We start from the raw sequence: 72,089 nt of genomic DNA, 5'->3' as shown, positions 1-72,089 counted from the left end.
TGATGGCTGGTGTGGGTCTTCCGGGCTGTGTGGCCATGTTCTGGAAGTTTTGTTTCCTAACATTTTGCCAGCACCTGTGACCGGCATCTTCAGAGGGCAGGAGCACAGACAGGAGCAGTTCTCTCTGTGCCCAGAGTGATGTGACTCTTTTGTGGGTATTTATAGAGATCTGAGGGGGGGGGAAGGGGGGGATTGTGTGTGTGTGTGGGGGGGTTGGGTTACTGAGTGGCTGCTTGTTTTGGTGTCAGCATCTGTGTGTATCTTCCTGGGGATTAGGCAGGGTTTTTTCTTCTATTGAATTGTTAACGAGGGGCTGCTGGGGGTGATTAGCAAGTTCATTGTGTGAACTGTTCACATGTCCTGGTGGTTGAGCTGAGTTCGCTGACCTTTTGCAGGCTGTATTTTTCAGGATTGGTAGCCAGGTTTTGTTGATTTTTAGACTCTCCTCTTTTTTATTGAAACTCTGCTGGTGTTTGTGAATCTCAATGGCTTCCCGGTATAGCCTGGTATAGTGGTTGTTGGTGTTGTCCAGTATCTCTGTGTTTTCAAATAGGATTTTGTGTCCAGTGTGCTTGAGAGCATGTTCAACTACTGCAGATTTTTCTGGTTGCTGTAGTCTGCAGTGTCTTTCGTGTTCTTTTATCCTGGTATGGATGCTGCGTTTTGTGGTCCCGATGTATACTTGCCCGCAACTGCATGGTATGCGGTATACTCCTGCGGCGATGAGGGGATCCCTTCTGTCTTTTACTGATTTTAGCACTTCTTGTACTTTTCTGGTGGGTCTGAAGATTGTTTGGAAATTGTGTTTTTCCATCAGTTTTCCCATGTGGTCTGTGACCCCTTTGATGTAGGGCAGAAATACTTTGTTGGTGGGTGGCTGTTTTTCTTCTTCAGTCGCATGTTGTTTTCTTGGTTTGATGGCTCTTTTTATTTCATTCTTGGAGTAGCCATTCGCTTGTAGGACCCAATTAAGGTGGTTGAGTTCAGAGTTTAGGAATTGGGTTTCGCAGATCCGATTGGCACAATCCATGAGGGTTTTGATAATGCCTCTTTTCTGAAGTGGGTGGTGATTGGAGTTTTTGTGTAGGTACCGGTCTGTGTGGGTGGGTTTTCTGTAAAACTTCCAGAACACGGCCACACAGCCCGGAAGACCCACACCAGCCATCGTATGCTGGCCGTGAAAGCATTCGACAATACAGTAGGAAAAAATGTTTTGGTTGGATCCCAGAAAAAAGAAAATCATATTCCTGGCATTTGTGACTTAGTCACACAAACTTTCTTTGAATGTTTTGGGTTTAATTATCCAGGTGTCATGTATGTGAAAAAGTCAGTTGTTTTGGAGATCGTTTCATTTAAATACAGTTCTAAGTGCAAGGTCTGTGTTTTAGAAATAAATCCAGTGGAATTTGGTGAGATTACTTCCAAATAAGTATTCACAGAATTATAGCTAAAAGCTGGAAACGGCATATTTTGTTACGTGTAAATCCCATAGCCATCCTCAGCATGTTTTCTCAAAGACCACTAATTTCAAAAGAACTTCCTTCTGTGAAGATGTGCATACAATTGCCGCCTTGAGGGGAAAAAAAAAAGAATTCTATTAATTAAAACCAATGCAAATCAATTGATGAATGTGCTGTTAATTTAGTACGACTACCCAACCTGGGCTACAAAAATCCAGACGGCCACTAGAAGGCGGCAAAGGAAATTCAACTCAGATTTGTTATTTTAGGGAGAGAGTATTAGGGCAAATATTCCAAATTTAATATAACAGGATCAGGCCTTCATCCTTTTCTGAGCAGCATATACTTGATAAGGACAAAGCCTTTTCCTTCCATTCTGCTTAGCTGTGTCTCATTATTGCCAAACATTGCTTCACTTTATTCTGTCTAGACTCTTATTTGAAACCAAAATGAAATTAAGATCAGACATTAAAATTAACCCCTCAGATGTGTCCTTTTGTAATAGACTTTTAGAGACGTTTTTATTTGGCCTTAAGGAAAAGCTGACTCAAAAGATTGCAGTCTGATTTTCAAAAGAAAGAGCACTTGAAATGTTGGATTGTTCCAGCATTTATGAACAATCTGCTTGTGTGCAATTTTGAAGCCTGGGATTTTTTGTTACAAACTCCATTTAGAATTGTTTCCAGGGGTGAAGAAGTTTCAGCAAATTATAAAATAATTTTTTAAAAAAGCTGTGTGAAATGCTTGTCTTTAATAAAAATGTATATTATCTTCATGAAGCAGCAACCTTCTACAAGCTTTAGAAATTGTACAAATTAACAGAATTTACATATATTTGTTTTTATTATATTTTTCCTGGTGTAAATGTTTTAATGCAAAATTTACTAGGGATTATATTCTTTTCTATGATCTTTCTTCCATTTAGAAAGCCTTGTCCAGAACACCAGATATTTGATACAGATTTTTATACTGATTTATATTTGATACAGATATTTATTCTGATACAGACATTTATACTATACTGACATTTCTATTATTATCATTCCCATAATCTATGTTAAAAAATGGATATGTTTGCGATATTTCCAATGTGATTGGATGACTGTATGTTTTGCTAATTTGAATGTCAGCTTAAGAGTGAGTTTTCAGGCCACTAAACTGAACCTCTGTTTGGGGTAGATAGCTCTTGGAATGACCTGATAGATAATTGCCAATCTGGGTCTTTTCTGTTCTGGAAGCTATTGGCTCACATATTGCAAGAAATAGTAGAACAGGGTCTTCCATCATAAAAGTGATGGAAGACCCTGTTGGACCAAGAGCAGTGTCCTCTGTTATTTCTGACACAACAACAGTTGTGCTGATTGAGGCTAATGAGGAAAAGGCAGGGTAACTACATAACTGTAGGTGGAGCCAAGTATACAATAAGCAGAACTTAGGATAAGTGGAGTCAGGGGTCACAACAGATAAAACAACTTGAGACAGATGCCTTCAGTATCATGAGTAGGGCAAGGAGAATCGACTCCTTCAGACTCAATTTTTCTGCTTAGGAAGTGGTGGAGGCTGCATTATTTGGCAAGTGCTAACAGAGAAATAAGGCTGTGTAACAACTGAACTTGGCAAGAACCCTGCCAAGATACATAACAAGCCCATAATGAATGGGGAAGGGTCCTCTTAGAACCAAATGCATAGCTTAATACAGTGTTTCTCAACCTTGGCAACTTTAAGATGTGTGGACTTCAACTCCCAGGATTCTGGGAGTTGAAGTCCACACATCTTAAAGTTGCCAAGGTTGAGCAACACTGTCTTAATCAATTAATGAGGTTCATGTGAGCCATACAGGGCAGATTAATTTATATTCATGTTTGTAACAAATGAACACAACTGTGACATTTGGAAAGGCTCTTTCAGACCATGAGTCCCTAAGCTGCAGCTTATTTAAGTGTGTGCCTAAATCCAGCTGTGAATAGGGGAACTCTACCCAGAACAGAAAGACCCTCAGAGTATGAAACCATGGAGATCAATAAAGCAAGCTTTCATCGGGGGAGCGGTAATGGGCTGGTATGACATTGGAAATAGCCTGGAGCCTCCCTGAACCCTCCAAAAAAGGCAGGGAAATGGATTATTGAAACTTTCATAAATCTCTCAGAGGACAGAGTTTGCTTGAGTGTGTATGTATCAGAAGGTCTGCTTAGACTTTCCAGTCGATGTTAGGTGAGGACGAGATGGACAGGCAGCAGGCCTTCTCTGTTACAGCCTGTACTTTGGAACTCCCGGTCACTGGAGGTTCAAGCAGCCTCTTCTCTCCTGGTACTTCATAAAGCTATCGAAACCACATCATTCCACTGTGCTTTTAACCAGGACTGAATGCTTCAGGTGGGCATTCACTGGGGATTTCTATTAATTGTTTTAGTTTGAGCTAAGTTTTAAACTGACTACAGCAGTGTTTCTCAACCTTGGCAGCTTGAAGATGTGTGGACTTCAACTCCCAGAACTCCCCAGCCAGCCTTGCTGTTGAGAAACACTGGACTAGAGCCTGAAAACTGGGACAGGTTACAAAACCTGTGAAACAGGTAAATAAATAACACACACACAAACAATATCATGAACAGCATGAGCTAATCATGCAATAAGAGAGTCCATCATTGGTTTCCATAGATGTAGAAAAGAATAATGGATCCATGTAGCAATGCATGGAGAAATAGATCTACATCTTAATAACCCATCAGGAACGGAGCATTGACTGCTATGGAAGAGTACAGAGTTTATCTGTCCTGCAGGACTTCAACATGAGCAAATCTGCCCACATTTTTACACAGCGAGCTGTAAGAGTTAACTCAAAGAGTACTTCAAATGATACCTGCATTACAGTGCCATTTCATAGTTTAATGAGTTCATTTTGAGAGAAAGGTTTATAACTTAGTTTTATACTACGGTATGAGTCTTATGAGTCTTATCAGTCTGGAAAGATACAGCCAGCTATTACAAGATAGCTAATCAATGGCGCCAGATAAATGGGGGGAGGAAGGGAGGGGGGAGATAATGTAAATACCATTGTGAAGTTTACTCAGTAGATATTTTATCATGCACTATTTCTCACTGTTACCATTTGGGATTGCTTATCCTGTATTTGATACTGAAGAAATGTGCACGATGTCTTTGAAAAATCCCCATCCCAAATTGTATTTCTTAAAAAACTTGCTTTGGCAGAATTTGCTAAATCTTTAAGGATGGTCATGAAGTGAGTAAACAATTTTTCAGAAAGACATATTCCACAACAAATTACAGAATGCAACTTTGTGCTTTGTCCTTACTCTCCATGGATTGACATGCCATGTTGGGCAGGAATTAAGACAGCAAATTTCTATTTTTCTATTTCTGTCTTCCTTTCCACTCTGACTCCCATATTACTCTATTTTATAGCTAGGCTTTTTCCCCTGGACTGAAGTCTCTTATTTAAAAACAAACCAAAGTATATCAGCCATCTGATTTTTATAAATCATTAACTCCATATGTTTAAGGGCAATTTCTGCCTCTGTTAACTTTCACTATGCATTTAAATATCCACTGAAATTGCCTCTGTGTTTTGATTTTCACAATTTTTTAATTTAACTCTATTAAAGTGCCTTTTGTAATTCCTCCTAGGAAAAATGGGCACCATCAGTTAAACTCAAGCTGTTGTAAACAAAAGAACAAAATGGCTAGACTTTAAAAATACCCCAATGTTTAATGGAAGCATTTTTTCCTATTTTCTATAAAAGTATAGAGACACAATGAGATTCTAATATTTTGAAACCACCCCCTGAAGTATGTTGTATTCAGCTTTTCCATCTGAGAATGCTCATGACAACTAAGGAGAAATATTTAAGTTAGAAGCTTCCTCTTAAATTAAAATAAATAATAAAAATAGGAAAAGGCAGAATGGCATGTGTGTGTGTGTGTGTGTGTGTGAATACTATATCTATATATGTAAATGTTAATAAATTTATTTGGATATATCTATATCTATATCTATATCTATATCTATATCTATATCTATACTTATGTACAAAATATATACAGTACTTATTTTGGTAAATGTTAATAAATATATTTGGAGACAGATAGATAGATAGATAGATAGATAGATAGATAGATAGATAGATAGATAGATAGATAGATAATCTCCAAATATATTTATTAACATTTACCAAAATAAGTACAGTATCTTATCAGGGAGCACTAAAATTTTAATAATTGGGTTCTCCCTTGGATTTTTATTTTTTATTTTTTCCCTGGTAGAGCATTCCAAATCAGGCACTAGCATAGAGAAGCCATTACAATAATCTTACATTTTACAAGCATCTCCAATAGAATTGGGAGAAGATAGTAATCTTCTTCCATAGTCTGACTTCATTATATTTCACACTGTAGCAGATGTAGAATTCTGTCACTGACAGTACACACAGCATATGCTCCAAACTGGTATCTTGACTGTTTTCCCTTCAGAAATCTACTTTTCCTTCTCTGTTTTATGACAATCTTTTCAAGCAGTCAGGGCTTCCAGGCCTTGCCAAGTACATTGTGTTTCATACAAGTGGTTTTATCGTTTTCCTTTTTGGATGCTACTAAGGGAAGGTGCCTATGTTTATATATATAAGGAGAGAAAGCGAAGCTGGAAAGTTGTTTTTTAGAAGCAAACAATAAAATGGACTGGTGAGGACTGATGTTTTCTAGAACGAATTAAGATTGGATTTGCTGATAAAATATACTTGTAAAATTGAAAACTTATCAAGGGGCGAATGGTTGAAAAGGGTGCCCCAATCTCTTCTTCTCACCAAGGAACTGGTGGTCAAGAAATTAATTTCTTCTCCCACCCCCACTCCACCCCGGAGCTTCATATCTGAGCACACAGACTAAACATACTTGGCATCTTAAGAACCTGCATCCATAATACCATTAGTTGCCAAAAACAAATGACCTCACTAGCACATTCTATTTCTCCTGAAGTTAGATGTGTCTCATACTCATTTTATAAACACAGCAGATATTATGCTAAATAACACCATTCCCTAGATCTTTCCTTTGAAAATCCCTGTGAGCTGCCCCATTATTAGCTACATTATTGTCAGGTTCAGCCCAAAGAACTCCAAGAGACAATGCAAGTACAGTTCTGTTGCGTTTATTAGCTACAACCTCCAGACAGAAAATCTCTCCAGACTGAACCCTAGTTCCCAAGCCAGCCAGCCACAACACCGTGAATTCCTTAGGGAGGTGCCAGCCTCATCTTCTTGAACTTCCCACGCTCCTGTTGGGGGCTAAGAACACACTATCTCCCTGAGCGTGGCCTTCATAAGTCCATTCCATCACAATTATCCATCTGCTAAATTTTACAATTGGTTGATGGATAAAATTATAGGGGTGTCATGAATCATGGCAACGTTTTGGTCACTGATCAATGGATCATCAAATGTTAGCTATATTAGAATTATCTCCATTTTATTTCAGTTGTATTCTGTATCTGTAATCAAGTAATCCAGATCTATTTTTTGCTTGATTTTTATTGTGATCTGTCGACTGCACTAAATGAAATGTACAATGGATATGCTGAATTTTTGTAATCTGTCTAGGGAGCAGCAATTGCAGTTTGGAAAACTACCGCTATATCAAGGCCTGGTGCACGGAACGGGTACCAGAGTACATGATGCCTTGTTTTTAGTTTCCTATAGTGTGTATGATGCTGCAATTTATAATCCAATATTCTAGGATTTGATGATGTAAGGGTAGCATTTAAAATGCAATTATGATCTATGGAGTCTTTATATATTTTAAATAAGCCAATTTAAATAAATGAAACTATTTTAAATAAGCCAGATTCAGCCTGCCTGTGCATTCATTCTGAAAGGAGCTGCTGAAGATCCCCACCCCTAGTGAGCTGAAAAAAGTAGAGTCCAGAGGTGTGCCTTCTTGATGGCATCCTCACATTATAGTATAGCTTGCCCCGTGAGGATCAGGATAACCCTAACTTGCTTGCCTTTTACAAGCCAGTAAAAATGTTCCTGTTCACAACGCTTTTGGTGCAGGTGATGGACCTTGGCTGTCTGTATAAACTGTTTGGAAGTTATGATTTTTGTTATTTATCCTTATTGTTTTGATTTGTACTATGTGATAAACCATGCCAAATCTTTGAAAGTAGGAACAGCTATAAATATTTGTATGAATACCTATATATCTATATAGGTCACCTGTTCCTAAATATTTGACACAAATCTTGATTCCTGTAAGTTTGGTTTATTCCATGGTGCTTTCTCAGTTCTTGCATTTTGGTATATCCCCTTCTATTTCTGATAATTGCGGTTCTCATGGAATCAAATGTATGCATGTATGTTGGGGAACAAATCAAGAAAGGAACATTGGAATAAACAAGGGGCTTTTTTCATACTTGGTGGCAATGTCATAAAGCTCAACAATTCTGGAAGCTGACTCACCAGAGAATGAAACAAATCTTAAATTTTTTTTTCCTGTCACCTGTTTTTTCTCTAAGCATCTTATATTTCTACAAAGTATATAGAATTGGCTCTGTGTACGATAACATCTGTTTATTGTATGCTTCTTACTGGAAATTATAAATAACTCCTACTTTAGAAGAATGGCAAAATAAGCTGTGGGAGTATGCATCAATGATAAAAATAACTTTGTATTTAAAAAACAAGTCTGATATGGAATTTAATTTAATCTGGAAACCATTTATGGACTATAATTCTGCACATAGACTTGTACCACTTCCAAAGTTTGGGTTTCTTTCAACATAAGTCCTTAAAACATTATGTTTCATAATAATAAGGTCTGACTTTCTTAAATTAGATAGAAACTTATACTAATTATTTATTCTGATTGATTATTCTTATATTGGTATATTTGATAACTATTTATTTGATTTCAATAATCGTTAAAATTGATATAAGATATAGTATTAATCAAATGTTACTTTGAAAAATTTTGCTCAGCTTTACCCAGCATGTAAATCTATTCATTTTTTTTCATTTTTTTTTTCCTTGATTGTGCTTTTAAGTATCTGATAAGTTAAAATAAACTGGGAAAAGAGGGAATAAATGAAGGACTTTCCATTGTGTAAGGAAAATCTCTTTCCCACTCAAGTCATTGGCTGCCGCTGAATAGTACAAATATTAATCAATTTCCAAACCCAGAAATTATGTTAGCTATTGTTCAACTAGCATTTTTATTGTGGGTATATATTAAGCCTTAAAGTCTGTCCCAAATGGCAAGAAAGGACATGTTTGTCTCAGTTCTCTGTGGGAATGGATAGTTCTCATAACATAATACAGTACATATATAAAACAGTGGCCTCTTCTTAATAGTAATTTTGAAATGAAAATAATTTCCAATCTGTAAATTAAAATACAGATTGAAAGTAATCCACCTAGAGGGTCTCTTTTTTTACTACCAGCATACCTAAACAAATGACTTACAAAACAGAAATTCATGTAAAATTATATTCAAGACAGGATGTGTATGGGAGATTCTGTTGGGTCTGCTGCTAAAACTTTAACTTAGCTCCCCTTTCAGCCATTAAAGGGGCTGGCATTATTTGTTTTATCTTTTATTTGTTGTATTTATATCCTACATATAGGAGTTTCCCCTAATTTTATCCCTACAACAAGGATCCTGTGATATAAGATGCATTAAGATAAACCATAAGTGGCCTAAATTTGCTCAACATTTGAGTGAAGACATGAAATGGATTTCCCTGGACCAAATCCCAATAATTTCACCCACTATACAACACTGGATTCTCACCACACCATGGTAAATATCTCACAGTGCCCCTGACATAGCACGAAGATGTTCAGATAAGGTGAGAAACCGAGGTGATAACAATTACTAAAGCAATTACTAATTCCTTGCTCCCGTGGATATTAGTCTGTTAATGTTTACCATATACATTTTCTCCTCTAGATCAATCAGAAAAAATGCTCAATTTCCTTAAAAATTGTAGCATCTAGTTGGCAAGAATAAATAAATAAAAAGAAAGGAAATGCTGGAGGAAATGCTCTTCCATCTTATAGTCCTGGGATCCCTTTTATGTTGGAGAGAGACAGATTTTGTACTTAGTTCAACATGCGACCTTAATTATTTCCTAATTAGGGATTTCAGTTCCATTTCTTTGTAGGTGGAAAAACATCTTGGCAGGGAAATGTTAAGAAAAGATTTCATGACATTGTTGGTGTTTAAAAAAAAAAATCTAGAGAAAAAAACATGTAGAGAAGATGTAACGAGTAACCTACGTACTTTGACCATTAATATCAACAAGGGCAAATGTAGTCTATTGTTCTGACTGGTAAAAGGTTTAAAAGGATGAAGATGCAGAGACTGGGACTTTCCTCCTTGGAGGAAAAGCAAAATATGAATCAACTAACACAGAGTAAAGTACTTTTTTGTTTCTGTTCTGTAAAAATGTGTGTCTAAGTGTCTTTGATATATTGTGTTGGTCCGCCATCTAATGGTATAGAACAGATAACAGTTTATATGTGTTTGTAAGGGGAGGGGGGGGGGAGACAAATCCATTTAAAAAGTGCTGTGCATTTAAACAACATTTGCTTTGAAGGGTTGTTTGTGCCCCTGGCTGAATATATTTTCTGCCTGCAAAACCTTTCATATTTAGTATTTAAAGGCCTCACAATTTCTAGATTTCTGAAACTTTGGAAAGCTGCTGTGTAAGCAATACTGATGAAACATAAAATCAGAAAGTGCTATTATATAATATTATCCATTATCTAACTTGATACAATACAGTTTTTGATGTTCTCTAATCCAATGCTTTTTAGATTTTAATCCAGTGTTTTAATATCTGGAAATCAGCATACTTCTGATAAATAATACCTTGTAGTGTGTAGCTCTTCCTTAAACGGGACCATGGTGAAACTGACTATTGTAAATAAGCATTTCCAGTTTAGGCAACTTATTTGTGAATAAGAACGTTAGAAGCAGATTTATTGTATTAATATGCAGGATTAAGCTTTGAGTGGTATTTTAGATTTCAATGGGGAAGAGATACTGAGCGTAAACACTACAAAGGAATATGTAGTGAGAAGAACAGGTTAATTTATCTGCTCCAATTTTCCTGTCCAATTCATTAGATACCTCTATTTATTGCTAATCTAACTGACAAATTCTCCTATTTCCAATGGAAGGCATTAAAAGAAAGATGTTTAAAAATGTAATCTGTGCAAGTTATTTAAAAAATGTATGAATATCCTGCATAGAAAAGACATTAAAATTATAAATGATTACTTCATCAATGAATAATTTAACAAATATTCTTATTACAGTTGTACCCAGTTTAGGACTAGGAAGGGAAGTTGCAAAAACTTTGGGGATAATTCAGTGTCTTGAATTATTATCTCTGCTGCTTTTTTGCTGTGCATATAATTTTATATAAGGGAGAGGATTCAAACATATAATCCACTTCCTTTCTGATGTGTCTTGTCACTTTTAGAAGGCCCTTTTTGTACATATTTATAGAAAACTAATGAACTTAGAAGCCCTTCTTGGGTTAGTACAGCCTTAGAAAGATAAAAAATGAAAGTCTGTAGCAAACTTGAGCTTTGAATGCTGGGCATCACATTCTAAAAAATAGGCAGGACAGGACACGAAGTAGGTAGGCCAAGGACACAAACTAAATTCTGTTTGACTTAAATTAACATTAAAGTAATTAAATTCAGTTCATAATGATTATTATCCCATTTTTGAAAAAGGCAAATAATAGTAATTGAAAAACTGGGCAATACCATTCAAACAATTTGAAAACATGGCTTTTATATACTGAGTTGTCCACAAGACCCCTCATTTTCATTGAAATGATGAAAGCAAGGTTATACCATCATACCTCAAGCCCCAGCCTTTTTGTACTTGTGTACAGCATCATGACGCATGTACGAAACCATTTCACTATTAATAACATCCTATGAATATACAGTAGGAAGCTCTCATGACAATGCAAACTTTATGGCAAACCTTCTCTGCTTTTTTCTGTGCATATAATTTTATATAAGGGAGAGGATTCAAACATACAATCCACTTCCTTTCTGATGTGTTATAATCCAGCAAAGCTTTAATTCTTGAATTCTTATTGGTTGTATAAACCAGACTTGAAGTGTATTAATTTTAGACAACTAACGGTGGGTACAAGAGAAGTAGCCCTCAAGCAGCACGATTTTTCTGAGTTATCAATTGCTGGTACATCCAGAAATTTGTAGGAACAATAACAACAAAGTCTTGAGGTATCTTGTGGCAGAGGTCTTGGGTCATTTATTATACCATATGATTTTGTGATCAATGAACCATTCACTGGCTGCATGAAGCATTATGCTATGGTGCAGGTACACACAGACACACATGTTTAGGGGAGACTGTAGACAATGAGACTAGAAAGAAAAGAAATGGTAAAAGCACAGACTGTGACAATTATGTTAAAATATTATGACAGTTACATTAAAGTATTCAGTATATACAAACTCATTTCAGTAAACAGTGTTGATGATGAAATAAATACCTTTAACGAACAAAACTAATACTACTTGTCAAATTATAGGCTAGAGCAGTGGTTCTTAAAGACACCTTTCAGGGGGGTCCATGAATTCAAATATATAAATATGTTAACATTTCTTGGTTTTAATTTCGAATAGAGTACATATCGATAGATATACTGTAACTCACATAAACCAAAGCTCTTTGGGGTCCTCAATCATTTTTAAGAATGTAAAGTGGTCCTGATGCCAAAATGTTTGAGAACCACTGGGCTAGAGGAACAATACTGGAAATGAGCCATTTTTTAAAATATATATTTTTATTAAAGTTTATATATATAAAAACTAATACAAAACTAAAAGGCCTACGAAAGAAAGAAAGAAAGAAAGAAAGAAAGAAAGAAAGAAAGAAAGAAAGATGACTTCCCCCTCCTTCCAAATAAGTATATGCATTAACAGCAATTTAACACTTTCTCTAATATTACTAAAAAAAAAAAAGCCCTCTTCATCCCCTTTTTATCCCTAAATAACTGAATTATGAAAAATATTCAATAGTCAATCTAATCAGCAAAAGCATTAAGAGTGCCAGTAATAATAAATTATATATTTTAAACTTAAACAAATAAGTCTATTTTGCATTTTAACTTCTAAATTTTTTCTGAAAAATAAAAACTAAAAGATCTCTCCCTTTAAGCATGCAAAAGACCAATTATAATCACATATGTATTTTAAACTAAATCAAATAAATCACTTTTATAGGTATAAATCATTGTCTTACAGTCAGAAAAAGAAAATTCAATAATAACAGTCCAAGGTCAAAACACAGACAATTTAACCTGGATCTGATAAATCCACTTTGAATTCCTTTCTCTTCTTTTTGAAAGACTGTTTTCAGTGTCTTTTCCAAATAAAACCCCAAATAGCAATCTCTTATCATTCTCTCCTATCTTTTGAGAAAAGGTTTCAGAGATTTGCTGTTTCCCTTCTGTGGGTCCAAAATAGGATAATTTTCAAAGTCACTCTTCTGGTCCATTACAGCTTCTTCCTTCATATCATTCTCATAATCAAGCAACTTTGAGTCCATCTTCAGATCCACAGCATCATTTTCCATATCTTCCATGTCTCTCTTACAATCTGGCATTTCTTTAAAGTCCATTTTAGAATCCTTATTCAAATCGTCCTCCACTGCTATTTTATTCAGTAAAGTCTTTTCTTCTACAACCTCTCTTAGTCCCAATTTTAAAAATAGTTCCTGGGCACCTGGATTCCAAACAGCTAAAACTTCCTCTTTGAAAGACGGATACTCCTCCATTCTGTTAAAAGAGATATATTTCCTTTAATTGGTCTTCATTCCCTTGGACCTTGAAAGCTCAGTCTTATCTGGTGTTTATTTTCAGAAGCAAAACTTTCCCAGGACAGATTTTCTTGCAATTAAATCCAAATTCACTTACCATATTTTCTTAAACATTTAAAACAATCCTTTAAAAAGCTGTTTCACAATCATCTAGCCTCTTAACTGTCCCCAATCAACATTCTTAATTCCCTTTCGCTGTTTCCAAATGTTAAAATATTTCTTTTTGATTTTTAAACTTACTTTAATCTTCTTTCTCCCAGGGTAGTAGGAGATTCTCCCAGTGTACAGCAACTTGTCTTTCAGGAGGTTTTTAATTGCCAAATAAATCACAAATAGCAGTTTACGATGATAATTAAAAGCGGAAGTAAAGCAAATCTAGTGTCCTTTTGAAGGGTCCGCACCACGGCCTGGGCTCAGTGTTCTTCTCTTGACTCCTCCATTGTGTTAAAAGAGATATATTTCCTTTATATAGAGCATTCCACCCACTTTAGATTACTAGATTGCAATCTCTTCACAAGGATTCTCTGTAAGGAGTACCTGTGGGTGATCCTGTCAATCTCCTTTATCTGGAGATGATTCTGAAGAGCTGAACCTATGCCAGCTCCTCTAATTGCTGTGGGTGTTGGCTCCACAAAAAAAAACAGAGCCATGTTCAATTGGCCATTTCTTCCCCAGAAGCCCCGAAATGAGCCATTGTTTTTATATCCACTTTGTGGATCGCAGAACTCTACAGAGTAGGCTCACAATACAACATGGACATTAGGAGCTAACCAAATTCTCCAGACCAGTTAACTACTGAAGCTAATTTTGGATCCATCAAATATAGCCTGGACTAGTTTAGTGGGAATCAGAATGGTTTCCAGTGTCTCTGACTTATTGATCAGCTAGACATGTAGGCTTTCTAAACCATATAATTGGTCAGTGTATGAAATTGGAATATATAGATTTTGAACTTCACCTGACTTGGTTCTTTTGTTATTTTTCATTTTTCACATTAGACAGCATGACCACCATATGCCTTACCTTCTCAAAGTAGCACTTATAGATCTGGCTCTCATTCTTACTGCATGAAAAACATTGTGGAAGCATCTGTAATGTTTGCTCTATCATATCTCATTCCCCCCCCCAAAAAAATGATACATGAAAAGATTATTTCTCTTCATGATGAAAGTCAACAGTGGCTTACAGAATGTATATTCCTGTAGCCCATAGGCAGTATGGCCACATCTAGACAGTACCAGGTTGAGAAAGGCTATTCTAAACAGAAGTTCAAATAAGACAACAGATAGATGTGTTAGTGCTTTCTCTCCTCTCATAATTTTCATGAATGTAGCAGTTGCCTTCCTGGTGTAGGGGAGGGATCCATCTAGTCCACAATTGCTTCTCCAATGCATCTGGTACTAAGAAGCACCCTGACTTTGAACATATTCATTCCACAGAGCACTGAGTTTGATGTAGGTTTACCTAGTTGTTGTTGTTTTAAAGAAAACTATGTTGCTGGTCAGTTGGACATATTTTAATGGAGAATATATAATGAGGAGCCCTGTGCATTGCTCCTATACAGAAACGTGTACGGTATACTCACTATGCTTTTTTGTGTTTTGAAGATCATCCTAAGGACCACATTAGACAGCATGACCACCATATGCCTTACCTTCTCAAAGTAGCACTTATAGATCTGGCTCTCATTCTTACTGCATGACATCTAACAGAATTTAGTCATGATTTTATATCAAAATGCTTCTCTGCCAATGCTGTGAGGCTAGGGTGTCAGTAAATAAGAAGAAAATAAATTTTAGTCTTTTTTGTCTTCAATCATTCAGAGTAACATTGAAATAGCATAAGGTAACAAAGAGATTTCACACTTGGCTAACTTTCATACAAAACCTCCCATAAGATTTGGGTACTTTCATTTGTCACTTGCCTGATTCTAGTACTGCAAAGAACTGGGCTGGATTTACACAATTGTTATATCCCCTCAATGTGTGAAATAACTAACTGCTGGAACATGAGGCCTATTCCAATGCATCTTCCTTGTGTCCTTGTCCTTCTGTGTGTGTGTGTGTGTGTGTGTGCACACCTTCGAGTCAGTCTTGACTCCTGGTGACTGCCTGGACAAGTCGCTGCAGTTTTCTTGGCAAGTTTTCAGAAACGTTTTGCCCTTGCCTCCTTCCTAGGGCTGAGAGGGAGGGACTGGCCCAAGGTGACCCAGATGGCTTCATGCCTAAGGTGGGACTAGAACTCTCGGTCTCCTGGTTTCTAGCTTGATGCCTTAGCTACTGCATCAAAATAGCTATTATTCCTCTAGCATTCTTTTTTTTCCTGACTGATTTTACATTATGGTTTTGTTTTGTTTAAAAGCAATCATATTTTTCATGCACCATCAAGTACAACATGTTTCAAAGTTCAAGAGAGGTTCATTTGTGTCATATTGAAAGAAAACGTTGCACGATACTTACATAAGCAGGAAGCTTAGGAATTTGGTTGTAGGGCAGAAATTAGGAAGAAGTTCTGTAAAGTAATGCTCAGGGCCAAACTGGAAAACTAAGTCATAAGTCATATTTAACCCTACTAATTGAGGAAAATTCCTCAGTTAGAATACAAACTTTTAATAATAACCCTACTGAGAATTCTTCTAATATCCTCATTTAATTAAGTTAGCAAAACTTAGGTCTCACTTAAATCAGAAAGACATATCGATAGGTTGACTTAAGTTTCTTTGTTTTTAAAAATGGATGTAAGGGGGGTCTTCCTCTGGTCAAAACTCTGAAGGTGGAGATTCCAGTAAAACAAGCATGGTGTACTTTTCAAATGTTCCACCTGTTTTTGGTAACTGCTCATTGATAGGGCATAAATTTTCTATTGCAGACACCAAGCCTTTTAGTGCCATGCATAAAAGAGGTACGTATAGCCTGCTATTTGGGGCTAAAACCGCTAGATGGGAGTAAAAGAACTACCCATTTGTTGGACATCCTCTAGTTTCAGATTTATTCTGTAGTTCAGTTTCTGATTCCCCTATCTCACTAAACAGCATATTCATAGCATGTTATGTTTAAATGGCAATTGTTAAAATCAATAGGTCATATTAGCACTGTTTAAGTACCTGTCAAAAAATTGTGACAGTTCAATTTCGTTAAGCATCTCTTTTTCCCATGAGTTTGTGATAACTTGAGTTTTACAAATTAGGTGATCATAGGGTTTCTATTGAGTTAAAAAGATAATGATGTAGAAATAAAAATACCTTTGCTGCTTTTTTGCATAGTAAAAGAATAAATATTCTGGTCTGTTTCTGACATTTCAAATGATAGAGCTAGAATAGAAGGAAGGCAGTTTCCCAACTTGTTCTAAGATAAGAAAAATGGATCTGGCTGGACCATTTCTGGTGCACTTTGGAGCATTGCAATGCAAGTCCATTTCTTTCTGCCACTTTCTCAGATGAATCCTCCATGCTCCAAGATTAAATCAGACACTAGTTCCTGCCTGGGGTTAGTAATACAAACTGAACCTCAGTTTCTCTTAAACTATGGTGTGTATCCATTTGTGAGGCAGGATCTTTTGTGCCATATCTTGATTACATTTCTGAAATACAGTGAGAATGCAGAATATGGATATTCTGAGACTAAAACCATAGATATTACATTGAAGTGGGAGTTCTAGATCTAATTACCAGCTATAAAAATACCATTTTTGTTTCACTCCAGGTTAGGCTGAAGTAATATTGGAGGAAAGCCTTGCTATGAAATAGCAGTGAAACAGGCATCTAAAGCTGTTATTATATTTGTGATCTGGATTATTTATAATTTGAAAGTAATTCTAAAGAGTCTACTATGGCATCTTGTGACTGCACTGTATAAGCTTGACATTTTAGCCAAGCCCATCATTACTTCTTGGGGTTTATGTTGGTATACCCCTCTCTGCTAATAAATAACAGTCTTCAGATATGTTATTTGGTGAACGTTGGCATAGAAGAAATCTTGGTAGCGTGGAGTTGTCATTTTATTTTCCCACCTACTGTATATCCAACCTCGGAAAAACTTTTAATGGAAAATTGGAGGATTCGGAGCAAGAAGAGCTGTGTTTGAACTTACCAGCTCACAATTAGTTTGAACTCATGAGTGGAAAGTGAGAATTTGATAGCCACGAGGGGGAGACCTTGAGGCAAGGCTCTGTTCCCTCCCACACGAGTCCTGTGCTTGGGTTACTTTCCATCACAGTATCATTGTGTGCAAGGGGTATAATGAGGGGAGGGGGAGTTTGAGCTGCTGCATGAGATCTAAGGGGAAGCTGGGCTCATTCAGCAACAGGCATTTGCTTCTCTGCACATAAAGGAGCATGGGAACTGCCAGAACACTCTCCCCTGAGCTGCAGATCTTCCTTAGTTTCCTGGTAGGCAATCTTCCTTCATGTTATTGGCCTCTGTAATAATAGCTTATTCTTATTAGCAATAATTCTGACAATAAAAATCTGGCAGGAATGTTTTAGAGCAATACATCATTTAATTACATTATTCAATCAACTGAGATAACACATATGTGCAAATAGAAGATTATGAATTTTATCTAAATTGCAAACTACTTTACAAAATTGTATTTCTTTAAAAAAAAATTATAGGTGCTGAACAATAGTACTATAATGCTAGTGATAGTAATAAACAAGATCTGGATTTAGTCAAGCGCTCCCACAAATTGGAAGGCAAGCTAAATTCCCCCCGTCAATAAACACGATCTAAAAATGCTTGAGTCTTTTGAAACTTTTCCAGAATGATTATATGACAGTGATGGAGGCAGTAAAAAGCAGTTTTATCCAACAAATAATAAATTCAGAAGTGAAACAATAGCCACAAAATATACTTAATGTTTAGCAAAGATAATGGAGTACTTCATGTTCTATAGGCATGGTGATAGTAGAATCAACAGCAACTGTCCATTTAAGTAATCATAATTCATATATCTGTTGAGTCTTTGATATTAGTTGCTATAATGTAAATACAACCATCCCTTTTTTCATGCATTTTAACAACTTTTTTTTTCATCCCATTAAACCAAAGAACTAATACGAAACTCCTTTATTATATACCATGTTTCCACATCAAGAACAGACCAGATAATAGAATTTTACCAGCTCTTAATCTGCTATTAGATGTCCTTTATATCACACTGATGTAAAATGGTGACGGAAATTTCATGTTTAATGATGAACAATATTATTTTCAGACATTTGTAATGACTTTACAGACATATTGTTGTTGAATGACAAGGATGAACGAAAGATTAGTTTAACAGCAGCAATCCAAGCCAAAAGGGTTTGTTTTCATGGAAATAACTTGCCTTGGCTGAAATTTGAGATTAATGAAAAGCTGGTAACCTTTTAAGGGAAGGAAGGAAGGAAAGAGTGAGCTGCAGTTAGTTCATGCATCACCTTCATCAAACTGAATTCAGTAAATTATTCTACAAATCTTTAGCACTTCATTAAATGCCATCAACATCTGTGCCTGCTCTACCATTAAAAACAGTGAAATGTCTGCCTCAGAAGGCAGATACTAAGGGCTGACAGTGGGCCATTGATGGGCAAATCTGCCAATCCCACATCACCTAAGCTAGCCTGATCTTCTCAGGTAAAACAGGATATGCTGTGTTAAATTAAGATCTGGCAGCCAAACTGGTCAATGGATGTATGGAACAAAAAAAGAGGTGGCAACGTATCCATTTCTAACTGTCCATCTTCCAAGGAAAGCTAATGATTCTTTGCATGTGTGTTTAAGACACTCTGGGGACTGATTTGGCTGTTCTACCACTTGCCTCTTATTCTTAGCCCCCATCCATGTCAGGAAGAGAAGGGAAAGAGACAGATCGGGAGATTTCACTCTGCATCAACACAGTTAGATGGACACAGTTATAGGAACTAGGAACAAGAGAAAGGGAAAGGCAGTTCTTAGCAGCAACAATTCTCAATATATATTTGACAGGAATATCACTTATGCCTAGTTTGGTGCTTTGATGTGAATCAGAAATTTGGAAAACAATACCAAAAGAACATCAAGAGAAGCTATACAGTGTATCTAAAAAGTGGTATGTTGACTCAGCATTCATTGTCTGAGTTTTATACATTTGTTAATTTGCTTTATTGTTAATTTTTTGGTGTTTATATTTTGTGAACCGCCCAGTCTCTAGACGTTGGGTGGTATATGAATGTAATAAATACACAAATAAAATTCTACATGTCCTTCCCATATGCGAAGTGTCTTCTTTTACTCATTTCACAGTTCCTTCATTAACTGAATACTAGAATATGAATACTAGTATATAAATAGTAGGGAATAAGTACAGTTTGTGCCCAACGTGAAGCTGAGCTGAATCAGTAGATTAAAAATATTCCTCTTAACCAATTTTTGCCTTCTTCCTACTCTGGAATCTCTACCATTTTCTAGACCTTTGGAAACTATTAAAAACCTGGTTGTTTCCCCAGGCCTTTCAATAGGGTGGTTGTGGAGCTCCTTTCTGTTCACTTTTGTTTGGTTTACTTTGGGTGCTTGTTCCTCTGACTGGCCAGGATCTCTTTTTATATGTGTTTTTTTTTCTTTTCTCTGTAAGCCATCCAGAGTTGTCAAGCAGCCTCAAAATTGGATAAAATAAATAAATGAAATAGAAATTCTGCCTCCTTTGAAAGAAGACATTTTACTGAAACATGAACTTCTACTGTATCTAAGAATCTTTTTATGTTTCATATGGCAGGCTCTTTTAGTAGAAGGGTGGCACGATTTGGATAACACGGATTACGACTGCTGGCCCCTGGAGAAACCGGATGAGTATAACATGCTGGACTGTGGAGGTATGGACATCTCTGGTTTGCACAGGGTAAAATAAATCGACTGCAAATAACATTTAAGGAAACACTTCAACTCTATCTTTTAGCTGGCTGCAGATGCATGCATCAGCAAGAACATCTGTTTCTAAGTAAATTATACTAAAGGCAGTAAATAACACCACACAGGAGAATTACGTACTTGCTTGGCATTCAGATATATTATGGAGAATTTGGCTAAGGTGAAGAAACAAAAGATCTGTCTGAAATTTATTCTGTGTAACATTAAAAAGAACAGGAGCCACCCCTACTGGTAGCACTCACAGTCATTCCAAGAAATACTGCATTAGTGAAGTACCTATTACCTTGGAGTCATTGGTCAAAATCAGAGCAACTATACACTGCATTCACCTTTTCTAGATGTCCCTGCCTTGCACCAGTGTTTGTCTGTAACTAACACATTATGTATGAACAACACACATTCTTTTTTCAATAAGTACATATGGATGCATCTGGGAGCCAAGTTAACTTGGAGAGATTTCCTGTGAAGGTTCTTTGGTGTTTCAAAGGACATGTCTGACATTCAAATGTTATAGGTTTTCTAAAGGAAAAAATAAATTTGCAACTGCTCTCAGGTACATAAGATCACTGGAAAATGTGAAGCATTTGTTTAAAACAATACTAACCTGGAGGATGCTTCTGTTAGAAGGAAATAAAGCAGCTGTGCATTCATGTATACCAGTGTTGTCCAAACTTGGCCACTTTAAGATGAGTGGACTTCAACTCCCAGAATTACCCAGCCAGCTGGGGAATTCTGGGAGTTGAAGTCCACTCATCTTAAAGTGGCCAAGTTTGGACAACACTGATGTATACGCACAGATAGTCAGGGAAAGCCTGCAAGGCAGCTGTCCCAAGCTTTTGCAGGATGTGGCGACTTTCAAACCTGGAGGAGGAAGGTGCTTACCTTCTGCTAACATCTTTTGCCAAACTCTCCTTTCAAATGCTTTGCTTTGCTCTGCCTATCTGTCCCTCCCTCCCTCCCTCCCTCCCTCCCAATTTCACAATATCAAAACTGCAAACCATGAGCAATTGTTCCTCCTCCTGAGTAAATTCAAGGCAATTCAGGAATATGTAACCATGGCAATTGGATGAGAATTAATTAGGACGTCACTCTGGATAGAAGAAGATACTAATTTAAGGAAAAGTGCATGAAGATCATAGTGAAGTCTTGCCCACAGAAGACAGACATTCTTGTTCAGTCATTCCCAACTCTTTCTGAACCAATGGACATCATTTCACAGAATTTTTGACAGTGATGGCCTCTTTGAGTTTTTGCAAGCATATACTTATGTCATCACTCATGGCATCTAGAGAACCTGTCTTCTGTCAGCCAGTTTTCTCAAACATCAGGGTCTTCTCCAATGACTCTTCTTTTGCATGATACGTCCAAAATATCTTAGCTTTAAGTTCATTAATACTACTTCCAGTGAGCAGTCTCTATTTACTACAACTAGTACCAGAATTTAATGTGGAAAATAGTAGTATATTAAGTGCTACTATTTTAATTCTGCTTCTAAGTGGCTGTTCCTTCCTGTTCTGCCTGGGATCACTAAAGGGTCCTAGGCAGAAAGAAATACTGGAGAATGTGGGATTTCCAAATTGAGAATCTATATTATTACAAGCATACCTCAGAGATATTGCCGGTTCAGTTCCTGACCACTGCAATAAAGCGAGTCACACAATTTGGGCGACCTTGGGCCAGTCGCTCTCTCTCAGCCCTACAAAGCAGGCAATGGCAAACCACTTCTAAAATCTTGCCAAGAAAACTGCAGAAACTAGTCCAGGCAGTCACCAGGAATCAAGACTGACTCGAAGGAACAAAAACAACAACAACAATAAAATCCTCTTATATTACCTGTGGTCTTCTGCAAAATAGGAACAGCAACTTTGTGAGGTGGTAAATTCATTTATAGTGACAGGGCTGTGGCAAAACCCACATTCACCACTCTTGAGAAGCAATGTTGTATTCAGTTCAAAATAATAATACTTTTCTTTCTGAGACACGTCAATCAGATTTTTTTGGCTAGAACATTGTTGACCTTCTTGAAGAATCTATTTTTTAAAAATTGCAGATTATATAAAGTCCTACCTATAAATCATCCTATCAATCATCCATTTGTAGTCAATCAATTTTATTTTTGCAGCTATTATTATAATCCATTATAATCTTAAGAAAACAGTGCTAACAAAAGCACGCCATAAAAATCACACTGGAAAAGTTTTGAGATGTAAAGACAACTGCAGTTGACAAAGCAATATCAAAGTTTATCCTTCCAAAAGTAGAACCCATTAGTCTGATTTTTTCCAGTCAGTTACCTTACCTCAAGTGCTAGAAACCAAAAGCAGAAATGAAAACCATTTTCTCAGCAACACAAATATGTTAACCTGATCTTCACGTGCTACTCAAAAGAATCTGGTTAAGACATTATTACTCATGGGCCATATAGTTGTTTGGGTTTAGTTATTTATTTTAGTCTTTAGGGTTAAAGACACTGAAACGTTAATCCAGTTTTGAACTATGCCTAGATGAAACCTTTATTTCTAGGTCTAGAGATGGCTTGGGTCCATAGGCCTCCAGAAAAGATAATAAGCGGAGAGTCCTTTGATGTCATCTATGCCGTCTTTGCTTCTGATTACTTCTACCATTATGCTGTGGAAAATGGAATTTTCTCCCACAGGTCAGCATTTGCAGATAAAGTTGAAGTAATTTATACTCCTGCTTCAGGAGATATATAAGGTAGTGGAAGGTGTGTATGTTACTGCTCTAATAAACAGTTGAGGCAATATAAAAATGCTATGTGTGCATTAGGATAAGACAGCATTTTTCAAATATTTATTTAAAATTGAAACAATCCTCATAGTGGAGTCTTTGGGGTTCTCTGAGCTTGGTTGTTTTCTTGCAAATGTCTCATTACCCAGCTAGGTAACATCTCCAGTGCTAGGATGTTACCTAGCTGGGTAACGAAACGTTTGCAAGAAAACAACCAAGCTCAGAGAACCTTAAGGACTCCGCAGTTCAACCCTGAGCTACACATATTTTTATTTATTTTATTTATTTTCAGACTTGTACACTGCCCATCTCCCCCGTGAGTGACTCTGGGCGGCTCACAATAATAAAAAAGAAGAAAAAACACAGGTCTCTCCAGACATGGATACAATCTATAAATAATTAAAAAACATGTATTAAAAATGCCCTAAACTTCCTATGATTTTAGCCCTAAAAAACCTGTAAGATGCTGGGGAGGGGGGGGACAACCCCTCACCCCACCAGCCATCTTCACAGGTGTGGGCCCCCCTTTGGCCCCCAGGCCTTCTGGCAGAGCCAGGATTTGATCCCTTTCCTGAAGGCCGTGAGGAAGGGGGCACACTGGACCTCAGGAGGCAGGATGTTCCATAGGGCGGGCACTGCAGCAGAAAGGCTCTCTGCCTATTCTCTTCTATTGGTACAATCCTTACCATTATGAACAAAACAGTACAAATTATTTTCTCAGTTATGGACAGATTTCCTCCATACAACTGAAACACAACTGTGAATTCAGTCTTCTGACATGGAAACTTCTCTTTTCTGATGAAAAAGAGTAATATCTGGCTTTGGTCAGCATTTGGGCTCTTCAGATCTCCTGCAAGCAAAAGCTGTATCTACTATTCATTAAAGCAGTCTAACGTTTTTCAGATGCCACGGATAGTGTTATCTTTTTTTTTTTTAGCCTCACGAAGAAGCCTGAGCAAAATTGGACTGCATTAATGAATAGTAGGCAAATGTTTGCTTTTGTGAGATGTAAAGGACTTCCAAATATTTTCAGAGCATGTGTAGCACTACTGTGCATATGCTGAATAAAACAAAGAAGTGAGAATACAAGGGTTGCTTGAGGAAATCAGTATTTGGTCATAGAGATACAAAAGTTCCCTGTACAAACCTTCCTGACAAATTTAAGGATCACAAAGCATTTATTTATCAACAGTCTTTCACATACAGGTAGTCCTCACTTACTGACAGTAATTGGGACCAAGAACTACATTGCTAAGTGATGCGGTCATAAGGCAGGATGTCACATGACCACAATGACTTATGACTGCAGTTCTGGCAGTCCCAATTGCCATTGTTAGGTGAATCCCACACAGTTGCAGCCTCCCACGGTTACATGATCGCCATTTGCAAACTTCTTCCAGCTTCTCTGTTGACTGTGCTTGTCGGAAGCCAGCAGTGAAGGTCACAAATGGTGATCACATGACCACAGGACACTGAGATGTCGTAATTGAAAGCAGGTTGCCAAGCACCTGAATCACAATCATGTAACCATGGGGACTCTGCGACGGCTGCAACTACAAGGACCAGTCCTAAGTACCCCTCATTCAGTTCTGTCATTAAACGAGGACTATCTGTACTTCCCAAACATTGAAATGTATGTCCCAGAACAAAAGAAGCAGAAGTCTGGAAATGCATAATTTGAGAAATAAATATACTTATATCTGCACATTTTCTGTGAAAATTTTAGGGAAAATTTTTATATAAAATACATTTTGAAATACACATTATTGTGAATGCTCATGATTTTTTAAAAAAATATTGCAGATTTCTGCATGAATGCATATAAAATCTGTAAAAAAGTATCTAACTGCCTGTCCTCAGGAGATCACACAAATATTTTGGAAGAATTTGTTTCTATATTAAGTCTTCATTGCACTAATACAAAGTTGTCTGTGTGCTGCTTAAAACAAGTTAATGTAATGGCATGATAGATTTCAAGATAATCTTTGCCAATGTTATTTTTGAAGTGATGCAAGGGCTGCTAAGAAGTTTTGTGAAGAACAGGAATGTCCTCCCAACTGGAAGGATGCTAATGGAGAAAACTGCTGCGTCCATCACGCAAACATTCACTCCTGTCCATTGGCTTTCATGGTTAGTATTAATGATAATTTTGTTTAATATAGTTGTGTTGCATAGTTGGACAAACTTTTCTCCTGACCTCAGATGCAGTAGCTGTTTGGAGAAAGATGATGAAAGCAAGAAACAAGGCTCAACCAAGAAGGTATTTTTCTACCTGAGGCACAGAACAACATGGGCCTTCCTCATTCCATATTCAGTGGGCCCACTGACACTGACACTTGAATTTTAAACAATACTGTTGAACAAGAAAGGGTTACTCTTTGGATAGGTGAACCTAAGACCTTAACATGTGCAGAGCAGGCTATGTGGTCCTCAGTGTCTGCCACCTGAGAGAGTCATCTCACTATGTCTAATGGTAGGACCAAGTGCCTTGGACAAATATGATGGGTGAGTGCTACTGAATTATCATTCTTGCAGACCTCCCTTTTGCTTCTTCCTTTGTCCTCCTTACTGAGCCATCTTCCTGTTCTTTTAATGTGTCAAGAATAAAGGAAGACTACTGCTGGGAAGTGGTTTAAACATAAATAAATAAGAAGACACTGTAAAAGTGCCAATTTTTGAATAGTCACAGTCAAGGGGGAAAAAATTATCAATTCCTGAATTCAGAAGTTTGCTTTACATTCATTTAGATTGTGAGAAGAATAAAACTGTTAATATATACAGGTAGTCCCCAGTTTAAGAACGAGTTCCATTCCCAAGGTCTGTCCTTAAGTTGAATTTGTATGTAAGCTGGAACAGTATTATTGTATAATACTGTATAAGTAGTATTGTGTAATGTACTCGAACCACTGTGTGTTTAACTCGAATCACTGCGTATTAAATTTGAATTTTGCTACAATAGGCTCTGTTCTTAACAATGTATCATCTGTAACCCAGATGTTCTTAACCAGGGACAACCTGTAGTTAGAAAAATAGCCAACTTTATGAAGAATTATATGTATGGTGGAAGGTATATTAATTTATAACTCTAGAAGCTCAGAGTAGGTTATGTTGTACCTTATGGGAATTTCCTCTGAAAAGACACACTCCATAAGCATCTTGTTAAGGATAATGGAAGGCAAGTGACATTGTGACATCTACTCTGCCTCTTTTGTACTTGCATGGGTATCACAAGTACAAAAGGGCAAAACTTGTGTTGTGATGTTCATGATGCATATTTCATAATTTGGGCATCCTTGGGGTTAGGTATTAATGCATATAATGGGTTCCTGGTGTCAGGAGTGGAAGATAGGCTCTCTGTATTCATCAGACTGAATGGCAAACATATATTTTTATTTCAGAAAGCACTATCTTAGTGCACCATATTTTACTTTTTGCCCTGGTGACCACAACTAGTGGCTGAATTCACTCTTACATGTTCTGTAGTTTATCTACTTTTTGTACTCCTTGGGCAAACAACTAAGTTGTTAGTTCTGCTTAAACCTAAATGGAGTCTTTTTGGAATCTTACTTTGATCTCAGATTCTAACTTTCCTTGGCATATTGTTTCTTTTCACCAGTTGTTCCCTCCATTTAAAATTATTCAAAGAAGGGAATCATTGAACTCTGTCACATCATGGTCTATTGTGCTTAGAAGCTATTTCCAATGGAGGGGAAATGTCTTCTGTGTTGATCTTACCCAATGCAGGGCTTTTGGGACTTTTAGAGCTTGCTCGGAGATAAAGGCCATAGCAATCATTTTTTATGCCAACCAGAAAAAAACACGCATCAGATGTGCAAATACAAGCCCTTTTTTCTGAATGCATGTGTGCAGGTATGAAGTGGTTGCAAAGCAGTCAGAATATTTGATTGCCTGCAGCGAATGGCCACCAGATTGCCCTGGTGATAGGCAAAGTCTTACCTCATGGTCAGAGCACTACTTTAAAGTATAATTCCAAGTTGATTTTTGAACACATTGATCTGGACTATACCAAGACTTTGTGCAGCAAATGGACCTTACCCCAGCCCACAAGCTTGAACTTCTTCTACCAATACATAATAATAGGAAACAAGAGCTTTTGGAGATAAAGCCTGTTATTATCTATGACCGAGGCAATCCATAAGTACAGAAATAGTAAATTAGCTCTTGTCTAATAGCACTTCAAAATAGCACTTTTCCTCCACTAAATTTTGCTCTGGTGCTACAGGAGTCCAAATCTCTTCTCAGCCAGTGATATTAGCAGTTGGCCTGGGAAACTCTAATATTCTTTTAAGTCATGACACCTACCTGTTTGGGGAATAACAATGCTGTGTTGTTCCACAATCACAGTGCTGGCATCCATTGTTCATTTACAATTTCTGGATGCTTTAAAAATGCTAGGTGGTTTCTCCTCCCCAGCCCGTTTTTTGTTTTGTTTTTTTACAAATAAGATGTCTGATTTTATTGCACAGTCGGAAGACTTGTGAGCTCCTGAAAAGGATGTCCTATGAATTTAGCCATTAAGTTATTAAAGTTTCATTCAGGATCAGATATTTTATATTTCCTTGCTTAGATGGAACTAAGAATGAAGGCTAAGAGAGCTATGGCTTTGTTATATGAAATACATTTGTATTTCAAGAACTTGACTTAGCTAAGTAGGAACTATTTATACCTGCATTTTTTTAAAATCATAGCTTGCAGGAGGCATCCATATATATATATATATATATATAGATGTCCAGATGAACGTCTGAAATTAGCAAGAAGAAATAAGACATTTTTAGAATGAATATCTTAAGACCTTTGTCCTGCACATGGGATTACGATATAGTGAGTATTAATTATTTTTCCTGGGAAATGAGAGGCTTTGAAAAATACTGATTCAAACTAGAATTATCAAGTTAAAGTCTATAGAGCTATCAGAATGAGCTGAACATCAAAGGAAAATCACAAAGAAATTCTCTACGTAGGAAGTCTCTAAGCAAAATCTCCTTCTTATGCTACAGTCTCCTAAAAAATTCATTAGAGAAGCAGTTCCATTAAAATTAGTGGAACTTACCCTCCGATTAGACAATCATATATAGAGTTATGGATGAGCACTACTGATGGTGGTGACTGAACCAACAGAACATTTTAACAATTATGCTGCTCTTTGTCATGTGCCTCATCCAGTATTGTTCCCTTGGCTGTCTAAGGATGATTGCCAGTGTGCAATAACCCAGAAGTGAGGTTCAGATTGATATCTAAGAAGAGTCAAAAAAGAGGGCAGACCTTTCTTCCTTCACAAAATAAGGACAACTTCATCCATTATTTCACACAAGGGGCATTTCTACACAGCCATCGTTTTCATCTCCGAAACATTTTCGTGCCCTCCATGGGAGTATTCTCAGTGCTGCTGTTTCTGTAATACTCAGGACTCCCCTGGAGATGATTACGGTGACCAGAGAGCATAACAGTTGGCATTCAGCTAGCACCCTGCCTATTGTACTTACTGTTTTCTTGTCTCACTCAAGTTCATAGAAAGTGGGGGGAGTAATTCAGTTTTAAAAAGCACAGTGAAATGGTGCTGAAATGCTGTAGCACTGTAATGAAGCAAAACCAACAAGCCCAGATGAAATTCTAGTCACTGGAAAATCACCACTCTCTTAGTGCAGCATTAATACTGCCTAGCTCAGTGTTTTCTCCAGCATCACACTTAAATCAGGAATGAACTGCCTCAAGAGCAGAATTGTGGCCAAAGAGCCTCAATACATATGGAGGAGCTCAATTTTTACACAATTCAATCTGTCTTGGTATTTCTTGGGTCTGACCCTGATTTCTAGCTTCTTGTCTTCTTAATAGACTGATAAACTTTTCATAAGGGAGAACCTGGATAATCATAGAGAAAGCTATATCACTTTGTTGTGGGAAAAGTGTTGAGTTGCATGTTGGCAAAGTAGGTTCAGCTTCTTGTTTAGCTGTGAAACTCAGCAGGCAGCTTTGGCTAAAGCACAATAACTGACTCCCATTCAGTCCACTGAAAGAATATATATGGCAGGTTGTGGCACTGGACACATTACTCCTACTCTCAGGCATTGACCCATATTTTGATCATGTCTTCGCTGCAGACCACCACAAGAACACTTCCCTGTTGTTAGCACATTGGCTGGTATAGGAAAAAGGTCTTAATACACACTTACGTAAGTAGGAGTCATCCCCACGAGGAAAAGGCTGATCAGCCAGCTATCACTCAATGTGAAGAAACTTTCTACTAGTGTACATTAGTTATTTCAGTGTATGGAAAGTGGGACACAAATGAACGTTCCTTACATCTCAGCCTGAGTCTTTTAAAGGTTCAGCTTGTGTTACCATATAGGATTTCCCCCACATATCTTACAAGGCAGAAGTACCAGTGAGAATTAAAGTAGGTTCAAGTACCGAGTTACCTTGTACACTGCATTACATCAGCTTAATTGGCAGACTGCTTTATGTTTAATAGTTCAGAAAAGTAAATGTTACAAACTGCACAAGCCATTTCAAGTTTCTATTCTGTTTTATTGCCACTTCTTATTTTCTCCCTCTTTGGTGCAATGATTTGTCAGAAGGCTTTAGATGCTACAAAAACAGTACATATCTTTTTATCTGAATAGTGCGTATTAACTGGGGATCATTTATCTAAAAGTAATTCATAGTTTAAATTCATCATTCTTATTCATGAAGTCTGAAATCTGATACCTCTCCATTTTTGCTATCTGCCTTACACTAATTTAGCCTCTAGTTCTAATGCCCGATGGGTTTTTTTACCATCTCTTCTGCAGTGACCTAAAACTGTACAAATTAATAAAATTAATGATGTTGAGTGTAAAAGTTACACCAATAATGTTCTGGTATACAAAAAAAAAAAAGCTGAATAAATAGTTACTGTAATTGTGTAACTCATTTTATGTTCCTGGGAAGTTAGCCAACATTTTATGAAAGGCTGGAATATATATTCTCATTTTTAATTGTGGCATTCAACACACAATGCTTGCCTGTTGCTGGATTCTCCATAGAAGAACCTTTAAGGGAAATTCATTCTAATCTATTTGGCAAAAGGCAAAAGGTGGCATATGTGGACCGTGGATCCCAGATGATGGTCAAATATTTACTCATACCGTGTCTACTGCAGGAAAAATGACACAGACAAACTGGACTGCTAAGGTAAGAGACGTTTTGATCATCACTATACTCTCAATTTCCCGGCCTTGGGTGAAAGGCTCTTTAATCCATTTTGCATTAACTTGAGCTCCTTTCCCTAATTTCATTCATTCACATAAATGATGCTCTGCTTCTCTTTGGAGCTGACTGCATTTCGCTTCCCTTCCCTTCTGGGGTTCAGCAGGAATTCATTAGGCTTCAGCAGGATTTCAGGAAACTTAGCGACTGCATAGCATAGTGGATTGTTTCCATAAGTTGCTGCATCACGAAGAAGATGGCCATGTTTATGTCTAGCTATCTCAGAGCCTATCTGAGGCAACAGTTAGTAATAATTTGTTACACATAAGGAATAAAGTGCTAAGTGTAGGCCTAGTAGTAGCATTATGGAGGACATTAAAACAAAAGCGAAAAAACAGCAACCCTAAACTGCCCTTGGAGTAAGGCAGAAAGAAAGAATCAGAATTACACATGTAGCAGTGAGGACAGTTGACCCAGACTCCTTTCTAACAACCTTTTAATTGTGGAATAATCCCTGCCTCGTTCACTGAATTTGGGGGGCAGTGATATCTTTTATTTGTAGTTGTGCCACCATTCCTTCCATCTTCCACAAAAATCTGTAAAGGGGGAAAATACCGAATAGCCCATGAATGATGTCTGTGACCGATAGCCTTAGAAAGCATTAACATACTCACACATATTATATTATTTTCCTGATTTTTTTAAAATATCTTTTTAACTTTGTATTGGCATATCCTTCACTTTTGTTGTTGCTGCTTATATTTATTTTTATTTTATAAAAGCACCCTTAGCAGAACTCTCAGAATTAAATATTTAAAGCCTTTCAGATGTATAGCAAATAGTGCGTGAGCCATTTTTGATGCTATGGAAAATATACTTTTATCTCAAATATTTCATCTCACAAAGAGCAATTGTTTTACATAACTGACTTCCACAAAATGATGGTTCCTCAATGTAGATCATCATCAGATCATCGTGGAGCCTGGAATCAAATAATATTTATCAAACTAAATAAATAAACCTGACAAGATTCATTTGAATCAATGTGTGACTAATGAGGCAATATAACTTTAAATAACAGATGCTGCGAGAAACCACAGGGAAAGGATATTATTTCTGTGAGATTCCAGAGCATCTAGATGGAGAATGGCATTCTAGATTAGACTGGTCTTTCTGATGCTAAAGCAGTGTTGTCCAAACTTGGCCACTTTAAGATGAGTGGACTTCAACTCCCAGAATTCCCCAGCCAGCATGGCTGGCTGGGGAATTCTGGGAGTTGAAGTCCACTCATCTTAAATCTGCCAAGTTTGGACAACACTGTGCTAAAGGCTAGCCATCCTTCTATATTTCTTCTTTGTTTGTTTTGTAGGTAGTCCTGGTACATGTGGGTGTGACGTCTCTCATTGCACATGTCAGAGTGGGGAAAATGCAGGCTGCTTTAGAGGCCCAAACAATGGTGCTCCCTGCAGTAGGTATGCTACAAAATTCAGGCAAAGTTGCTGCAGAGTGATAAGTATCTGCAGGATTGGGGTTAAGGGAGGCAAGTGATGAAACAAGTGTTGTGATGCAAGCTCTGCTTCTTATGAAAGGGTGAAGCTTGCATCATGACCTCATGACACATACTTCATCATTGTGATGTCATTGTGATACAAGTGGACATTTAAATATGGAAACAACCATGCTTAAATTGCCAGAGAATATTGAATGCTCATTAGAATGGAGGAGGAGGAATCTTCACTGTTGCCAAAAACCCAAAAACCAGTACATAATAAAATTCAATATTATGAAGCAGTGTGTGTGTGTGTGTGTGTGTGTGTATGTGTGTGTGTGTGTGTGTGTATATATATATAATAAATAACAAACAAATCACAAAATCCATTGGCTTTATCAATCAACTGGCTGTGGATTTTGCATATGATATAGCAGCATTTAGCTACATTTAGAGTAACAGTCATGGCTGTTTGAAAGAAAAAAAATGTAAGTAAAATTGATCAGAATGACTGGGAAATTTGCTGAAATGTGGGGTTATCAACTTTAACCTTGTGCCAGCATAAAACAGCCAATATAATAAAATGTGTTGAACAGTTTGCCACATGGGAAAAACCTTCGCCCAAATTGGATACGTTCATATCTCCCTTCTAGGTCAGCAGGAGGAGAATGCCCTCCTATATTTAGGGAATGGGAAACCTTGCTCAACTATTTGTTGCGTTCCAAGACTGATCTCTAATGCCGGAATGCTTGGCTTCTGGCAATTGATGCCATGTTGGATGCTGACACCATATAAAGCAGAATCACTTCCTCTGAAAGACATGGATACTTCTTTTATCTGAAGGAAAATAGTCTTGCTGAATTTCTTACCCCCTTTAAAGTACTTAAAAAAAACATAATAAGCTCTACAGTCTTCCTTTTGTGAAATGCAACTGAAGACTAGAGAACAAGATGCCACTTGCTTTTATTGTACTAATTCAGCTTTCCTCAACCTTGCCGTCCCAGATCCATTAGATTACAATTTCATATTGTAAGCTGCAGGGTGGAGTTGGTATGTAGTCCAACATATTTATAGGGGCAGGGTTGAGGAAGATTAAAGTAGTTTTCAAATGCTGAAAGACTTCTTTCATACTGGACAGATGTTTGTCCAATAAAAGTTTTTTTTTAAATGTAACAATTGAGAATATGGACAGTAAACTGAAAATGCCCAGTTCAAATCTTACACACTATTCACTGGAGAGTCTGAGGAAAATCTCTTGCCTTTGGAATCTCACTTACTCCTTGCTCATGTAAGACACAGCTGGCCAGTTATCAAGTTCACACTAACACCTGGTGACCCAATCTTGCCCTACATTTTTTGAAGCATTGGATGCTTTTTGAAACACCCTTCTTTAAAATTACTTAATTGCCATAAAGGCTGATTATGTTTCCCTCTCTTCCATTATTGATACTGACAGTTCTTTCTCTTTGCGCTCAGTCTGTGGGAATGACATTTGCGAAGATGACGAGAGCTGTTCCATATGCCCAGCTGATTGTGGGGAATGTCCACTGACAACTGAAATCAAGATAGCCATTGCTTTACCAATATGTTTAGTCTGCATTGGTTCCATTTTGACAATCATGGTACGTAGCAAGTAAAATGTTATCACTCATGTTCTTTACTTACCTGCTCTCCTTCCCACTTCCCTCATTCTTCTCCAGTTCCTATTATTGAATCCTCCTTAATATTATAAATTACAATTTATTGTTCTATTTCTTTGCTGGCCCATTGGATGCACCCGGGTGAGATGCAGCTGCGATGGCCTTACACTCAGAGATACATTTTTGGGACAGGCAGCTACGGATAGCCTCCCTAGAGAACCTGACAGATGGGTACACATTTTGCCATTTTGTTCACTATAAAATTGTCTCTCTGCTATGGATGGGTAGACAGAGACTCAGCACAGCAAATAATTACACGTGCGTTACATTATGGTAGGAGAAAAAGACTGAGATTTCAGCTTTTCAAGGAAACGCTTTTTTTGCTTTCAGGCCCAACTAAATCATCAGAGAGTTGTTAGGCATGAGGTTTGCTGGAAAAGAATGGCAGCGTGAAAATGTTTGTACAAATACCATTTCTTAAATTATTCAAAATTGCTTGCATTTGACAATGTATGAGTTATCCTCTCCCTTGCTGCAATATTGCTGGATTCAAGGGAGCAATTCCTAGGAATGAATTTGCTCTGCTCTTTCCTTTAGTGGTTCCAGTACCAAAACCAAAAAATGTTTTGGGATGAAAGCTGGATTATAGATTACAACTGCATCAAACAAGGTATGTAAGTATAAATTTATTACTGGTGCCCTACTTCATGAATCAAGAAACTGACAAACGGGGAATGGGCCGGTATGGTAATTAGCTAAGGCAACTTTCTACCAAATTCCCTGTTGTTTATCCTAATGAGAAGGGAGAAAATGTTTAATGGGTCAGTCTCTTGCAAATCCTTCCACCGCTGTTTCAAAATGTTGGGAATTTGAATGTTCCCATGTGTGCATGGGAACATTCTGAAGAGCAAGGAATCTGGCCAGAGCAATAATGAACAAAGCAGGTTTCATAACTGTACCAGGAAAGAGATTTCTTTATCAGAAATGCATTATAGGGATAAGTAGTGCTTAGCCCTTAGCTAACTACTGGGATGTAGGGAAGAGTCAAAGAAGATGTCCTCTGTGTGTGTGTTTGACCTGAAATTAGTAATCTCTTAGAAAAAGAGCAGGCAGAGTAATAGACAAGAGGGAACACAGAATAAATCTTTAACTCTTTATCTACACCCTTTGTGGTTATTAGGTCTTGAATGGTCAAGGCCTTAGATTCATATCTTCAACAAAACAGGCATGCCATGGTTCATGCTGTTGTAGCAGATAGTTTGCCACGTCTTATGAACTAACATATTTATTATAACAAACTGTTGTGGCTTACAGCCCACTTTATCAGAGACCTTTGAGTGTTGGATGGCTTGGGAGGGTCACCTTTTTCTGCAAAGTTGTGCAGGCTGGGGAAATTCAGTAGGTGATGGAGCGCCACTAAACCAGATATGGGGTAAGCCACCCTCCTGACTCCATAAAGTAACAGGGAAGATATATCAGTTTTAAGTACTGTATATCATTTTCCATATGACTATCTCATCCAAGACCTCATATTATTATAATATACTAGCACCACTTGGAGTATTAGACTTGATTTATTTTCTGCTTTGTTAGCCCAGGGTGGATTTATCAGCTTATGATGAAGCAAGTATTTGTTCCAATGCTGGCCCTGTACAAAAGAAAGCTGGCTAAAAAATGCATTCTATCTACAGTAATGCTAACAAGATCAGATAAATATTAATGTGGCAATCAGCCTGGATTTAGTAAATGCTCCAAACTGAAGAGCATAAATTAGGCATACAAAAGAATGGTAAGCAAAACAAATTATAGCTTCATTCATTAAGAAATATTGGAAAATAAATATAAATATGCAAATATGAGAGAAACAATAACCACGGAGAGAACTATATACTAAAAAAGATGGAAAACAGTCAGGAAGATATCTTTTAAAAAAATATGTAGAGTCAAAAAGTCCATTCATGGGAGTAAATGATCTTAAATACAAGTGTTTCATCTTTATGAATGAGACAGTTGTCTTATACAGAGTCAGGAGGAGTATGCAGGAAAATACTGTAATTCAAATGCATACACAGAATAAACACTGATATAAGATATATATTTATTTCTCAAAGTGTAGCATCCAAATAATTCAGAATAAGTAAACTGGACATATTATCAGGCTGTTGAAAAGCTGCACAAAAGCTCTACCATTTCAAAAATCGTTTCCACCCTTTCCTATGGATGACCCTTTCATCAACAGACTACACTCTATTTAAAGTGGAGAATATGGTACATCGCCAGTACAACAAACAACTTGCAGTGATATGGATGTAAGATTACAGTAATTTGTGAGTATTCATGCTGATGGTTCTATAAACTATTGGATTTCTTTTTCCTCCCCTCCTTACATTAAAACAAAATTAGGGCACGTGCCAAGAACCGCCATGGGGAGCGCCTTGAGTATCCCACGTGCACCCAGCATCTCCAACACCAGCTGTCTCACAGGGTTGAGCTCCTGTACAGCACCTGTCAGTGCTTCCAAGGTGAACTATTTCTCGCCCACTGGGATCTAGTAAGTATTTTTCAATCACTCAGGCTATCCTTAGAGCTTTCATGGATCAAAATACTACATCCCCTCAGAGAAGATCATTTTTGTTAGTTTACATCCAAAAATATGTTCATCAGATCTTTTTCTCGGGTGCTACTTCTAACACATCTGCATGCAGATATACAAGCGTAATAAGATCATTTATTTTCTGCTGCCCCCCTCCCCATTTCTGTGTACTGTAACTGATGAGCCAAGCTTTTGAACACTGGTTATATTTCCCCAACCTTTGGGGCAAGATTTCGAGGGCACGTGGAAGACTGCAGGGGAAGAAGAGGGGAGAAAGTCTTATTGTGTAAATCTACTAGCGTAACATTATATTCAACCGTGAGTCTCCCACAATTCATAGTTGAGATATAAAGACATTTAATGTAGTATAGCCGCATGGATGAAGCTTATTGGATAACAAATAGTTATTCTTTTTCAACCTAGCCTGTTTCACAGGATGAAGAAGAAAACTGAAGTGATTTCAAGGTAATACCTTAGGGTACTTGGGTTTTATGATTGTTGGGAGTAAGACAAGCATCTCTGTATTCTTTCAGTGATGGCAGAACAGTCGCCATCAAAAAAATAATGAAAAAGACATTCACCCTTACCAAGACCATACGTAAAGAAGTCAGGCAAGTAAGGTAAGGTATACATATGGATTCTGTATATATTTCTAGATGCATATCTACAAATGAACTTAGTAAGCATCCTGTGTGACTTTACATTAGTTTTCCTCTTGCATGAAATGTGCTATATATTTCACTTATTAAGCAATTGATCATAGCTTGGGTATATTTTTCTATATCAGTAAGAATTCAAAGAGGGCACTGACTGAGTAAACTTTTTCTTTTTCAAAACAAATTTCTTCTTAACTCAAATATTAGCAGACTCTAAACTGGTCTATGTAAAGTTTTGTACCTAAACAAGAGGTTAGAAATGTGATTTTTAAAAAATAAGGTAGATTCTGGAATCCTAAAAGAATCGTCAAGAACTCAATATATATGTGAGAACTAAAGGATTCCATATCAAGAATGGAGCCAGTGAAATAAAAGTCTCCTAATAAATGAGATTGGATTTTCTTGCCTTGGATCTTCATGTGCTTCCCTTCTCATCTGATTCCATCATTCTGTTGCGTACAATGATCTGTTGACTCTTCTAATCAAAAAGATTTTATCAGCTTTCCCCAGATGTACTGGGTATTAGGCCTATGCATGCTTCTAAAATTATTAAGAAAAATGTTCTACAAGCACAACATCTCTCTGCTGTTCATTAAAACAGCAGATTCCCTGTGCAAATCTGAAAAAAAAAAGTTGGGATTGCTTTAAGAAATAGATATATTGAACTTAATATAACTTTTAAAGCAGTCCCACCTTTTTTTCTAGGATTCTGCAGAAGCCTGAAAAAAAAAAGCTGCTTATGTATAGCAGAGCAGTGCTGTGTTTTCATGAGGTCTGAAGCACTTCTAAAGTATTTCCAAAACATGAACAGACTTATTGAGAATGCCACTGTCATGCCCCCTCTTCCTTTCGGACAGGAGGTATTTTGTTCCTTCAGCCAGCTCTGAGTAGTGCCAGCTATGTTTGGTAGCCTTGAGTTTCCATTGTATAGATCTCTGCCAATTAAGGCTATGCAGTGCTTTGGATTCAATTCCAAACAAATGCTTCAAGGAGTTATGAGCGTAGCTCCTGTCTGCAATCCTTTAAAGCAGCTGTGTCTTTTTCTGCAATCGTGTCTTTTTCTGGAATGATGCACAACCCTGTGCTTTCAGTGAATACGAAGATTCCATAATTTCTGATAGAACTGAATGCACTGATACTCTGAAACTTCTACCAGTAGCAGATCTTCTGGAACTGAACTCTGAATTGGACCTTGACCACACTTTTATCTATTAGACATGCTGTAAGTGATGTGCATTCTGCTGGTTTTGAGCCTGGATTTCTGACCACACCACTGTCTTGTTGTGCAGCTCTGGAAACAGCATAAAATCTTTCAGAATTCCCAACCACTGTCTACTCCAATCCTCACAGTCCCAACAAAAGCTGGGAAAGGCTACATTAGATTTACCTCCAGTTCAGCAACTTAGACCAGTTCATCAACCCAAATAATTTACAACTCCCATTTCAGCAATGAATGCTCAGCGAATACTGAATTATTCTAGGATTTGACCCCAATGCCTGATATATTTCTATTGTAGTGAAAATACATTTCTGAGGAGAAAAATAACACAGTTTGGATATTCTCTGACTGATAATTTTGATAAGGATGCTGGGTTCTGTTTTTTTTTCCCCCCACACAGACAATTAGACCATCCAAACATTTGCAAATTTATTGGAGGCTGCGTTGAGGTACCAAATATTGCTATAATAACAGAATATTGCCCTAAAGGAAGTTTGAATGATGTGCTGCTCAATGAAAACATTCCTTTAAACTGGGGCTTCAGGTGAGAGAATCAACATAGCAGATGGAATATGGTATTTTAATTAGAGTGAAACTTCATTAGGTAAATAAGACAACAGCCCCATGCAAATTCAGAGTTACCTTTAGGAATAAATAACAGAGACTGGGCATGAGGGGCGATAAAATACTGATCAGATCTTTGTGATGGTAAGATTGCAGTTGGGCTTTAGAATGTTATATTCAGTGTATTAGTTACTACAACTAAGTACATTACTTAGAAACCTATGGTCAGGGGTGTAGCCTATTGGTTTGGTCTGCTTTGTGAGAACACATTGTTGATTTGCTACACCCATCATAGCTAAGTCAGAAAGTCCCTCTCTTCCTGCTCAGCTTCTCCAGGCCGATTAGAGTGCGACTGACAAGGATCAAGCATTTCATGCAGAGAGGGCTGTGCTCTGGGTTTTGCAGACAGACAGCTTGTCCAAGCTGGGGGGCGGGGAGTGAGTTTATATCTTACCTCCAACTGTACTGAAAAATACTAGGATTAAACACCTAATGAAAAATTCATTTCTATTGATTCCCTGACAGAACTTTATGTGCATGATTGTGCAGTAGATTATGGATGAAATTTTTCGCCAAATTTTTATATCTGCATATGCCTATTAAGTAAGCCTCTGGGCACATCACTGAATTATATCAACCTAGTTCTAAGCAGAATTGTAGCCAGCAAGTTTAGGATGCCTCTTAACTAGTAAAGCTTTTAAACTTACTTTAATTATTTAACTGTGTGCCATATCAGAAATACTAAGAATAGGGGTGATAAAAGAGGGAAAAATTACATTTCTAATTTCATCATCCACACTCAAGAGGAATATCAAGCTGTGTCTCCTCTTGTCTTCAGCTCTCTGAATAAAGTAACCAGGACCAAATTTTCTAACCTTTTATTATCATGAACATGAAATGATGCCCAGCTCAAAAGAGAAAATCAATAAAAAATCTTTTTTATCATATTTCCAAACATCTGCTTTTCTCAAGTTCATTGAGTTTTCTCAAGTGCATTGTTTTTGAGCAGATTCCTGAATCTGTGAAATCAAGATGATGAGAAAGGTCAACCTATATAAAATGGTTTAGAATCTATGGTGCAACTTGCAGGTTTTTAATACAGATAGTCCTCTACTTACGAACAGGTTACATTCCAAGAAGCTGTTCATAAGTCCATTTTGTTTGTAAGTCCAACAAGCAAAAAAAAGAAAAAAAAGAAAAAAAGAGGTGGAGGCAGGAGGCAGGAGGCAGGGCCGGTGGGGCGTGATGTGCTCCATTGCCAGGCAAGGCAGGAGACCTCCGCCCCCTCTCCCCTATCCTCTGCCACCACCCCCTCTCCTGCCTCACCCGGCAATGGAGCATGCCACGTAAACTAACCCTTTCTGGGAACTCCAACTTCAATGCAATGGAGACATGTTTCCTTCCTGTCACCCTTCCCCGCTCACTATGATGTCTTTTTAGTTAATTTTGTATCCTGGAATAATGGGGTATGACATATCATCAGAAAGAGAAGATGCATTGGGGAGATGGAAGGAACAGAACATTATTAGTGAATATTCCCCCTTACGGCTCAATACTGTCAGTGTCGGAAAGGATACTGTAGTGTGTAACTCAAATATCACTGAAAACTTTCCTGAGTTTGTTCTGTTGAACTCTTTTAAGCTGCTGCTGCTGTTCCTTCTCCTCCTGTAATGTATATTAATGCTAGCCATTGCTCCATCCTCTGTTTAGACTTTCTTTTGCCACTGACATTGCCCAAGGAATGGCATATCTTCACCAGCATCGGATTTATCATGGACAGCTGAAATCGAGGAACTGTGTTATTGATGATCGCTGGGTTTGTAAGATTTCAGGTAAGGAGAGAAGAAGATGAAAAGCCCTTTCACCTTAAGTATTAGAAGACTAAACTAGATACTTTAAACAATTTTACAGCTAATGACAATTCAGGGTGATACCAGACAGGGAATTTTGATGGTTAAAGTCTTAGACTAGGGAGACTCAGATTCAAGCCTTCAGTTAATCAAGGAATCTACTTGAGAACTTTGGGTCAGTCATTATGTCTTAATATCTATCTAGACCCATCTATTTCTACCAAGAGAAAAGGTGGGATATACTGTAATTATGATAATAAAATCTATAAATATAGCTCTTGACTGGGCTATTAATACAGCATGTGCCATACCAACTGGATCTCCAGAATGACAAGAAAACTTTGAAATTTCATTACAACCTTGCAAATGTTGGTGCTGTTATGCACAATCTTGGGTAATTTCAATGATTGCGCTGAATAGATGTTAACCTAAATCATGTAAGATTTTGGCAATTACTGGAGGGGTTATCCCCGCCATTTACCAGGAAAACATTGTTTATCCCTGATGACAGAAGCTATCATAGTTATTAACCACAGCTCTTTAGAAAATGTTCAAATACTTTTTAAATGCGTGCTCAATCAAACTCAAGGTTAACTGAAGGTACTTCTACATGAAGCCTTAATTTCCACTCCCCAGTCCTTCACAAACACTTTGAAGCTAAACTGAGATAGTTTTCATATCTGCACATTAAGAAATCTTGAGAGTGGCTCAAGAGTCTCTTAACCTGAGGAAAGGGGGAGATACTGGCAGGCAGTGGGAACCAAGGCCCTGCCAACAGGAGAACAGACCACCAAGCTCAGCAATGCTGCAGTGCTCCAAGCAAAAAGACCAGCTTTGCTGTGATTTCAGTTACACAACTGCAATAAATCAACTCAGCTCCCAAAGACAGCTGATGCTCTGGGACCAAGCAGGTGAACTGTCGAAAAGGCTCTTTTGGAAATGCCCAAATAGGGCAGACAACTAGATCTTCCATGAGTGGGTTATAGTATTTATGCATGACCTTCTGGAAGGAAGGCCATGAGGGACAAATGATGAAAAATACATCAACACTGCATCGCAAACACCACCCCTTTTGGTATTTTCACTGCAATGTTGCATGCCAGCATATAAGGGACAGACTCATGTTATAACATCATAAAGCACATTCTGTCATTTTTTGTTCCACAGCAGTGTGTACCATTCTGCATTCGTGTAGCACTTCAGAATGTTTCACGTAAATTAGGAAGGCTAAGAGAAAGTTTGCTTAAGACTATCTAGGGATAGGTTAGTCATCTTTACCAGAAAAAAGAAACATATTGACTGAGAAAAGTTCTTAAAAGTATGCAGATTTGCATATCAACACATATTCAGGCAGTCAGTTCTTCTGTGTAGCTGAAGTTCAGATGGAAGCATGTAGAGGCCTCTCTGCAGCTCTGATAGGCTTGCAGTGCTGGCCCCATTTTTGTTAGAAATGGGCCCTTTCTTCTAGTCAGGGTGACATTATCAATCAGATTTTGCTCTATGACTCTATTACTCAGAACAAAGGAGACCAGTTCCAAGTGACTTGATATGTTGATGTCTATCAGAAAGTGATAGTTTTCAACGTCTACTGAAAAGCAGTTCTCAAAGTACTTTCTGAAGTTGGCCATGGCAAAACTTAGATGTTAATACTGGTCCTGGATGTAAAAAAACATGAATATTCTCTTGCCTGCAGGATTTTTTCAATCCAAAATTGGCTGAGAATTTTGCAGAGAAATGGCCTTGTACAGATCCACATGGTCTAACCTAGATGGTTCTAGATTAAAATAGATTGCAAAACATCAAGGGGAAAGATAATTCTTTTGTTCTTTTTCTTTGTGGAAGACTATGGTTTACAGTCCTACAGAAAAGAGGATTCAGTGATGAATTCCCGTGTTGTTCATCAGTATTGCACACCAGTATATCTGGCTCCGGAGGCTCATTCCATGCCAAACTTTGAACCAACTCCTGTTGCAGATGTATATAGGTGAGGACAATAAATTCATTTATGGTTATCTTCCTGTATCTATAAATATGGATTCCTTTATTCTTTTTATTGAATGAACATATGTGCTTTTACATTTCTGGGGTGACTGCTTGTTTTTCAAATAGGCAAGAAGTTCAGAATAGAATCTGTAAAATTTTCTTTTCCATATGCACTGTACAGCCATATATGATGTCTTATGAGACTAAAACCCCTTTCAGTTGCAATCAGTATATGAAAAATGCAAGGGAAATGGGGAAAGCAGCTTTGCTCATTTGTTGCTCTGTGATTGTTCACATTGCCTTCCACAAACAGAGGATGACTTTTGCAGAGGAGTGCAGAGCTCTGGAAATCAGATTTTCAGTATTTTTAGAATGTTTTAGTGTGGAAGAATAATCATAAAATTACCCTTACCATTTCATTTGCTGACCAATCAATAAAACATTCTCAAATGTTCTGAGCTCCATCTAAGCTCTTAGTAACCTGACACATTTGCTAAATGTTTGAAGATGCTGGTGCATTTCTAAAGACCCCGAATTCTGCAAGTCAGGCTACATTGTATCTAAGCCCCGCTTGACCCTATTTCATCACAGAGAAGATGAATCAGCAGCAAAGCCATGGAGGTATCTTTGAGGAGAGAATAATCCTGATTGCCATGAAGGAGATGAGTGTGAAAACATTCTGAAATAATCCCCTCTACAGAGAACAAGGACTGTAATAACTCTAGGCCAGTTGAATGTATTGCTTCTCTGTATCCACAAACCCTCTAAACTTCAGCTGCATAACTAGCTGTATTGCATGCAAATGTTTAGGCACCCTTGGTCAAACTGTATGCTTCAGTGGAATCCTAAAAGAAGCTAACACAACCTCTACAAGGTGAAGCAAGGTAAAATGCAACATCTTTTAGAAAATTTGAATGTATACTTACTATGTATGTGTGTGTATTTTTACTGATTTAGGGAATGTGCAAAATAAGAAAATAGTAATATACATTCAGATTCTGGAAGAGAGGGAACACAGTGCTTATTTTATACTATAAGTATAAAACTATACTTTTAATATGATAAATCAGTGTTTCTCAACCTCAGCAATTTTAAGACCTCAGCAACTTTAACCTCTAACCTCAGCAACTTTAACTTTAATCTCTAACCTCAGCAACTTTAAGAACCTTAACCTCAGCAACTTTAATCTTAAAAACAGAAAGTTTTTATGTTCATGGTACACTTCTAGACAGGTGGTTTAGTTTTTGGATAACTGCAAAACTGAATGCAACACACAACATTTTCAAATATCAAGAGTGCAATAGCACAATCTAGGAATACTTTTTCCCAGCTATGATGGCATCTATAATTCCTTATAATGGCAAATGCTTTCAACAATCCACACTTAGTTTAGAGAAGACAATGTAGGGTAAGTTTAAATACATGAAAACTTACTGTTGTCTCTTCTGTATTAGTGGCTTTTTATATGCTTCTCTGCATGCTTTAAATAGTATTTAGATATATGGATGTGATTATTAATTTGGCGAAGCCTACAATGTTTGGTCATTGTGATAAAAAAGGATTCATGAATGAGATCTATTGTAGTGATAAGGGTACTGTATCCAGTTCATCTTATTTATATCACACTGTCTCTTTGCAAGCAAGGAAAGTTAAGTTCTGTTGTTTTCAGAGGACTTGGCTGTGACTAACCTGAGCTAGATCAGAGCCTCTTTGATTTCTTTTAATTTTTTATAACATCTGCTTACCTTATGGTGTTTTGCTTCAATTCTACAGCTACGCTATCATTCTTTTAGAAATAGCAACAAGAAGTGATCCAACCCTGGTAAGAAATACCATAAATGGTTCTTAATTAAAACTGATCTTGCTGCTACTGACATTCTTGTACATGCTGCTGGTCTTTGGGTAAATGTGTATATCCACTGGGTTTCTGACGCCTGCGTTCTCTTTAGCTGTGGCAGATCTTTGTTCAGGATAAGCAGGGTGCATGATTCATTCAACATGAACAAAAGCCACTGCTTTGCATGGAACTAATAAACTGCATCTAAAGGAAAAATTGACTCCCAGAAAGCTAGCTAAGCCTCTTTATGCAACTCAGGAAATAAACCAAAGAAATTAGAGCAAAATGCCATGTTATGTAAGAAGACTTCTATTTGTGCACTAGAACTCCTCTTCCAAATTCCATAATTTGTAACTTAGTCTGTGATTACCAGTGATGGGCAAGGACCTTCCTATGCAATTCTTAGATAAATTGGTTGAAATGTGCAATAATGGTTGAAATGTGCAAAGTCTGCCTCTTTAAAGGGCAGTGTCATTTCCAGTCTAGACTTGCAATAAAAACTATATGGCAATGCCAATTTGTGAGTCCATACATCCACCCTCCTGCAAACCTTAACAAGCAGGGCCATAAAGCTAGGTGTGCTGTACAAAGAACAATAGCCTAAGCATTCATTTCCAACAGAGAGGTCTGAAGCACATGAAATCTAATACTGACTGTAATGGCCCATGTTCCCAGTCTCTCTATTTCTATATGTGTATATCTATGTGTGAAAAAACACCAGCATTATCTGTGTTTTGCAGAAGGATGATACACATTCAGAAAAATATTCTTTGTGCCTCCCTTTGGCAGAACTAATATCTGAAAAATCTGAAAATGCTTGTCCATGTGCCACAGAATATATAGAGGTAAATCTAACGTCTAGAATCTTTTCTGTCGTCTTTGTGAGTGAATTACTGTATCTTTGTAATTTGTTCCCTTAAAAACCACTGTATTGGCCTGCTTGTTATGTTGAGTACTGAGTATTTCATGGTGCTCACACTCATCCTGACCTAACAGTATCTGCAAGTCAAGTTGGTGTTAAAGACAAAATGAAGCACTGGGGTTGATCTATAAAAGCCAGCAACTTTAATGCTTCCAGTGCATGTTCCTTTTGAAGAAATGAAATGCTTTATTTTTGTTAAAAACACAAACCACCTAACGTTACCCTTACAATTTCTCATTTAAATGCCATGGAACAGTGAGTGGCATTAATATTTTTTAAAAATGATATTATTGTCACAAACTGGCATTTCAGCTTGTGTCACAGAAACAGAAGGCAGCAAATGATGCTTTTAATTTGCAATCCCTGGAGGTTTAAGACTTCTGTTGGTTATAATCTGTCAGTTCCACAATCATATTTAATAATTATGATGTTTTCGCTTATGCATTTAAAAGATGGCTGTCAGTGAGCCAAAATGTATGTCTGGGGAATGGATCTGGGTTTTTTTTTGTTTTTTTAAAGAAGTCAAATGTTGCTCGTCATTTAAGAATCACTTTGTCATACTTTAATTTCATTCTTCTTTCATGTTTAATTACTCTGGAAGCAACTGCTCTGATATTTCAGCTATACAGCAGTGTATCTACAGTACATAATTTCCCTTGCAGCTTCCATTATAAGTGTGGATGTGCATATGTGTGTTTGTCCACACACACATACATACACAGAGATACACACTATATAGAACAGAAAAATGGCATGGGAGGAAAGAGTTAAATGTTTTCTCCCCCACAATCACTTCTACAATTTTCAAAGCATTCAACTGAGAGTACTAATTACTAAACAAATCACTAACAAGAATTCCCTGTCACATCATCCACTTCACTGGGAATAGCTAGCAAAATGGTAGTCAAAATTCTATTTTTATTCATATTTGAAGATGCTTCTTGTAAAGTCAAATGAATTGAAACATAGGCATTTGTATATGGTTATTTCTTGCTCCAAAATAATTTGCTTATGTAACCATAGGTTAATTCCTTATTAGAATATGCGGAAGCAAGTAATCCAAATTCTCAGATAGGCTATTTTCAACACATACTATAACATTAGCAATAACATACAATCTGGCTTATTTCTAATTTGTCTCATTTTCAAAACTGAAGTTTAAAATAATTCAGGAGGATTCTCCAGTATATGGAAAGGAACAGGAAACATGACCAATCATAGGTGTTCACATCAAAGTGAGATTTTGTCAAAACGATTCCAGTATTTGAATTTATTTGTTTATTTATTCAATTTATATGGCTGCCCATCTCAACAAATGACTCTGGGTGGTGAATGATGATGCAAATCTCACTCTTTTACATTTGAATCCCCCCCACCCTGCCTGATACAAGTATGTAGGTCATGGTCGTTGCGTCATCAGGCACGTTTTGTAGTTAGTCCCACCCACCATGGGCACCTATGTGACCTGCATATTATAAAAGGACTGTGCAATCGTTTGGATATATTTCCAAAAAATATGCTTTGGAGTACTTGGAATTGTGAATTCCTGTCACTGACTCATTTCACAGCTGCAGCATCTACTTTAATAAGTCACAAATAGCGGCTATATTCATTCTCCTGCACACTCTGGAGCATCTTTTAGGAATGAAATCCAAACTACCACCAAGACAGGATACAGAAAGAAGGGGAGAGAGAGAGAGGGAGGGAGGGAGGGAAGGAAGGAAGGAAGGAAGGAAGGAAGGAAGGAAGGAAGGAAGGAAGGAAGGAAGGAAGGAAGGAAGGAAGGAAGGAAGGAAGGAAGGAAGGAAGGAAGGAAGGAAGGAGAGAAGAGAAGAGAAGAGAAGAGAAGAGAAGAGAAGAGAAGAGAAGAGAAGAGAAGAGAAGAGAAGAGAAGAGAAGAGAAGAGAAGAGAAGAGAAGAGAAGCTATACACAGTCATCTGACTGTTGGGTGTAACTCAAGGGCAGAGTTTATGCAGAAGGCCCAGAATTGACACCTGACATCTCTAAGTAGGGCAGAGACAGGTATCTTCCTGAAAGTGTTGAGAGATTCTTCCCCCTTAGTGCAACAATAGTAGGCTAGATGGAACAATTATCTAACTGAAGAGTCTTTACAAAATTTGGGGCATTTTGCCCCTCTCTCAATGTTCTAACATAATATCCCCAGTTGTTCAGGGGAGCTTCACAATCCTTTGAAAAAACATCAGCTGCTGGAGATGACTGAGGGAGGGGAGAAGATGAATCATTTTTCTTCTATGAAAGTCCTCAACATGTGTTAAATAACTCACTAAATATACGCACAAACAAATGTTAATCCCTGTTATCCATCCTCCTCTACCATTGTAAAATCCAAGAGATAGGTATCTGCATCACCATCATCATCACTGGAGTTCTTCGGACCAGGTTTCCAGGTCCAATTCAAGGTGTTGGTCATCACCTTTAAAGCCCCTCATGGCACGGGACCAGGTTATCTGAGGAACCGCCTCGCCCTGGTCACTTCAGCCCGTCCCACTCGGTCCAGCAGAAGGGGCAGGTTGCAGACCCCACCGGTCAGGGAATTTCGATTGGTGGGGTCTAGGCAGATAGCCTTTTCTGCTGCAGCACCCGCCCTATGGAACATCCTGCCTCCTGAGGTCCGGTGTGCCCCCTCCCTCATGGCCTTCAGGAAAGGTATTAAATCCTGGCTTTGCCAGAAGGCCTGGGGGCCAGAGGGGGGCCTACACCTGTGGAGATGGCTGGTGGGATGATGGGTTGCCCCCCCCCCCAGCATCTTACAGGTTTTTATAGGGCCAAAAAGAGGAGGTTTTTAAGGGCATTTTAATATATTTTTTAATTATTTATAGTTTTTAGCCATCTTGGAGAGAATTGTATTTTTTCTTTTTTATTGTGAGCCGCCCAGAGTCACCCGTGGGGGAGATGGGCGGCATACAAGCCGAACAAACAAATACATAAATAAATAAATAATTGAGACATAAGAGGAAGTGCATTTAAGGTGTCTGTATTTATTGAACAACAGTTTTGGTGCTACCAATCCGAGTGGGTGGGTTGTTCAGGGAGGAAGTTACAGGTAAATCCCACCACTACTTTTGGTCTCCACATATCCTCCTAGCTGTCATTAGCCAATGGTAGCATAAAATCCAGGGCTCATAACAGGTTTGGTGGAGAGGAATCATTGAGCCTGTTGCTGGGAGAAAGGTTAACTTCTCCATCCTCATGCAACTTAGTCACAATCCCAATTTGTCCAAGTTTTATTTAAGTGGAAAACAATACCTTGATGTGTTAAATGGAAGTACATATTTATTTTCAGATGTCTAGTTTGTTTGGCACATGTTGGGAGAGGATCTAAAGATAAGGCTAGTCCCTTGGTGTTCTAGAAAGCTATGAAGACTCTCCTTTCTGTGTGGGTATTTGATTTGAGTAGATGGGGTCTAGCCATTTTTAGTTATGCTATGCAGATTTGTGAGGGTTGACTTTTCCTTTATAGATTGCTTATTTTATAATTTGATTGTTAACCACTCAGAGTTGATTGACTGGGCTGCATAACATTTTTATAAAAAAATAAGATAAAATAAAGTTCTGGCATACAGCTTTCTGTATAGGAAGCTATAAGCAGGTAAAGAAGCCAGGGAGTGTTCAAAACTGGGGAAAGTATGACTGAATTGCACATAGACAACATCTTGAGTTGAGTTAAATTGGGATTTGTCAAACTTCTTAACTTGATGGCATCTGATGAATGATGGAAGAAAAGATCACAAGGCGGCTATCTTGAATTGGAATGGCTGAATTACTATACTACATTCTTTTATTTCTTACAGCTCATCAGGAAATGTAGAAAAGGCAATCCAGCACAAAGACTTACTTTTGAGCAAGTCAAGAAATTATTGTATAAAATGAACCCAAACAAAGTTAGTCCAGTTGACATGATGATGACCTTGGTAAGAATCATGGTTATTACTCTAATTAGATTAGATTTCTTTCTTCCAAGTCTCCAACCCCTGAATTCATTTGAAAGTCATTACATAGTTCTATAGTAACCCTTCCTAGTGTGGTCCCTTCCAGATGTGTTATCAATTGCTATCATGCTCAGCTAAACATTGCTAATATGGAGGTATCCCACTTCCTTTACATGGACAATATGAGGCTGTATGGAAAAACATCATCTGAAATAAAGCCATTGTTCAACGCTGTCTGAATATACAGCCAAGATATTGCAATGGAGTTTGGACTGGACAAATGTGCCACCCTTACCATCAACAGGGGAAAAATAGTGAAAACTGAAGGATCAAGATACCCTATAGAAATACCATCAAGAATCTGGATGAAGAAGATCACTACAAATACCTGACAACCTTCAAGCTGACAACATCAAGCACACTGAAATCAAGAAGAAGGTTAGTAGTGAATGCATCATTAGTGAAGAAGATCTTAAAGTCCAAACTCAGTGGCAGAAATACCATCAAGGCAATTAACACTTGGGCAATTCCAGTCATTAGATACACAGCTGGAATAGTGGGTTGGACTCAAGCAGAACTAGAAGCCCTGGCTAGGAAAACCTGAAAAATAATGACAATGAATCATGCCCTTCACCCACACAGCAACATTGACAGACTCTACTTACCAAGCAGCATAGGTGGGCGTGGAATGTTGCAAGTACACCAGAGAGTTGAAGAAGAAAAAAGGGCATTGGAAGAATATCTGAAGGACAGTGAAGAAGATGCACTGAAGCTAGAATAGAAAAGAGACATGGCAAGTCAAAGTATTACATGGCCAGTACACACACACACACACACACACAGACACAAAACCTAGCAGGCAAAGCAGATAACCAGAAGAGCTGGCAATGGCTAAGAGCAGGAAAGTTGAAGAAAGAGACAGAGGGACTAATTCTGGTTGCACAAGACCAAGCCTTAAGAACAAATGCATACAAAGCCAGAATCGAGAAGACAGCAACAGACAGCAAATGCTGCCTCTGCAAAGAAGCTGAAGAAACAGTGGACCACCTAGTTAGCTGCTGCAAGATTGCACAGACTGACTACAGAAAATGGCATGACAAAGTAGCAACAATGGTGCATTGGAATATCTGGAAGAAATACCATTTGCCAGCGAGCAAACTGTAGGACCGCAAAACAGGCAAAGTAATAGAAAATGAAGAAGCTAAAGTGCTCTGGGACTTTTGAATTCAAACAGACAAGCACCTGCCCCATAACACCCCAGACTTAACAATTGTTGATAAGAAAGACAAACAAGTCTGGATAGTGGACATTGCAATACCTGGAGACAGCAGAAGAGAAGAGAAAGAACTGGAGAAAATCACAAAATTCAAAGACCTGAAAATAGAAGTAGGACGACTGTGGCAAAAGAAAGCAAAAATGGTACCAATAGTAATAGGCGCCTTGGGTGCAATCCCAAAACATCTGAAGCACCACTTGAACACCATCGGCATTGACAAAATCACCATCAGTCAATTGCAAAAGGCAGCTTTACTTGGAACAGTTTATATCTTGCAACAATGCCGTTAACACCATCAAACAACATCTGCCTATCCCAGGTCCTTGGGAAGGACTTCATGGGTGGATAAAAATGCCAAATCCTGTCTAAACATCTGGCTGATTATAACAACAATAATAACAGCCACCCGTGAAACAATCTGTAAATAACAACAACAGTAGGCATTTTGTTTTGTAAAGGGAGATACTGCTTTTCTCCTTACATTATACCAAAGGTTTAAATATACATCCTTATGTTGTTGGTATTCTTGATGGATCCCATCATACTTTTCATTGCTCAGTCCTTGTCTTCTATTATCCATCTTTCATAGTTTTGCTAGCCTTCTTCCTGATAAATAAGCTTTCTATATTCAGAGAGATTTGTAAATAATAATAATAATAATTTTAAAAAGCCTGATTCCCTAGATCATGATGCTGTTGTCTAAGGAGGGGACTGTATCAGAAGTAGCATATTTGACTCTCCTATAGGACTATATCATATTTGTGGGGAAGAAGAGTTTGGGAAGCTCCTCCTAGGAAGGTGGCTACAAGAGAGAGGGGAAGGCAGGCTAGGGTTACCAGATCTGGGCTGCAAAAAATCTGGTAACCAGTAAATGGCAGCAAAGAGAATTTTCTGTGTTTCTTTTCAGCTCCCTAGTGGTCATCCAGAATTTTGCAACCCGGGTCTGGTAGCAGCAAGCAAGACATTTTATTGGTTCAAAGCAGCTGCCTGGTGCTGAAAAATGCTAATGGCTAAAGTGAGCAAGGAAGTTGTTCATTTCCTCCTTCCTCCCCACATTGTTTCCAATATTACAACACTATATTAAGAGCACTGTGACAGAATAAAAAGGCAACTTGAAGTGTAACTTCGTAACACACTTCCTAGTGCTGGATGCCAAGGTTTAAATATTCTTTGAAGGGCTGCTTCTTGGCTGCCTGTACAAGTGAGCCCCCTTTAAACATTGTAGTCATTGCCATGTGGCATTAAAATGATTTTAGACACACACTTCGGTTTTGTTGCAGAAGATGTGTGGGCATAGCCTCGCAAAATTTTCTCAGGAGCCTGATGGCAATGCAAGGCAAATCCAGTGAATAGATAGCTGATTATTGCTCACTGAATACGCTCCACAGTTGCCTGAGTTGAATGCATTTTATTTTGGCTAGATGGAGAAATACAGCAAGCACCTGGAAGTCTTAGTAGCGGAAAGAACACAGGATTTAACATATGAAAAACAGAAGACAGACCGTTTGCTGTATAGTAAGTGATCAGCATCAACAGGAATGCAACTTATTTTGAGAAATAGTGACTAATGTATGCATAGTTCTGTTAAAAAGAGATTTTAGACTTGCTTAGTGATTCAAGTATTTTGACTTTCCCTTTTTAGTGTTTTGTAGGATGGGGAGAGTTAGTCAAACTAGGGAAAAGAAACAAATGAAAGCTGACATTAGTTGAAAGTAGACAAATAAGAAAGGGCAAATGTATTATTAAGCTTCCATTGGAAGCACTCTTGGATCTGTTTGTTCTTTGAGGATCATCATTCAGATTCCTTGTCAAGATTCTTGTGCCTTCACTTAACAAAATTATACACAAGGAAGAGTTCTTAGCCATTTTCACTTAGTTTTCACTACTTGCATCGCTTAAAAGGTGTACAATTAACCCAATTAAAATGCTAAATTGAAATAAGTTGCCTCTTCAGCATATAGTGAAAACATCAAATAAAACTCTAATGCTTCAATATATTATTTTCAGAGCGGTCCCAAAGATCTCAGTATATAAACCAATAGCTATTCTTTACTAATGATTAATGTTCAGTAAACCTCAGAATAATGATTGGTTCATAGGTGGATAAGGTTTCAGGCAAAAGATTTGTAATAGCCATCTGCTGGCTCCTCCATTATCTATGAAAAGAACCATCTTCTCACCAGTTCACCCCCAAAAAAAGAAAAAAAAGCCGACAGAAAAAAAGTAGGAAAGTCTCTGCCCTAACACATTGGTGTTTCCAACTGGAAATCATTCAGTTGCTGAAATTCTTGTAACTCTGTCCCTTTCATCGCAATAAATCTTGTAAAGAAGACTCTGAAAACCTTGCATGGAAGTATGAGTTGAGTCAGCTGCCAAAAGCCGGACACCGAACAGACAGGAATAACATAGACAAAGAAGCAAAGGGAAGAAATGGTTTGATGTGAAATATATAGATTTAGTTGTTTATTATCTATTTATGAATTTTCAATTCTGCTTTTTTCATTAAAATAAATCCTAAAGTATGCTACAGTTACTTAGAAACAAAGAGAAATACATAAGTAGGCTTTTAATCCAGGAGACAGGAAAAATAAAAAAAATGGAGTATGCACATTTTAGGATGTTATGATTTTTAGTTATGGCTGGGAAACTGAGAAATGGAAAAGAACTTTCATATCCGTATGATAGTGCTAAAATAAAGGAACTAGCTCAAGGTCCTTGATGTAAACTGAAATATGGTTAGTTGATTTGTTATAAGGAGATACTTGCACATTTAGACTAAGTATAGTTTTCCCACTGTGAAAGTGCTTTATGTTTCAATTGCCATGTTATGATAGCAATAGTAATTTCATTAATTATACAAAACAGGTATGTTGCCAAAACAGGTTGCAGATGATTTAAGGCAGGGGAAACCATTGCAGGCCCAAAGTTATGTAAATTCCACCATCTTTTTCAGGTAAGCAAGAATTACTTTTAAGTTGCAAGCTAATTGGGGTGTGTAAATAATTTCCAAAGATTTAAAAGGAGTTCTGTAAACTACATTATAGACATACAGTACATTTATATCTTTTCACAATTGGCATTATAGCACTGCATACTATCTTGAACTATAGAAAAGCTACTACATAAGAACATAATATCTATTAATACGTTCTTTTAACATAAGAACATAATATCTGTTAAAAAAACCCCACAAATTGTAGCATGCCTGTTATTTGTACCCATGATGAGTAATATATTCTTCTACCATCTTCACTATACTTAATGATCTACATTAAAAGAAACAATTATTGTGTGTTTGTTATTTATCTATGCTATGGTGTCTACATTCATTCCACATTGGACTTTGAAAAAGAAAAGAAGGGTAAGTCCCTTTGAGGTGTGTAATACGGTATGTGCACATATGGGGTGTGTCAGTTTAGACATCCCACTGGTTCCCACAAGAGGTCTCCAAATCCCACTTGCAACTCCTGGGGAGAGCTGTGGCACCAGTCACATTACTCCAAGGAAATTCTCCATGCCTGGAGTTTTCACATTTTTTCAGGCCACAGAACCTGTTAAAAAACAAAAAAAATCTCAGAACCCTTGATCAAGTGCAGTGTTGTCCAAACTTGGCCACTTTAAGATGAGTGGACTTCAACTCCCAGAATTCCCTAGCCAGCATGTTCCCCAGCCAGTTGAAGTCCACTCATCTTAAAGTGGCCAAGTTTGGACAACACTGATCAAGAGGCAAAGCTCTACTGAGAAAATAGACCACATCCTGGCCTGGCCTGGCCTGGCCTGGCCTGGCCTGGCCTGGCCTTGCCTTCTCTTCTCTTCTCTTCTCTTCTCTTCTCTTCTCTTCTCTTCTCTTCTCTTCTCTTCTCTTCTCTTTCTCATGGAACACCATCAAGTTCTCATGGAACCCTAGGGACCTTATTTTGGGCAACCCAAAGAGCTAAAACCATCCTATCTCTCCATACTCAGGTCTGAGATCTGATTGGGTTCCCTTTATTTTTGAAAGAGAGAAAAGAAGCATACTCATTAGCTGTGTATTTAAAGTAACATGCAGTTTCATAGGTATGATTAGAAACTGGGAAAATAGAATGAATGAGTGTGGGTATGGGTGTTCTCTAGCAAATCCTCTCTTCCTATGATAATCGTATGATCCTATAGCTATTGATGCTGGAACTGAGATAGTGCCATGTTAGCAAAAAGGAAGAAGTTGTTCTAATTATTATAGAGAAATAATAAACTGCACACTATTTTATATAACAGTTATTTGGTCTTCCCTCCTTTTCTTCCTGAGAGAAACCTCAAAATTGGCCTGAGCTGTACATTTCTGTGTTCAGCAACCAAGTCCATTAAAATTCTGCAGATTAATGTCTACTGATTTATGCTTACATCTGCTTGTCTGCAGATGGGGATGTTTTATACCTAACAGGAAAAACAACTCTGAGAGATTTATATACCCAACAGATGTAAACCTAATATATAGATAAGAGGTTATCTAATCTCCTTGTAAATTAAATTTAATTGATCCAGCATAGCCTCCCCCCACCCCCCCTTTGGCTTTTTTTTGTCCTAAAAAAATTGAACATACAGAAGATTCTTTGGCAGTCAGGGATCTGCTGGAATCTTGGCAACTACATTACAGGATTAGGACAGCATAATTTAAACATACTTGTGCTAGGCAACGCTCAGCTTTAAGATCAAAAGCGTCTTCTTGTTTCAGTTTCAACTCTCAAGTGCTAATGAAAAGCACCTAATTAAATTGATATGGCTGGATTTAACGTTAGCAACAAAAACAAAAATCAAAACCACTGATCTTCTGAGCACAGCTGCTTAGAGTAGACAGAGCTAGTGCAATACTATTCCTGGGAAATTAAAAGTAAAGCCAAAGCAACATCTGATGAGTTAAGAATGGATTTCAGGAATCAATCTTGCTTATATAACAGAACTCAGCTTAATTAGACTAACCAGAAATAAAATTAGATAATGACATGGCCTCGCACCCAATGAGGTTTAGAGTTTCATATCTAATTACTCATTAAGGGCACAACCAGAATAAAATACACAGAGTACTAATGTATGTTCATACACTGCACATAATTGGTACCGATGAAAACTGAACACATGTGTCCATGGGTAGCAACAAAGCAGTTGGAATGATAGAAATGCTAAGAGCCTCAATTGGCTAGACCGTTACTTACTGGGGAATGAAATTGTCAACCAATTAAAATTTTCATTTAATTTATTATCTGCCTTTCATCAACTAATTGTTTATATTGTCCATTATAGTATCTCTGTAGAAATGTCATTTTACAGACTAAGAGAAGCATAAGTGAATTTATAAAATAACAAAAATGATATTTTTTTCAATGGAAGAGCTGTATTTTATTTATTTACTGGGGCTTATATGCTGCTGCAATCCAGCAGGCCTCTGAGTGATCTACATTCCCTTCTTCAAACTACAGTCAACCAATTAAAAGTTACTAAGAAAGAAACTGAGGCTGCTGAGAACAAAAACACTGAAGCACAACCCAGAAATAATAATGTATTTCTCATTGTCTGCTACAAAAGTGCTTTGAAACAAAAACAGCCTCCAAAACTACACATGGAGAATATTGGATATCATATTTGTTAAACTGAGTTCCATAATCCTTGATATTTCCTCATCCTGTAGGTGCTCTGGCAACAATCCCTACTAAAGATCTAATGGTTAGTATTTGCTGGTCAGGCCTTTCTGTTAGAGTCTTATTTGCCATTTAGTTGACTGAAAAAAGCAACAAATTATTACAGGGAATTTAGTAGTGATGGTGAGAGCCAGTTTGGTGTAGTGGTTAAGGCAGCAGGCTAGAAACTGGGGGACCGTGAATTCTAGTACTGCCTTAGGTACAAAGCCAACTGGGTGACCTTGGGCCAGTCCTCCTCTCTCAGCCCTAGGAAGCAGGCAAGGCCAAATCACTTCTGAAATCTTGCCAAGAAAACTGCAGGAATTAGTCCGGGCAGTCACCAGGAGTCAACACTGTCTTGAAGATACACACAAGATACACACAAAGTGGTGGTGTGATGGAGGAGGAGGAAACCACTGTTCCATGAACAGAATTTGCAATGTGTTATGAAAATCTCATGTCAGTTTCAAAACATTCTGAAATCCTTTTGGGACACACCATGACTTACTTGCTTCTTCTTTCTTTGCAGTGACATTGTTGGCTTCACTCAGCTCTCCAGCACCAGTACACCTTACCAGGTGGTTGACTTTTTAAACAAACTCTACACAACCTTTGATGAAATCATAGATAATTATGATGTCTACAAAGTTGAAACTATAGGAGATGCCTGTGAGTTATTAAAAATAGCATTGTTCTTCAAACTGTCTTTAATTCTAAACTTCACCCTTACTATTAGGCAGCGGAAGTCAATGACCTCAGCCAACAAAATTAAAGGACAGGAAAGGACAGGAAATTATAACTTACTGTATTAACATTATATTATTATGGGTAGATTGGTTGTGTTTGGGTACAATATGCCTGGATTGGGAAGAAGAAACAGGTGTACATCCTCAAAAAAACCCACTTCATGTTTTCATGTTTCACATAGTAGTTTTTTTGGTCAGGCATTTTTGTTGTCTTTTAATCCATAGAAGAACACCAGACTGGATAGGGCAAACAGTGATTGCACTATTTCCCTTCCCAAAAGTACAGGGTTTGTTAAACCTTTAAATAAAACCAGTATGTGGATTAATAAGGTCTCTTCAAGTGCTACATTAGAAAAAAACCACAAAGTTAAAACAATGAAACATGGAACCACAATTCTATCAATTCTGGATGGGTGACACTAGGCTATAATATAGTAATATTTTAGATATACAGTATAGTAAATTTGTACATGTATAATACCTGCCTCTTTAGTTACTTTTTAGTAGATTTTTTGTATTTTCTATAACTTTTTTTCTCTATACATCTTGGATTTATGTTATTTAGTTCCTTGATAATGTTCATTAATCGTAGTTCAATATGATTAAAATAAATTTTAAAAAACAGTTTGGTAGCAGCAGCAGCACCATGCTGTTTGCAAAGCCTTTTCCCTTTTGGAAAGACCACGAGATTGTGCAAAGAGGTTTCCAGTTCAGCTCTTACTTCAGATAACAATCTATTGGCAGCATAATATTTCTTGACCTTTGCCCACATCTTCATAATAGGATTAATTATCCTAATCTCATGAGAAGTATCTAAACTCCCATTTAGCAAGTAGCTTAACACAGTACCATTCCAGGGATTCTCAAAGTCTCAAATTAGCTTGTATTTTTTTTAGTAAAGAGAAGATGAAAGAGACTAACTCATGGTGCAGTAAAATGCAAATGCAAATCCATTTAGATCAAAACAGACAATGATTGAAGGGATGATGATTTATAATTATTTATTATATTTATCACGGTAAGGTGAATGAGTTGTAGTTTTCAGTTGCTCTCACAGTCATGTAGAGGTTACATTTTCCAATAGAGGGTTCTCAGGATGGCTTGTCCCTGCAGAGATTTCAGGAATTTCTTCAGATTATGTTGCATCTAGGCTTAACTAAATGCCAGAGGATTTTAGGATTTAGACAGCTGTCATATGGATGGGTTACAGCCATGAAAATGAATGGGTCAGTCAACGCTAGGCATGGGAGGATAGATTAAAGGGCTAGAGTGGCATGCAGGATAACACAAGTCACTTGAAGCAGGGCATTGCTGTATGTCATGCAGATAATGTCTTTCTGACATGATGAATTGCAATACCCATCACGTTATGAATTAACATAAATCCCAGCAATTTCATTGAATCAATTTGAAATATAACTATGGAGTTAGACATAGTTTTATTTCAAATTGACTCAGTGAAATTGCTGGGATTATGTTAATAATGACTAACTTAATTACCATTATTATAAATTGGATCCAACTAATGAACGCAAAGAAAGTTCTTTGAAAGTTTACAGTGCATTTCACAAACCGTATCATCAACCTGGTCTTGATAATGGAAAAAAAAAACCATTTAAAACCTGGCTTTGCCTTTTCCACAGCCTATGAAGTCCTTTTGTCTATTTTTAGATTTTTCAGAATTATTTGAGTCATAAACCATCTTGATATCTGTATTTTAATAAATCATTTTAATGTAATGGGAGGTATTGTCACTGGCAAATTCTAGCCATAACTATTTAAAATATTAATACAGTGCCAAGATGAGATAGATATATCCTAGCCATTCTACTGTTTGGTTAAAGAATCTTTGTGTTAAAGTTTAGCCAATTCTATATGAAGTAAAAACTTCTTAACAATGGCTACTCCAATTCAGTAATCTGCAGATGTTTGCTTTCCTGGTGTGTGAGTTGTTTTGTGTTAGGCACGTGCAAATCCATATAAGTCTGGTATGTTTTCCTAGCGGTTTTATAGGGCAGTATTTTAGGATTATTGTTTTACAAACTTTAAAAAAATGTTAAAAATCTGTCTATTTCCATTCATGAATTTCCCTACCATATTGAATGTGTGAACACAAAATTTGTTATATTTTATATCTATGAATTAATATAAATTCCCCAGGAACCCTTTCTCTTAAATGCAAATTTTCCCAATACAAATTCTTTCTTAAACAAATAATTACCTCTTTTTGTACAAAACTTTCAGAAATGTATTTTACAAACAAGTGATTTCATTTTTCTATTATTTTTAATAGAGGCTAGAGAATGCCATTTAGTGCTGCCTGATCCTACAGACTGTACTTGTTGGATTTCATGTATATGTATGTGTGAAATTGAAACTGTGATATGAATGTTGATTATAATCTGCCACTCTTATGTAATTATTGTCATTTTCTTTTTTAGATATGGTAGTATCAGGAGTGCCAAGAGAGAATGGCATTCATCATGCCAGTGAAATTGCAAGTATGGCTCTGGATCTTGTTTTGGTGTGCAAAACATTTAGGATTCCACACAAGCCTGATACCCAGCTTAAAATTCGAGCAGGAATCCATTCAGGTATTGGACTGTTCAGCTCCATGACCAATGGTTGTGATGAATGTTGGATATGGTAAAGGTGAAATATGGGTATTAGAAATACTAGCCTTGGCACCTATCTAGGTGACCAAATGACAGCAGATTGATTTCATTCATAATAGGGAAGAAGTGGTAATGGGAGGGAGAACTTTATAAGTATAATCCTTGGGGGTGGTGCGAAGTCATCAATTAGAAGTGAATGATAATTATGTTTCATCTTCTTAAAAAGCTTTGGTCTAGCAACAGTTGAACTGGGCATTGAACTGCCGTCACTTGACTCCCACTGATGAATAGTTTCAGTACTTCTGGTGCTTAGATTTAGACTACTTGTAACCAACCAATTTACACTGGTACAAGTAACTTCTTAGATTGGGTTGCAAATTACTGCACCAATGTGGTGCCGTCTATCTTTTCTTTTCCAAGTGCAGCTGTATCAGCTGAGCATCTGCTTGCTTCTTAGAATGATGTCACTCCTGGTCCCCACTTGCAATCCTGACTCTCTCTTTTCCATCTGGTTCCCTGTTCTTTAGTCCTCTTTGACGCAATTACTCCTCAGATAGGTAACCTATATGCCTAGCCTTTTCCATTGTGATGAACTGTGAACTCTTGTGAACCTCAAGAGCTAAAGGAATCTTCCTACTTGCCTTCTTTAGGTCCAGTTGTGGCAGGAATTGTTGGAACCAAAATGCCACGGTATTGTCTATTTGGGGACACAGTCAACACAGCCTCCAGGATGGAATCTACCAGTGAAGGTAAAGTGCATATTTAACAGTAGTCTCAAGTAGTGAGCTATGAGTTGGTATTACCTCAGATTTCTTTCCTGACACAATCTGGCAGGATGGGCACACTCCAGGTCTCGTTGGCTAAGCAACGTTGGCTGGTGGGGTCCAGAAGATGAGCCATTCCTGCTGTAGTGCCCACTCTCTGAAACATTCTCCCTCAGAGATTAGGTTGGCTCTGGCCCTGCTGGCCTTTCATGTGGCCCTAAAGACCTGGCTCTGTTCCCAGTCCTGGGGCCCCGAGTGTGTGAGGGGACCTGTCTCCTGGCTATGTAGATGATAGTTGGTTTTCTCAGCTGCTATGTATTTTAATTTTGGTATATGTATTTGTTTTTAATTTTATTATTGTTTTTATTATTGTTTACTATCCAGAGTCATTGCTGAGATGGGCAGCTATATAAATTGATTACAGTATTATTATTATTTGACTAATTCAAATATAGAGTTGTTTGGAAAATTGATGTATCTTTCTCTAGTAAAGTAAGGCCATGCCATCTTAAACTGTCATGACGAAACTACAAATATGGCTAAGAAGGCCCTAGAAAACAGTTGTTCATCCCTGTCTTAGATTAACAAATTTAGAAGAACCAATTCCTCTCTAGGTTAGTTTTTCCTAATCTAGTGCCCTCTGAAGAATTGTGGAAGTTGAGGATCAGTACATCTAAAAGACAATGGAGTCGGGGAAAGCTCTGCTAGAGAATCATAGAGTTGGAAGAAGTCCTTGAATCTGTGAAAGATGACTGACCAGCTTCCACTTGAATACGTACATCCAACGAAGCAGAGAGCATTACCTCCCTTAATAGCTACTTCTTCTGTCAAATTCCTCTTATTGTTAAGTTTTTCCTAATGTTCCACTGAAATCCTCTTTCCTATAATTTATGACTATTACTCTGTGTCTGGGACTCTGGAACAATAAAGAACAAATCTTGATCTTCTGTGTGACACCCCTTCAAGTATTTGAAAATGCCACCATATCCCCCCGCTGTCATCTTCTCTCAGTCTCTCCTTGTATGATTTTATTTCTAATCCCCTGGTCATTGTTGTCCTGCCTTGTACCAAGTTCATTTTCTATGTATCTTTTTTTAAATACAGTGTCCTGAATTGGACATAGTACTCAAGAGTTCTGATCAATCCAGAAGTGAAATACTACTTTCCATGATTTGGAAAGTGTAGTTCTATTGATGAAATGTAGAACAGCATTTATCCTATTTGAAGTCACATCAGACTGCTAACTCATATTGAGTTTGTGATCAACTGCTATTCTAAGATCTTTTCACACATATTATTAGTAAACTACTATCCTCCCTCCTATACTTGTACTTTTGATTTCTTTTCCTTGACCAAAAAACTCTGCACTTGTCTCTACTAAATTTCATTCTATTATTTTCAAGTCACATATTTAATGTAACAAGATAATTTTGAATTCTGTTTCTGTCTCTAGACTATTGGCTTTCTCATGTAATTTGTGTTATCCGCAAATCTGAAAAGTATTCCCTCCACCTTTTCATCCAAGTCATCAATAAAAATGTAGATTATTGTGGCCAGAACCAAACCTTACAGTGCCCAATTTGCTTCCCTTTGATTCCATTTCAAACCACTGATGAGCATTTTTAATTATGTTTTTTAAGCTAGCTATAGATCTATAAAATAGACATGCCATCCAATCGATAGTAACTAGCTTGCTAATCAGAAAATCATGGGATACTTTACCAAGTACTTTCCAAGATATATTATGTCCACAGAATTTTTCTATACGTGTCCTTTAAAATGAATGGGCTATCATTCTCTTGCTCTGTTGGACCATGGCCATTGAAATTTAAGTTATTAGTGCTTTTACTGATCTTCCTCTTAAGTTTACCCAGCAACCCCATGCCTTAAAATTAAGGATATTAAGCTTTTCCCATCTCTTAATTTCCATACAAGGGATAATATAGAGGAAAACTTTATACCTGCTGTTTATGCAATGAATAGCAGTTAATATCTAAGTGAAGTTATGCATAAGTTGGAAACCCACCTTGGCAGGTGGAAGAATCATTCTGTCAACCATGATAAGAACTTAAGAAATACTATCAGATGCAGAGCTGTGGCTCTGAGCCCTTGTTGACAGTCATATATGTATTCCTAGATGCTTTCAAAGTAAGACTTATCATATGTTAACTGGTAGGATAATTGTAGAAGCAAGATCAATTTAAGAGTGAGGGTCTCTATTATAGTTCATTGTCTCTGAACATGGATTTTTCAGCTATGGAAACAATGGCAACACTACTCCTCTTTTTCCCTTTAGCTCTCAAAATACAGTGCAGTTCAAGCACATACCAGCTGCTGCAACAGATTGGAAAGTATGTATTGGTGTGCCGGGGGAATTTGCAAATCAAGGTAAATACGTTCAAGCTTTCCCCAAACGGGAAATGAATGGTCATCCTTTAGCAGAGTTTGTTTTAACCCTTCTGTCCATATTTGAAATATGAATTGCATTCATGCTGGAATTGCTCCTTAGGCCAATTTACATTTAATGTCTCCCCCTGGGACCCTGGGAATTGCAGTTTGGTCAGAATATTGAGAGTTATCATCACCCTAGGGCCTAATTTGTGCTGAGGTTCTCCAGGAACTATTTTTAACCTCAAGCTATAATCCTGGAAGATGAAGCTATAAAATACTGTAGAAGAAAATACCATTTTCTGCAGAAGAAAAGTTTTATCTCACCACCAAGTAGGATAGCTGCAATCAATCACCTTTCATTACGGATGATAAGAGTGCCACAAAGGCATTCCCCCCCCTCCCCCAGTTCATTTCAACGCAGCAATTAAAAAATGCTCAGTCTGCAGATTCCTGATTAGGAAGACTCCCAGGATTTCTTCCGTGGCCCTCACCTGCCTTGAAGGGCACACACACTTGAGGCTGCTGCTTCTTTCCTGCCATTTGTGTGTGTCCTTGTTGACTCCTGGAGACTGCCTGGACAAGTCCCTGCAGTTTTCTTGGCAAAGTTTTTCCGAAGTGGTTTGCCACTGCCTCCTTCCTATGGCTGAGAGGGGGTGACTGGACCAAGGTCACCCAGCTGGCTTTGTGCCTAAGGCGAAACTAGAACTCACAGTCTCCTGGTTTCTAGCCTGGTGCCTTAACCACTACCCCAAACTGGCTTTCTCCTGCCATTTTTTTACTTCCAGCTTTCAACAGCCCTATCAGAGAAAGCAGGAAGCAGCAGCTGGAAGGCAGATGCCAGGAGTGGCTTTTTCAATTTCCTTAGAGTGTTGACTGGGTTTGGATGGCGGCTGTCTGCCTTTCTCCCTCTTCACTGAATTCCTTGAGTCCCCTCCACCCCACTGGTTAGGTATATTCATTGCCTAGAACCCTGCTTTCTTCTGCCTGTCAGTGTCCTACTGGTTTATCTCTTCTTCATTCCAATTTGCTCCTAACAAAGGCATAACTCCCTCATAGGCATTACAGGCATTGCCTTTTGTCGGGGGTAGGGAGCTATTAAGAATGATAGATACTCTGTATATCAGAGGTGCTGCACTCATTAACGGGATCCAGGGAAGCACTAAAGAATATGTGCAATGCAAAGCCTGTATATGGCTTATTTGTTTCTTTGCACATTTTTAGAGTTAAGAAAGACCTGAATAACTTGAATGTGGTGCAAGACCAAAAGAATTCTGATGCATCTGCATAGTTTCATTCTAAAACAAAAGTCCGTTAAAACAAAGAAAAGCCCTTTTTGGCTGTTCTTTGCTGACCAGTGGATGGACAAATCAGGCCATCTTTGGTAAATCAAGTAGTTAGTTAGTTAATGGCTAGCAACATCAAGACAGGGCAGGCTATTAAGCCCCATGTGTCTGACTTAACACTTCTATCCTGGGCATGTTCTGAAACTGGTTTTCCAGATTGGACAAAAAGAGAAATTAGCTCTCTGAAGATTGCCTATTCTGCTGGCACAAAGTGGGGAAGAAGGAAGGTACATTGGGCATGGGCAAAAAAAGCCTGTTCATATTTTGGCTTATTAAGCTAAGAGAGGATTAGCAGAATTTTCAGAACATGTTCTTGTTTCTTATTTCAGAAACACATCTAAGCTACTTCTCAAAACTCTCTATTGAGATCCTTAGTGCTCAAATCGGGAGAAGAATAGGGATGTTTTCATTTCAAATTAGCCAAGATTCAGCTGAGTTTTAGGTTTACAGAAAATTAAATTACTTCATGCCTTCCTTGTAACCTTTACCTGCAGCTCTGTTAATTAAAATCCATGTTTGAGTTGATTAATGTCCACAGTAATGCTTGCAGCCTGTGGCTCTATTCAAACTTCATTTTAAAAAGCAGTGGGCTGGTCTGCTCCTCTGTTGTCATGGTATGTAGAGGAAATGTTCTCAGAAACAAAGTATGGTTACTGAAATGCTCTATTTTCATGTTTTTCATTTTAGGGGAAAGGTGACATGGTGACATACTGGCTGGAAGGAAAGAAGTCTGGTATAATTCAGAAGAAGGTATTAAGCCCAGGTGCAACCTCTGAGACTATTAACCAGAGTGGTTTTGGTATCATTCCTGGTGTTGTATAGAATGGCCCATTTTCAAATCCATCCCAAAATAATGTGATCAGGTGGCTGGTGTCTGTAGCTTTGTAGGAAATTATAAGCAGGAAGAATCTGAGTTATCTCAAGGTTCTTGTTTTTAAAAAAAACAATACAATCAATACAATTCTCAGCTCACGGATTACCCCAAGTAGACTTTGTGGAGATTCAAGTGTTATGCAAGCCATGGTTTGATTTTTTTTAGCAGTTTAAGCTGGGACATGCATCTAGATTCAGCCCTGTTTGTTTATTTATAGCTAACCTGTATGTTCTCTGAAGATCTCAAAGTGAGCTGAGGACACACATGATTTTCATCCTGTCAGTGGTTGTGGCTTAGCAAGAGATGTGAATGCAGTCATGGTAATTTGTAAACCATGCTTTGTGGCTTGTGTTTGACCACTAGTTCTTCAGTGAAACATGGTTAAAATAAGCCATGGCTTAGCACAATCTTATCCTTGTTCACATCAGCTTCAAGGTTGCTCTGGTTGTTATTGAACTATAACTGCTTCGCAACCCTTACTGGTGCTATGACGGGTGGAGGTATCAGGAGTTGTACAATCATGAAAGCAAGAGTAGGCTTCATTCTTTCTCCTTGTTATGTCCCTTATACACCATCCTTCTTATCAGCTACCTGGAGGACGTGGTTGTGTGGAAGAACATGCTCCATATACTGTACAGGTGAAACTCGAAAAATTAGAATATCATGCAAATGTTCATTTATGTCAGTAAGGCAACTCACAAGATGAAACCAATATATGAGATAGATGCATTACATGCAAAGCGAGATATGTCAAGCCTTACTACTTTGGTATAATTGTGATGATTATGGCATACAGCTTATGAAAACCCCAAATTCACAATCTCAGAAAATTAGAATAGTGTGAAAAGGTTCAATATTCTAGGCTCAAAGTGTCCCACTCTAATCAGCTAATGAATCCATAACACCTGCAAAGGGTTCCTGAGCCTTTAAATCAGTGATTCTCAACCTTTTTGAAGCTGCTGCCCCCCTAAGGAGCGGAAAATTTTTCAACGCCACCCTTTGTGAAAATCCTGTAATTTAGGATATGGGGAGGGGAGGGGAGGGGGAGTTACTGAATTATAAAAGGCAAAAATTTTAAGTAATTTTTTTCAGTAGACTTACACACCAAATTTGTTCGATTTAACTCGATACTTTTGCCCTGGAAGGTAATTGCATTCCTTTTATTAAAATTAAAATGACTAATGCAAAAAAAAATGCTTAAATGCTCTTTTATCTAAATACGTTTATTTCAAAATGCTGTAAATACGTTTATTTATTTTTTTGATGCTTGTTTTTTTAATTTTTTTAATTTTTAATTTTATTAATTTTATTTTTTTTGCAAATGCTTTTTAATGTTTAAAAATTCTTTATTCTTAATTAAATAATTAAAAAAACAGCAAAAAAATACGCTGAAAGAGTAATATCAATGAAACATGCTTGATTATGTCAGTAGGACGGTTGTGCTTGATGGTTCAGAGCCATTTTCTGAACGTTCAGTTCAATATTGTTAGAGAGATGAAGGCGCAAGTCCCCTCTTTCCACGATTTGGAGTCGACTTCTCTTTTTTGTAATTAGATCAGTAACAGCACTGAATCCTCGCTCGACAAGGTAGGAGGAAGGGAAGGCAATTAAAAAATTTTTGATGATAGTCCACAGTCCTGGGTAGAGGCGATTGATGTTACTTTGAAGCCAAAATTCTGTGAGATGATCACCATTCTGGAAGCTGGCTTTCAAAGTTTCATTAGTTGAAAGTTCGGCCAATTCCTCCTGAATCTGAACCTCTGCTGTCTCAATATTCATAAAAGGGTTCATGACCCATTGAGGGACTTCCAGGGACAAAATATCCTCAAAACGCTCAGAAAAGTCCTTGTGCAAAGACTCAAGGTGTTGACAGTAAACTTGTGTTTCATCGAAGGGGATTTCACTGCTTTTATGCAGATCCGACAAGATTGGAAACTGGCTGAACTCATTGTGACCAAAATTCTGCTTCCACAAAGTGAGTTTTTTTAGGAAGGCAGAAATAACAGATTTTGTTGTGATCAAATTGAGCTCTTCGCCTTGAAGCTGCAAATTAATTCCATTGAATTTTGTGAATAAATCGGCCATGTAAGCAACATCAATCTTAGATTGTAGCAATCTGCCTCTCAGAGCTACATCTTTCTCTTCGAGGAACTCAAGTACAGAGTCGAAAAGATTCCAGAACCTATTGAGGCAGGCGCCTTTGGAAAGCCAGCGAACCTCGGTGTGTAGAAGCAAGCGATTGAATTCTTCATCGTTGTCCTTACACAGCTGCCCAAATAATCGATCATTGAGAGCATTACTGCGAATTTTGTTCACAGCAGAGATGACATATTGTAATGACTGATGCAAACGGTCGCTGAGGTTTTTTGCAACTACTGTAAATGCTGTCTATGAATCATGCAGTGAACAGCTAAAATACCTGGTACCTCTTTCTTCAAAAGGGCGATGAACCCACGATGACGACCCACCATTGCAGGAGCTCCATCGGTGGCAACAGACATAATGTTCGCAAGAGGAATATTTTTCTCTTTAAAATAATCTTTGACAGGATTAAAAATAGATTCACCTTTAGTATCTGCAATCAAGCTTCTTGCAAAAAGCATCTCTTGAATAATTTTTCCTTCCTTCACAAACCGGATGTACGCTAACAGTAAAGCCTCATTAGTACTTGGCAAGGTTGATTCATTAACCTGAAGAGAAAATTCGGTGGGTATCAAAATTTTGCAGAAGGAAGCTTCAACATCTTCAGCCATTTCATCAATTCGTCATCGCACTGTATCATTGCTTAATGGGACATTTTTTATAACATTGGATGCGGCTGGATGGTGTAAAACCGTTTCTAAAACTTCCTTGACAGCCGGCAGTATCAATTCTTCGCCGATGGTATGAGCTTTCCCCAATTTAGCAATTAATTTTGATATATTATAAGAGGCTATCAAACCATCGTCGCATTTTTTTGATGAGGTTGCTAGTAAGCCTGAGACAGACGGTGCCTTCAGAAACTTGTCCCTGATGTTCGTGAAAAACGACAAATCTTTATTTTGTTTGTCAGGATGAATTTTTTGCAGATGCTCCTGCAAACGAGACGGTTTCATTGCCTCATTAGATAACACTTTGTTACAAAGTAAACACATGGATAGTTGCGAGTTTGACGGTGAAGGAACAAATCCGAACTTCAAATACGTGGAACTGTATTGACGACACTTCTTTTTATTAACCGACATCGTTGGCGGCTGCAAAATATGATGAGGGAAAGATAACTATTTCTCAAAATTAATAATTCACGACCACGATAAAGAACTAATAAGCGCACTTACCTAGCCGACCAGCCAAATAAACAATGAAAGTAAATCGAAACTGAGGGGAAAAAACAGAAATGAAGCGAACGAAAAGCAACTCAAGAAACACGGGTCAAATCAAACATTCATATTGAAAGGACGCTCAACACACGCACTGCGATTAATCGTGCAGGAAGACAGCTGACGCACGCGCTGTGATTAATCGCGCGGGAAGACAGCTGACGCACGCACTGCGATTAATCGCGCGGGAAAACAGCTGACGCATGCGCTGTGCTGGTTGGGATCGGAGAAGAATCGTAGTGTCGAGTTCTTCAAGGTCAGCCTACCTAGAATACAAATTCGTCTCAGCATTCTTAGAAGTGCGTGAGGGCAGCCGTTGCGTAAGTTCGTTTTATTGCTGGTACAAATGGTGTAAACCGGATAATCGATTTAATAAATTTTGGGGGGAGTTTTAAAATTAAGTTCGAATGCCAAAACATGCTCATCGCCCCTCTACCACCCAAAACATGCCCACTGCCCCCCTACCGCCCAAAACAAGTTCACCGCCCCTCAGCATCCTCCCACCGCCCCCGTTGAGAACCAATGCTTTAAATGGTCTCTCAGGCTGGTTCAGTAGGAATCACAAGCATGGGAAAGACTGCTGACCTGACAGTTGTGCCGAAAACCATCATTGACACCCTCCATAAGGAGGGAAAGCCCCAAAAGGTAATTGCAAAAGAAGTTGGATGTTCCCAAAGTGCTGTATCAAAGCACATCAATAGAAGGTTATGTGGAAGGGAAAACTGTGGAAGAAAAAGGTGCACAAGCAGCAGGGATGACCGCAGCCTGGAGAGGATTGTCAGGAAAAGGCCATTCAGAAGTGTTGAGGACTTTCACAAGGAGTGGACTGAGGCTGGAGTTAGTGCATCAAGAGCCACCACACACAGACGGATCCTGGACATGGGCTTCAAATGTCGTATTCCTCTTGTCAAGCCGCTCCTGAACAACAAACAACGTCAGAAGCGTCTTACCTGGGCTACAGAAAAAAAGAGCTGGTCTGTTGCCCAGTGGTCCAAAGTCCTCTTTTCTGATGAGAGCAACTTTTGCATCTCATTTGGGAACCAAGGACCCAGAGTCTGGAGGAAGAATGGAGAGGCACATAATGCACGATGCTTGAAGTCCAGTGTGAAGGTTCCACAGTCTGTGTTGATTTGGGGAGCCATGTCATCTGCTGGTGTTGGTCCACTGTGCTTCATTAAGTCCAGGGTCAATGCAGCTGTCTACCAGGAGATTTTGGAGCACTTCATGCTTCCTTCCGCAGACGAGCTTTATGGGGATGCTGACTTCATTTTCCAGCAGGACGTGGCACCTGCCCACACTGCCAAAAGTACCAAAACCTGGTTCACTGACCATGGGATTACTGTGCTTGATTGGCCAGCAAACTCGCCTGATCTGAACCCCATAGAGAATCTATGGGGCATTGCCAAGAGAAAGATGAGGGACATGAGACCGAACAATGCAGCGGAGCTGAAGGGCGCTATTGAAGCATCCTGGTCGTCCATAACACCTCAGCAGTGCCACAGGCTGATAGCATCCATGCCACGCCGCATTGCGGCAGTCATTGCTGCAAAAGGGGCCCAAACCAAGTACTGAGTACATATGCATGCTTATACTTTGCAGAGGTCCGATATTGTTCTATTTCCAGTCCTTGTGTTATTGATGTCATGTAATATTCTAATTTTCTAAGATTGTGAATTTGGGGTTTTCATAAGCTGTACACCATAATCATCACAATTATACCAAAGTAAGGCTTGACATATCTTGCTTTGCATGTAATGCGTCTATCTCATATATTGGTTTCACCTTGTGAGTTGCCTTACTAACATAAATGAACGTTTGCACGATATTCTAATTTTTTGAGTTTCACCTGTATGTAGAAACTCCCTATGATTTGTACTGGCTAATGTAAATCAGTCCCTTTTAAATCTCTCCCTCCTGCATGACTATTGGGGGCAAGGCTAGTGAGGGCACAAGAATTTGGGACTAGCAAGCTTGTCTCTACTCTCCATTTCCATTTGATTTGGAACTCTAAATAGGGTTCAAACGAGAGAAAAGGAGAGTTCATTTTCTAAAATGTGGAAAACAGGAGGCAATGAAATGGCAGTTTGTCTGCGACCTGCTGTCCAAAGCAGTTTTATTGAGATTCTTTCCAGGCACTGCACCAAAACTCATTCATGGTGGTCTGACTCTTTACCTCTATTATGTTCAGAACCTTTCTGAATGCTGAAAGGGTTCCAAGTTGGCAACAAGCAGCCAGTAAAGGCACAAATGGGAAGTCTGTATGCAAAGCAAACACTCAAGAAAACAAATGGGAGGAAGAATCATGAAGCTGTCTACACTGTTGTGAGCCTTTTTGTGTGAGGATAAGCAATCTGTGTTGGCACTGTTTAATGCACCTTGGGGATGCTGGGTCCTGTTTGCTACTGAGGAGCACAAGGCTTTTTTCACCAAGGAACCTCAAAATCACTCTGGCTTTTCTCAGAATTTGGGATGCAGGCCAAGCAGCCTCATTCCTGAAGTGAAAGCTTGGCTGCTTCTTGCAAGCACTCTTTTGTTCCTCAGTGACTACCACTCATAAGTGAGGGACTCATGTTGGAGAACTGTGCAGCATCAGTTAAATGCACACGCATTCAAAGATGCTCAACTCCCCTTAGTGTGGTTAGGAGAAGCCCTGCCTGGGTCAGAGCAGAGGGCAATTCCAGAGGAAGATGCTGCTCTGAATCAGTCAGACGCTGCAGCCTTCCCTTGTTGGTCCTTGGCATTTGCTGTTTCAAGTTATGCTATTTCTGAATGACAACAGCACAAAGTGGTTCTCCAGAAACATCTGTCCCTAACCAATGATGAAATGTGTTTGACTTCACAACACGAGTGCCACACTTTCATACGTACCTCACAATGTTACCGGCCAGTATATAAGAGGCTGAGTTTATGTCATGTTAAAATATAACTTCTACCTGAGAGCTCTGCTTTACAAAGAACGTTCTTATTTATCCAAAATATAAAACATGGAGTGCACAAGCTTCAGTTCATCATACTGCAGTCATCTTAAAGGCAGGCTAGGGTTTTTCCCAAAAAGTTGTTATTTCTCAAATGGTTTCCCTTGACCTGGGAAGGTCCTTTTACTTTCACTGAGAACTTAGTAACAGAGGAAGGCATTGCCGAAAGTCAACATGCAGGAAGTGAAAAACAGCTGTGAAAGAGGCAGAAAAAGAAAGAAATTGCTGCCAGTGGGCTCAGGGGAATGATAAAGAGTGTTCTAGCAGAAGATGAGTATGTTTGCTCTGTCTTCTACTTGTAGAGGATGGGATAGTCTTACAAGCTGAGTAGGATGTATCTACCGGACGGTAAGAGATACTGACCTCAGTGAAACTTACTACAGGGTCGACATCTGTAGGCCTATGCTAGTTGAGCCCAGATTTCTGTATACTCCCTCTGAGTGTACGCACTTCAAATATCAGCTTGTGTGCATATGTGCACCCTTTGGGATCTATTAATTTTATAAATGAAGTACTTTATTTTATCCTCCACTGATGTTAACCAGCAATTATTTACTCCATTTTTTTGTGGCCTTGTCTTTTTTGTGTAGTGTAACCTTCTGAGCAGTATGTATACCGATGTTTATATATGTGCTCACAAACACATACTAGGGGTCACAAATATATGTTTGGGGAAGAAATATCTCTAGGACTTGGCAACCCATTGAACACTATACTATAGTTAATATTGCTAAAGTACTAATTATGGACTGTTTTGCCTCTGGAGTAAGGATTGTTTTTGGAAAAGTGTCCTAGAGGACGCAATCTTAGTGGATGGGCCTGCCTGTTGGCCTTTTCAGGGAATGGAGTTTTTCCAGACTCATTCATGACCTGCTCTTTTTCAGTTAGTTCTCAAATACAGTTTGTTTATTTAATTAAAAGAATGATATAGCTGCCCATAATATGAACTACAACCCTGGGCAGCTCACAAACAATACAAACTATAAAAAAACAACCAACCACAATAAAAACTCATAGCACCCTGGGGCAACACTCTCCCACACATCAAGATATCAATTTGCTGGGCTCCAGCCTCATTCTGCCTAATGCTTCTGAGAAGAACTTCCAGAAGGCTAAGAGGGTGGGGGCCTGCTGGATTCCAGGGGAAGGGTGTTCACAGGGCAGGGGCTGCTATGGAAAAAGCATACTTCCTAGGCACCCACTAGATGACATTT

The 72,089-nt window shown here is 38.1% G+C and overlaps 1 protein-coding gene across 1 annotated transcript; it reads left to right on the top strand.

Annotated features, from left to right (window-relative positions):
- Window positions 1-17,669: 17,669 nt before the first annotated feature.
- Window positions 17,670-64,710, top strand: LOC103054566 (atrial natriuretic peptide receptor 2-like). The gene is made up of 23 exons (XM_088130516.1): window positions 17,670-17,723; window positions 20,069-20,165; window positions 22,744-22,876; window positions 22,927-22,935; window positions 24,975-25,098; window positions 30,058-30,162; window positions 31,547-31,649; window positions 33,143-33,288; window positions 33,904-33,976; window positions 35,710-35,857; window positions 36,433-36,519; window positions 38,175-38,318; window positions 40,049-40,170; window positions 42,031-42,172; window positions 44,730-44,853; window positions 48,744-48,863; window positions 51,579-51,672; window positions 53,023-53,110; window positions 56,338-56,477; window positions 58,996-59,148; window positions 59,820-59,918; window positions 62,230-62,321; window positions 64,355-64,710. Exons 1-23 carry the CDS (start codon window positions 17,670-17,672, stop codon window positions 64,487-64,489), a joined length of 2,532 nt encoding a protein of 843 aa, XP_087986642.1. The 3' UTR covers window positions 64,490-64,710.
- Window positions 64,711-72,089: the final 7,379 nt, after the last annotated feature.

This window comes from Python bivittatus, unplaced genomic scaffold (assembly GCF_059951505.1).
Source record: "Python bivittatus isolate LINGU-HERP-01145 unplaced genomic scaffold, Pbiv_v1 ctg000850_np1212, whole genome shotgun sequence".
NCBI lineage: Eukaryota > Metazoa > Chordata > Lepidosauria > Squamata > Pythonidae > Python > Python bivittatus.
This window is presented reverse-complemented; position numbering and strand designations above follow the sequence as displayed.

Excerpts from the sequence above, each read along its gene's own strand:
- LOC103054566 (XM_088130516.1), top strand. The coding sequence starts at position 17,670 with ATGGGAACTGCCAGAACACTCTCCCCTGAGCTGCAGATCTTCCTTAGT. Across the intron at positions 25,099-30,057 it reads CCTGTCCATTGGCTTTCATG|GCAAAAGGTGGCATATGTGG; the intron begins GTTAGTATTAAT and ends ATTTGGCAAAAG. Across the intron at positions 36,520-38,174 it reads AAAGAAGTCAGGCAAGTAAG|ACAATTAGACCATCCAAACA; the intron begins GTAAGGTATACA and ends CCCCCCACACAG.